This window comes from Panthera leo, chromosome B3 (genome assembly GCF_018350215.1).
Source record: "Panthera leo isolate Ple1 chromosome B3, P.leo_Ple1_pat1.1, whole genome shotgun sequence".
Lineage (NCBI taxonomy): Eukaryota > Metazoa > Chordata > Mammalia > Carnivora > Felidae > Panthera > Panthera leo.
This window is the reverse complement of record NC_056684.1, coordinates 994962-1064819: the sequence shown is the minus strand read 5'-3', so window position 1 is coordinate 1064819 and position 69858 is coordinate 994962. Positions and strand designations below refer to the sequence as shown.

Below are 69858 nucleotides of genomic sequence, written 5' to 3'. Positions count from 1 at the left end.
CTTTTCGCACAAGACCGTGAGGCCAAGTATGACTATAAGGTGATGCACTTTAGACCAAATCAAATATCCTCGAACTAGCATTTGGAGTCACTGAAAAACACATAGAAATAGAAGTTTAGGGGCACCTGGGTGGCTCGGTCATTTAAGCGTCTGACTCCTGATTTCGGCTCAGGTTGTGATCCCAGGGTCTTGGGTTCAAGCCCTGAGTCAGACTCTGTGCTGGGTGTGGAGCCTGCTTAGGATTCTCTCTCTCTCTTTCTCTCTGCCCCTCTCCCACTCATGCTCTGTCTCTTCTCTTTCTCTCTCTGTCTCAAAAAAAAAGAAAAAGAAAGAAACTCGAAGATTAAGAACAGAAATGTAAGCCAGAGGAAGACACAGAAGCAATGCGAATGCAGGAAAGAAATGGCATAAAAAGGCAAAACCACCTCAAAATAAAAGATAAATAAATCATAACATGCCCAAGGGAAAAAGAGCCAAATTAAATTTTAATAAGGGGCCTTGAAGACAAGGCACAAAAGTAGCCAAGAGAATGAAATTGAGTTAAAGAAGGAAGTAAAAACGGAGCAGAGAGCGAGTTATTGAAATGGAAGTCGGTACGAGTCCCAGAAGAAGAAACACAGCGGAACAGCATTAATATTCAAGACCTTAATCCAAGAAAACTTTGCGGATGTGAGAGAAAACTCACACCTGTGCACTGAAAGGCACTACTGCGTGCTCTGGAAATTTTACCCGGAGTGGTCAAGTCCAAGACCACTATTAAATAATAGTATCAAATTAGTATTTACTTAGTATTAAATTTAGTATTTAATTGGTATTAATATTAAAAAATAGTATTAGGGGCGCCTGGGTGGCGCAGTCGGTTAAGCGTCCGACTTCAGCCAGGTCACGATCTCGCGGTCCGTGGGTTCGAGCCCTGCGTCGGGCTCTGGGCAGAGGGCTCGGAGCCTGGAGCCTGTTTCCGATTCTGTGTCTCCCTCTCTCTCTGACCCTCCCCTGTTCATGCTATGTCTCTCTCCCAAAAATAAATAAAAAACGTTGAAAAAAAAAATTAAAAAAAAAATAGTATTAAATTAAAATAATTTAATTATTATTAAATAAATAATAATAATATTAATAATGGTCCAAGACCATGATTAAAACCATTAGGATTTAAAGACCAAGAAAAATAATCCTCGGGGTCTCCAATCAGCAAGATCGGATTATTCACAGGGTAACAAACCAGGCAGGCAAGACACTTCTCAAGGGGAAACGTACAAGAAAGGTAAGCGTGGAGCCATATTTTCAGGAAACTCAAGGAAAAGTAGAAGGAGCCACAAGTTTTAGACCCGGTCCCGCTGTCAAGGTGTATAAGAGGACAGATTTGAATATTCAGGAGCTCGGGGGACACTGTGCACCCACATCCTTCCCAGGGAAGCAGCAACCTGATGGAAAGATAACCCGGCAAATTTCATCCGAAGGATCAATGAGCCGGGAAGAAAAGGCAACCTAAAACCAAATGGGAAAATGAAAATAATGAGTCTATTTCAAACGAATAAACACACTGAGGGGGGGAGCAGAACCAACGCAGGTCAACGTTGAAGTCAATGCCGTGGCTGTGGCTGTGGCCCCTCGGTCCAGACAAGCAAAGGGACAGTAAGCCTGGACTCCACCAGGATCGTCTCAGCACGCTGGCTGCGGGGGTCTGAAACCACACGTCTGTTGCAGCACAGAGCGAGTGAACACCGTGGGGACTTTGCGGGGACCCAGTTCTTGCCGTGGAAGTAGGGAGATGCAGAACAGGGAAAGAAAGAGATTAATACCCCGTGTAAATAGGTACATATTTCCAAGGTCTGTCCGCGGACAGGACCCAGGAGTATGGTCCCCAAATGTCATTCCCACTAGATGGAAGTAGGTCTCTTGGACGGTGCTTGGCTCAAGGGCAAGAAGAGAATGGGCAACATGGTTCTGAGATACCTTGTGCCAGAAAGTTCCAATGAATAAATGAGTGACATGATGGTGGCTGGTCACTAGGAGGAAGGAACAGGCTTGCAGGGGACCCCACTGGCCAAAGCTGGAATAAGGTGAGCACCAAAGTTTGAGCACAAGAGAAGTGGGACCACTGAATGATGGCCTCCACAGACACGGGGGTCCTAAGCCCTACTGCCTATGAACGTCACTTTATATGGTGGAAGGGATTGGCAGATGTGATTAAAGGGCAGAGAGATCTGAACACGGAGAAGAAGTAGACCATCTATGGACCAGAGCCGGGTGCCACCCTGCTGGCTCTGAAGGTGGAGGACGGGGACAGAAGTGGGCAAATGTGGGGAACTGGGCTCTGGAAGCCGGAAAGGGTAAAGAAGGGCCCTCCCCCGGGGGCCTCCGGGTGGCCTGTGGCCCCACCACCACCTTCACTGGGGCTCGGAGAACTGACCGTGGACTTCCGACCTGCGGAACCGTGAGAGAACAGATGCGGTCGTTTGTTACAGCAGCCACGGGAGACTGATACAGTCGGCGGTGGATTATGAGTCAGCAATGCCATGGGAACCCCTGAATCCATTCGGTAGGTGGATGGGGGAAGAGAGAGGGCGGGGATAGGCAACAAGTGAGCGGAGAAACGGACGCGGGAAGGGAGGAGAGGGCTCTCCCTTCGGGTGGAGAGCTATCTGGCGAGGGTACAAGACGTGTGAGCGTCAGAGTGAAGACAGGTCCGGGCAAGAACCACTAAAGAACTAGGGGCTCGTTCTGATGAGGGTCAAGGGAAACGGTGACCGTGTTGATCACCCCCTGGTCCAGAGTCAGAATGGCTGTCACCAGAGCATCAGAAGGACATCTTGGGCCTCCAGGCGTGAGGCCCCGGGAGAAACGGAGGGTCGTGCAAAACTTGAATCCAGGCATGAGCAAGCCCCAGACCAAACCAACCAGAGGAACGCGCTATGGAATATCGGGCCCCACGTCTCAGGATTGTCAGTGGATGAAGGAAGGCTGTGGAAGGAACGGGTCCGGGGTGACGGACGCCGGGAACCAGGGCTGCGCTGAAAGTGGGCATCGGCGGCCCCACCCTGACCTCACACCGTCCAGCACTCCAGCGGGTCTCTGGGCTCAGGTGGGAGACCCCGAGGGCAGGGCACCCCGTGACGGGGACAGAAACGACCCCTCGAGCAATGCGGGCCGCCCCGAGCCAGCAGGACCCTGAGATGGACCCCAGGACAGGGACCCACCTGAACTTCCCCGCCCACCTGCACGGGCCCCCCACCTTTCCCCACGTCTCCTCAGATAAACCTAGAGGTGGTTCTGCGCTTTGGACACGGTCTTTGAGACGCTAGTCTGCCGTCTTCCGGGTGCCGGCCTCCCGGAAATAAACCTCTCTCCTGTCTCACCCCCACTCGTCTCTCTGCCTTCGGATTTTGTCGATGGTGAGTGGCCGAGCCTGGTGTGTTTGGGGCCCGTGGAGCTCGGTGTTTGTGAAGCCTTGAGCCCCACGCACTGGAGGGAAAGAATGCCCTTCAGAACAATACTGGGGGCGCCTGGGTGGCTGAGTCGGTTGAGCGTCTGACACTTGATTTCAGCTCAGGTCATGATGTCACTTGGGACCTCACCTGGGGTCAAGCCCTGCATCAGGCTCGACTCTGAGCCTGGAGCCTGCTTAAGATAAGAGACTCTTAAAAACAGAGCAAACTGAGGGTTGATGGGGGTCGGAGGGAAGGGAGGCTGGGGGATGGGCATTGAGGAAGGCACCTGTTGGGATGAGCCCTGGTGTTGTATGGAAACCAATTTGAAAATAAATTTCATATTTAAAAAAAAAAAGATTCTCTCTCTCTGCCCCTTCCCTGCTCATTCTCTCTCTCTCTCTCAAAATTAATTAATTTTTTTTTTTAAAGAACAGTATTGGGACAAGAAAATAATTGGAACGTGGTTGGTAGATTAGGTGAAATTACATCCTCAGTGCAAAATGTTTTGAATTTAATATCAATATTTTGGTTACATAAAGGGATATCCTTATTCTTAGGAAAAACACACTAAAATATTAAGGGGTAAAATAAAAAAATACAATATTAAGGGGAAAATGGGATAATGTCTGCAAACTGGGAGAAGACATCTGCAGCAGATATTACAAAACAAAAATCAGTATTCCTAAAAATAATTGAGGAAGAAACCCCACAAATAACCCAATAGAAGAATGATCATATAATACGCACAGGAAATAAGAGAAAACACGCGAGAAGAGATGCCCGGGTCTCTCATAACAAAAGAGATATAACTTCAAACAAGGAGATACCAGAAGGGTTGGGAAACACAAAGTGTGGGTACTAAACCCGGAAATATTGGACTGTGAAATAGGACAGCCCCTTCCGAAGGGCCGTGCGCCCTCGTGGGCCCAGACGTTCACGCGGTCCTGCTCAGAACAGAAAGCTCGGAAAGGATGCGATGGATGCGGGTCGTTTCACCGAGCGACGCCGAGCTGTGGAAGGAAGCTCCGTGCAGACGCCAGTGACCGATACAAGGTACCGTTTGTGCGTCTGTCGATTCTGCCTGTAGTTACGTGAAAGCAAGAGAAACGGTCCTGGGGGATGTGCAGCCGCGACACGCACTGGGGTGAGTCTGCGGGTGCCCTGAGCGGGTCCCGCTCACCTCCCAGAAGGGGAGGGTATCGCGGTATCGCTTGTGTGATGAAGAGGTTCGTGTACAATTCGACATTCGTTCACAAATGCGGGCAGCAGGCTTTACCTCCGCGGGTTACAAATCGGTTTTCTGTGTGTTGGTACGTCAGCTACCACCCCCTGGACGGCGGTCCCCTGCTGGCGCTCTGGCTTCTGCCTTTACTCCTCCTGGCACCTGGGGACCGGCTCTGTACATCTGCCCTGTTGGGACTTGGAGACCAGACCCCGTGAGCACAAAGAAGTCGCGTGGACGTTCACCTACGCCCTGCCTGGGCGCGCGCACGAGACCCCTCAGTCCGGGGACAGACCTGAGGGCATCGTTGGGTGAGGTCTGCAGAATTACACATTTTGGGAGCTCTGTTCTTTGGGGACGTTGTAAAATAATGGTGTTTCCCTCCCCGAGCCTGATGACCAGAGCGTAGGAGGCTCACGGGAGACCTCCGAGTCTCCTTAGGGATGTCTGTGATGTCACGTAGAATTCCTGGCCGCCTTAAAATATCTGCAGGAACCCTGTGAAGGCGGTGTGGGACCGAGGGTCAGAGGGGGCTCCCTGATTCTCACGGCAACTCGTCTCGGGCGGGTTATGGTTGCTCTTGTCTGTTTTTAGCGGAGAAACCGAGGTCCAGCGGAGGAGACTGGCTTTGCAAGGTCACGGCTGAGGGCAGACCCCAGCCCCGAGCATCTCTACAGTATCACCTCTATATCTGGGCATGTCTTCTGTTCTTTCCTTGCATAAAACAAAGTGACGGGACGGGAGCGGAGGACAGTCCCGTCTTCTGTTAGTTCATCTGCCTGCACGGGCCCTGACACCTGCCTGAGCTCCGCACGGCGTTCTCCCCGCGAGCGCTGTGTGCTTAGGAGACGGGGGCCGGGGGAGGGTCCGCACCACCAGTCCCGGTGGTCTGCGTCGGGATGAGCCGATGGCAGGAGGGCCTATAGAAAACTGCCAAGACGGAGCACCGTTTCCATTGTCAAGGATAGAATAGAAGTTGAGATTTTCCCGTCATCAGTTACGAACGCGGTTTCCGCCAGTGGTTGGGAAGCTGGGTCTCGGCCTCCCCGAGGGGCAGGGGGACCTCGGGGGGACCAGTACTCGCAGCCCTCGCTGTTTGCGGTTGCTGCCCGTGTGCTCGTTCTGAATGACGAAGTTGCTAATGACAAAATTATAAAAGCTGGCCCAAGCCTGACCTGCTCATTGTCACCGTATAAAAACACGTGAAGCCCTAAAGCCGGGTCTGCCGCGCGACAGGTGCACAGCGCAGGTGTGGGAGAAGCACGGAGAGGCGGGGCTGTCCCTGCAGTGAGTGGGTGGGTGCAGGGTCGGGTCGGGGAGGCCCCGCGGCGCGAGGGTGCACAGCGTGCCGTCTGGGAGCGGACGGTCCCGACATCGTCTGACGCTGACTCACGTGCACCTGTGGTCGTCCGGCCTGCAGAACGCCGTTAGCACAAGGTCATTGCCGACCCTCGCTGGGTTGCGGGAAGGTGGCCGGGGTGGGAGAAGGGCCGTCGTCCACCCCGCGGGGCTCCTGCTGGGACCGGTGGGGCGACTTACCAAAGGACCTGGTGAGTGAGATGTCAGTACGGGCCAGAGCAGGGGTGGAGTCCTGTGGACGCCCAGGCTTGACGTGCAGCACGTGTCGCTCGCGCAACAGACGCTCAGAGTTCCATCCGTGTCATTTCCGTTGCTGTGTGGAACCAACTCCTGCCCCCTCTGAGCTTCCTCAGAGACCGTGGGGATCGGGGGGTCGGTCGCACTGTGACCTCAGTAAAGAGGTGCAGTTCAGAATAAGGGAAGAGGGACTCGTACCCTCTGCGGGGTCACAGCACCTGAGCCACGTCGGCCACTTCCGACACCCCGCTTTGTGAAGGGCACCGACGGGCAGGTCTGCGGGGGAAACCGGGTTGGTCAGGCTCTTCGGAGAAGCAGAACCGACGGGAGAGACACATTCACGCCCGTGTTTCTAACACAAAGACGCCTCCCCTACGGGATCAGCTCGTGGGATTAGGGCGGCGAAGCCGTCCCAGGGTGTGCAGCCGGCAAGCTGGGGACCCGGCAGTCCTGGGTGGGGACGCTGCCGGGCCCAAGACCCGAGGGGAACCCATGTTTCTGCTGGAGTCTGAAGGCAGGGCCCCGGAGTCCCGACTCCAGCCAGTCAGGCAAGAAGACTGGGGCCCTGGGGCTGCCGATTCAGATTCTGACCGCCCAAAACACCCCCCCGGACACACCCAGCGTCACGCCTGACCGAATGTCTGGGCCCCCAGGCCCAGTCCAGGTGGCACATTAAGCCAACCATCGCAGGAACCAAAACCCGCCGTCCCCGGAGTCTGACTCGACGTAAGAGAGAGCTTCCCAGCGTTCCGGGTGGCCGGGGACGTGGCCTCTGTCCCTGAAACCAGCCCGACGCCCCTCAGGCAGGAGGCTGCCACACGGGCAACACGAGATGCCCTCCCCGAATGGTGTGTGTGACCCGAGGTTTCTTCCAAGCACGCGGCTCTTTGGCCCGATGACTGTGGATGAGCTTGAACGTGGGCCGTGTTGCCCACAGGACCCAGCTGCACCCGCCAGAGTGCTCGGCTGGGGATGCTCTCGCTCAGTAACCTTCAGGGGCTCCCATCACCTAGTGAACAACACTCAAACTCAGTGGCCCGACACAGGCCCTCTCCTGGTACCCGCATGCTGTCCTCACAGCCTGCCCCCACACAGACACTGTGCCACCAGAGGACGTGCCTCGGATTCCCCGGTCTCTCCGTCCTGTTCCTCCTGAAAGGACAGGATCCTGATTATGACGCCCTGTGAGTGCCCTGGGCCCCGTGCTCTGACCCTCCCACCAGCACCTGCCACAGGACACTGTCTGCTCGCTCATGTCTGTCGCCCTCAGGAACCGGGCGCACGTCTGCTCCTGCCCGAGCCGTGTGCCCCGGTGTGGTACGAGGCGACAGTCTCGGATATCACTCACTGATTCCGACGGACGTGTCTGCCCTCGAGCTCCCTTCCAGCCATGGCCTTTCCCTCTGAAACCCAGAACCTTCTGAAAAGCTCCTTACTCATACCTTGCCTCCATCCCGTTAATCCCTCCAACTGATGCTGCGGGAACGGCTTCCAGGTGCCAGGTCCTGTCCGGGTTTGGGGACAGATCCGGTAGTGGGACCTGATCTTACCTTTCAGGACATTTGTGTCCCAGCAGGTAATGTAGAAACAGAGCCGATGGCCAGACGCCCCCCTGCAGGCACCCCAGTGCCCTTGCACTGGACTCAGAGCTCCTGGAGGGCAGGGATGTTCCCGACGTTTCACCTCGGCATCTCCAGTGCCTGGCCTGGTGGGGAGGCTGCACGGGAGTGACAAACAAGGACAGGTATTTCCACATTTACGCCGGTAACGGGTCCATTTCTTCCTGCTCGCCCGTCCACCGGATGCCAGATGCGCCCAGAATCTCGGACCTGAGAAGAACATCAAAGCTGAAGGAGTCCTGTTCCTGGTGGATCATTCCAGGTCCTTCTACAACATTCCTATGGTTGGTCTCACGACGACAAGTAAGCATCCCTGCATCCGGAGCCGTCTTGTGAGAGCGAAGGGACGTCGTTCTGCTGAGTTTGGATGCGGCTGAGGTGGAGAATGGGAAGCGCGGGCTCCAGGGACGCCGCAGCGGGTCCAGAGCGGGCACCTGGTGCCGCGGCCCCTGTTCCTCGCGGTGCAGACGCTGGCACGTGCAGCTCGGGCCCCCTCGCAACCAGCACGCGGAAACGACTGCCACCCTCCAGCCCAAAGCCCGCGAGTTCCACTCGCCCGCCATCCCGGCCAAGTCAAACGCGTGGAAATTCACGGAGATCCTATTTGTCTCGGAATTAAAGCCACGTTAATTGGGGACATGTGACGGTTCACTCGGGGGCCTTTGTGTGGGCTTGCCGTGCGCATCTGTCGCGGAAACGCGGGAAGAATTTAGCCCGGTTGGACATGATACACGGAGGCAATTTCCGAGTCCCCTTCAAGCTGCTGTCGAGGACAAGCAGTGACCGTGCTGCAGAGAGATCATCTCATCGATTTTCTTCCAAACACAGCCTGGTTCCAGCTCACGGGGCCACACGATAACATCTTGTCTCCAGGAGCAGTCACGTCACGACAAATTAACCTGCATTGTAGGGGCGAATTTCTTCAAGTTCTAACCGTTGTCTCACTGCCTCCTGTTTGGGGAGATGCTGGAGAAGGGTCTCTGAGCTCACAGACTCTGATTTGAACGTGTGATGAGCTGTCACAGTCCCCTTGGTGTGGACAGAGCCCAGGACAGGAATTCAGATCTGGGGATTCGGGAAGGACACGGATGGAATCTTTAGGGACCAAGTTACCGCGTCAACTAGGACCCAGAAGATGAGGGAGGGCTCCAGGGATGTGGGTTCGGGTTCATATCACAGCCCCGGTCCCCACGAGCTGTGTCCGCTCTGCCTGCAGACCCCACCTCCCCGCAGCCCAGTGACAGCACCTGCAGAGGGAACAAGGCACGTCCCCCTCCCCCACCGGGTAAGGGAGGGCTGCTGGGAGCTGAGAGCCTGGTGCGGATACTTGCGAACATGACCTTCTTCCTGCTTCTGTTCACACGTGTACACACGCACGGCGGGGAGGGGCTCCGGGTTCACACCCCTGCACACCCTCTGCAGAGTCGAGGGCACCACAGGAACAGCTGTGGGCGTGATTGATGAACTCTAAGCGCTACAGTTCGTGGTGAAGGCCAGGAGGGAGGGTGTGGCGCTGACAAACCCCTTGCTTTCTTGATTGCCTCTACAAGAGCACATTTGTCCGGACGAGAGCAGGACAGGTGCCAGAGAGGACCTCTCACTGATTCAGTCCTGCGTGGCCTTCTCACTCAGAATGGGATGCGGGGTCCCCTTCCCGGACGGGGCTGTGGCCAGGCGGCCTCAGGAGGTGACCCCAGGGGTCCCCCCGCCAGCCTCAGACCCTGTTCCCCACCCTCGCGCCCACCCGCGTCCCAGAGGATCAACGCGGCCGTTTCCTCCTCTAACAGCGGCCCAGGGGCGTCGTGGTGAAGAGCTCGGGCTCCAGAGTCACAGGTGGATTTAACCCAGAATGAAAGCCAAGTTCACCTGTGCTGCCTGTGACTCTCTAGATGCACTTCCTGGTCTCCCGTGGCCTCTGTTCCTGCGTCTGCAGACTGGTTAGAATAACACCTACTTCTTAAAGATGAGTGAGTACCCGTGGGGACAGACGTCCTCGGCCCCTGTCCCATGCCACGCAGCCTCTGACTCCGCTGTGCCCGTGGGTCTCCTCGCGGAATTGTGCTCAGGGCGGGGAGTTGTGTGTTCTGTGCTCTCAGCGCCCAGAGCCCTGTCTAGGGCACAGCTGGCACGTCGCGGGTTAGGTGAGTGACAGCGTGACTGCAGGGTCAGCCCGGTGTCATCGCAGGGCAAGATGCCTTCCAGGAGTCGAGTGAAGGGGTGGGGGGGGAGTCTGTGCCTGCAGATCTGAGAGGCTTCGGGAGGTGGCACAGCGGAGCAGACACGACCACGAACGCTGCTTCCGGGATGTCTGGGTTCCAATCCCACATCTCCCTCTGTGTAACCCTGAGGGGGGCGGACACCGGCTCCAGGGGCCCCCGGGGAGGGGCCGAGGCCCCTGCTGCCACCGCACGGTCCCCCTTCGTCCCTCCTCCAGGCTGCTGACCGGGGCGCTCTCCCCGGGGACCCCAAAAACAAATCTCATACCATCGTGGGCTCCCGAGGCACCTTCTGACTCTTAGCCTTGCAGACGCGAGGGGAGCCAAACAGCTCCGTGAACGCGTCTCGTGGCCCGTGTCTTTGCTTACGCACAGGCTTATTGCCATCACGACACGTGGCGTTTCTGCAGACCCGCCTAGGCTGCTTCTCGTTACAAATGGAGAACGTCCCAGCTGCGTCACAGGAGTTTATCGACAGGCATTCGCGAGTTCAGTGGGCACTCCAGACCCACATCAATAACGTGTTTTCTGTCGCAGGAAGCGTCTCCTTTAAACAGCACGTGAGCTCTTTTTCACCTTTAATACAAATATCAGGAAACCCTCCGTTCTTTCCACAAATACTCACCAAAGGCCTCTGGGCTCGGCCCTGGTCTGCGGGCTGACGCAGCACTTACAGGGATTTGGACACAGTGTAAAAAACAATGACATCGCACAGCGAGGTGACACAAGTGCCTGGACGCTTTCTAGCACGAAGGGCAGGGGGATTCGGGTGAGGGCATTGGGGGGGGGGGGTCCGGGCCGGTGACACGATCCTTCCTGCCGGGACGTGCTGAAGTCCGGAGCGGGAACAGGCGTGCCGTGCTTGGGACAGAAAGGCAGCCGGGGCTCCGTGAGAGGGGAGCGAGGCCCGGCGGGTGGGGGGGAGGCCAGAGACCCTGCGGCTTTAGTCCACATGTGGCAGGAGCCAGGGAAGGGGACACGACCGGATCTCATCCAGTTGGTGGGAGCCTTTGGCTCTTACGGAGAATGGAGTCGGGTTGGAGGACAAGCAGCGGGTCGGACCCCGAGCTAATCCGCGGCCAGGCAGTGCGGACCCTGGGTGTGCAGGAGGGGCGCGAGCCGAGTGTGTGTTTGCACCCGAGTCAGTGCGGGGGCGGGGGGGGAGGACAGTGGGGAGGGGTGAGCGAGCCCACCCCCTCCAGGTGCACGAAGTGTGCCTGTCACGCACCCACGGCGATGGCCATCTAGGCTGGAGCTCAGAGAAGGGATCGACGTTGGGATGTGAACCGGGCTCATCCGTATCCGGACGGTGTCCAATCCCAGGAACCGTGGACGGAAGGAGGAGGGCTCGGAAGGGAGAGGCAGGGGAGGAAGCAGAGAAGGGGAGGCCAGTAAGGAGGAGGGAGGCCCAGAGAGGAAAGGGTTTGAAGGGGGTGGGGAACGCGTCCTGCTGTGCAGCGGTTACACGGGACAGAAGGAAGCAGAGAAAGGCCCGCAGGACAGAGGTCTCCGCGACCTCGACCTCGAGGGGGCAGTTTCTGACGCTTCTGTTAGGAGAGGCGGGGCTGGGGGGCGGGGCTGCTCCCCCGCAGCCCAGAACGTTCTTCTAGGCAGAGGCCTGGGCCCACCTTCTCCCCCACCTCACGGTCCTGGGTGCCTCGTGAATAATGCCTGGAAACAGGGCTTTCGCGTCTGGTTGTCCACGGACAGAGAGCAAGTCCAGGGCCTGTGTCTCTGCCCGTGTCTCATTGGTAGCAGGAAGTCGTAGGTCGCCGACTTGATGGGTGGGAGTCGTGCTTATTATTATTCCCCGGTCACCAGAGTTAAGGCCCAGCGGGTGCTCAGTGGACGTAGGGCCGAGTGAGGGTCCCGACAGCTGCCCACCCCTCTGCCCTGGGTCAGCACACCCCAGGGAAGGCCTTCACCGTGGTGGCCCCGGCCCTCGCGTGCTTTCCTGCCTCCTGGTGACAGCGTCCCCACGTCAGGACCCCCTCGTGATAGGGCTGCTGACGCTAACGCCGGGTCCCCGGGAGCCTCTTTAGAGCTTCTGGAAAACCTGGCCACTTCTTTGTTCCCTGCTCTCCCACTCTTACTGAACGGGTCTCCTGGCTCCCACCCCTCCTTCCCTTCAGCCCCTTCTCTGCGTTGCAGCCAGGGTGATCTCGTAAGCACGTAACTCGGATCATGGATTACGTCGTATCCCTCTGCTTGCCACCGTCCCCAGGCTTCACATCGTACCGAAAATAAAACCTGACCTGTTTACCGTGTCTAACGGCCCCTGCCGCTTCACGGATGTCCCTCCCACCGCGCTCACCACATTCAAGCCACACTAGCCTTCTGCCCAGACTTCATTCCCACCGCAGGACCTTTGCACTGCCAGCTCCTTCTGCCAGGGGCGCTCATCCTGGGCCGTCCACACACCACATTCTCCAGGTCTTCCCGCTGCCCTAACTCAGGCAATACCTCTGCTCCCCTCTGAGGGGAAAAGCTTCCTTCAGGAAACCTCTTGCTGTTCGAAATCATTTCCCTTATTTGCTTACTTCCTTGTTACCTGTACATCCGTTGGAATGGACGTTCCGAGACACCCGATCTCAGACTGCGTGCATTCGTTTCCCCCCTCGTTCGTTCAACAAGTATTCGTTAAGCATCTACTATGTTCGAGACATTGTTGCTCTGGGGACGATACTTCAGCCCCAAGCCAGTGCCCTGCACATTCAAGTTGCTTAACAAATGTCAGTTGAATAAATAAAGGAATAAATAAATAGAGCAAAGAACAGGAAGAAATAGGTCACATACCCATCGCTAGTGGTAAAACCGTGCTTTAATAATAAAACTACTTAGTAATAAAATGCTAACGTAGGCTGGCAGAGACATCCAAGTCGAACAGCATTGGCCCCGGAGAAAATGAGCCGGGAAAGCCTTCCTGGCCAGGACTTCGGAAATTATGCAAGAATCATCACACCGTGGAACGTGCCTCTGAGCAGCCCGCGTGAACTTTCCGTGTACATTTCTTCTCTTCACGGGGTGACAACTCAGTTACTGATTTGGCCTCGTTTATTAAGTGTTTTCCTTGCAAAGGAAAGGAAACTGTATCTGCAACTAACCACACGTGTGCTGCTGAACTCCAACAATAATATTCTGTCCAGGACTTAATGAATCTTTCAGGAATCTTCCAAAACGGCTGAGTTGGGGTCAGATTTGAGACCGCAAAGAAGCAGTGTGTGCAGGGGGTGGGGTGCGGTACCTGGTCCGGCCCGAAACGCCTGTGTTCCTTCGGTTCCTGTTTTCGGACGCTGGTGTCGTTTTCTCATAACATCGCTTCTGTCTAAAGTCGGGTGCACCTCTTCCCTCTCCTTTCCATTATGAGGACTAGTCCAGATTGAATCCAAACCCAGGAACGGCCAAATCCCAGTGACTTGGCCGGTGGGACTTTCGGAAAGCCTGAAATCTAGAGAGAGCACTGGGAGATGTGCTTTTTTAAAAGTGCATTCAATGGTGTGACGTAAGTTGACTCTTGCTGGTACTTGGGGGGAGGAATCTAAATAGCAACAGATTAAAATGCCTTACGATAGCACATTGCGCATACATTTGTCCTCGTGAGGAAAGTGAACATTTCCCTACAAGATTACATACATGCTATTTTCTCAATTCACTTGCTCAGAGCACTCAGGCGAAATGCAATCCAGTCGATCCGCGTGCAAACCTCAGGTTTACGTCTGAACTAGAATTTACTGTAAAAGTGAGAAGCGTTCTTAAGCCTGCTGTGGTATCATTGCGCTGACATGGTCCAGGCCCTCATCAGAGACTTCTTTTGGTGTCCAGACGTCAAAATATTAATTGCCTTCTGCGATGTGCTCGGACAGCGTTTCGTCACTTTTCTTTAATGACTCGAGCGGGAGCTCGGTGACATTTGCGAATGGCAGGATGAACATTAAAGAAGCTGGATAAATTCTCTCTCCGGCATCTCCCTGATACGATTTCATGGGCAAGAAATGTGCTGCGGCCTCTGCCCCTTCAGCTATGATTCACTTACTTCACAGTGAGGGACGTCTTCGTCTCTCTGGGGTGGAGAAAACTATGTTGATGTTGTGCTCACACAAGCACAGAGGAGCAGACAGGGCCGAATAGAAAGTCCAGGAAGCCATATATATGTTCAATAGACTTGTGTTAAAGAGGGAGGGATGGTCTTTCTTTATTTTTTTTTTAATTAAAAAAAACACTTTTAATGTTTATTCGTTTGAGAGACAGAGAGAGAGAGAGCAGGGGAGGAGCAGAGAGAAAAGGAGACACAGAATCCGAAGCAGGTTCCAGGCTCTGAACCAATACCATAGAGCCCGACGCGGGGCTTGAACCCACGAACCATGAGATCATGACCTGAGCCAAAGTTGGACGTTTAACCAACTGAGCCACCCAGGTGCCCCATCTTTCTTTCTTTTTTCAATGTTTATTTATTTATTTTGAGAGAGAGAGAGAGAGAGCAAGCACAGGAGGAGCAGCCAGAGACAGAGAGAGAGAGAGAGAGAGAGAGAGAGAGAGAGAGAATCCCAAGCAGGCTCCACACTGTCAGCACAGAGCCTGATACAGGGATTGTCACGAACTATGAGATCAGGACTTGAGCTGAGATCAAGAGTCGGACGCTTAATCAGCTGAGCCACCCAGGTGTCCCCAGGATGATCTTTCTAATTAGCGGTGCTGATCAATGGGTACCCACATGGGATAACCCCCACCTGACACCAGTGTAATGTCAACTCCAGAAGACATGCAGCTCCAACCAAGAAAAGTAAAACAGTAAAGCTTCAAGAAGAAAACAGAGCATCTCCGTGACCTTGGAGTCTGTACGAAGCGTCTCCAACAGGACTCAAACTGCCAATCATAATGAAGAAACCGATACATTTCTATATCAAAATAAAGAACCCCTATTGATCAGGTACCAACGAGAGAATAAAAGTGCAGCTCACAGAATGGAAAACAGTGTCTGTAATGTGTATCCGACAAATAACTCATTTTCAGAACGTCTAGAGAATTTCTACAAATTGCTAAGGAAAAGACAACCAGCCTAATGGAAAATGGGCAGAGCCGTGAACAGGCACTTCGCAGATCAGGACATCCGAAGGGCCAACACACACATGAAAGGGTGCAAATCTCCTTCATCATCAGGAAGACGCAAATTAAATGCACGAGACACCAGCGCATACCCAGCAGAAGGGCTAAGACGGAACATGCCTGCGAGTAGCGTCTAGAGCAACTGGAGCCCCACGCGCACTGCGGAGGGGAGCCTCGGGGCCGCGTCACCCGCCACGGCAGCATGGGAGCTCACCTGGGGACCAGCAGCTTTACTGCCAGAAATGCACGCGTGCATTCACCAAAACCACGGATAAGCGTGTTCATAGCCCCAAACCGGGAGCTCCCCAGACGCCCACCAGTGGGTAAAGAAATCGTGCCACATTCTCCAGCAGATAACGCTGTGAAAATGGGGAGGCCACCACCATACACGGCGGCACAGATGTTTTCCACCGCCTCATGTGGAGTGAAAGAAACCAGACACAAAGGATACAAAGCATACGCTCATTTGTTTCTTACCTTCCGCCTGCCTGCACGTGAAATCACATGGTTTCTGTGACTTCTCTCTCTTCACGTGCAAACAAAGCAGAATCAGGTCCGCAAACACAGAGAACAAACTGGTGGTTTCCAGAGGGAGTGAGAGGAGGCCCAGGCTGCCAGTTACGGGATGAAGAAGCCACGGACGGAAGGCACAGCACATGGAATACAGCCAGTGGTGCCGTAACAATGCTGCGTGGTGACAGACGGTGGCCATGCTTGCGGGGCCCAGCATAGTGTACAGACGTGAGACTAATGTAACACTGTGTGTCAACTACACTAAAAAAAAAAAAAAAAAAAAAAGTGCAAGGTACATGAATGCGTTTACATAAAGTTTAAAAAAAAAAACAGGCAAAACGAATGTGTGCCCTTAAAACAGGAGGGCCACTCTTCTTCACCAGGTTTTAACTGGGAGGGGCATGAGGGAGGTTCTGGGAGGCTTCTGGGTGTCTGAGTGTCCTGTTTTTTTTTTTTTTAATCTGGGTGCTCATTACATGGATGGTTTCAATTTATGAAAAATCACCAAGTTGGACACTTCTGATATGTGCATAAAACTGAACACTTACAATTTATGCATCAAATGAAACCTCACCGCAAGATATCTTATAATTTTTCAGTTTATTTTTGATTATATTTGGAGAGGCAGATTTTCTATGATAGCTTCCAACCAACCATTGTACATTAACCAAATTTTACACAAGCCATTTGAAAAAAGATCTAAAAATGTGCTTAGTTATTGGTATTATATAACGTTGATCAAGCACCAAGAGTGTGCTAACAGCTGTACAGAGCAAACATAGAAAAGGTTGACAGTCCCCGCCTTCAAAAATACCCACTGCTCCCCGAGTCTCGCACATAGAACTTAAAAGTCACACCCTTTTATTCATAAGGCATAAATAAGGAAGTCTGTCGCAGTTTTCATTGTTCATCAATAAATATCTAATACCCTTTCCCCAATTACCCCGACAATTACTAATATCTTTGCCTTTAAATACAAATCTCTGTAGTACAATATACAGTATATACTGATTTGGTATTATTCACACGATGGACCATGATATTCTTGCAAGTTGGTTATAATATGAAGCATGTTGAATTTCAACATTCACAAATTGCTACACCTCTTAACAGAATCATTTACTGTTGGCAGCACTTTTCCGTTGTTGTTTAAAAAAACGAGGTGCCGTCGCTCGTACACTGATAAACTGTAAACAAAAACAGCACTGCCTCGATTCCGATAAGGGCATCGGGACTCACGGCACATCAGAGCAGCGAGCGTTGGCACATCTAAAGTGGCCTGGCAGGTAGCAATCGCGTAGCCCCATGCCCTAAAATACTAATGCGCGACGGTCAGCTAGTAATGGTGATACAGAGGAACTTGCTTCGACTGTATCTGCAGTTTAAAGAAGGGGGTGGTGGCGTAAAATATCCGAAAACCGAGCCGGGAGACGTTTTTTTTTTGCTTTTCTGCAAGGCTGTGTTCGAAGCAAATTCAGACTAGAAGAGAGGAATACGATTATTCTGAATTTAATGACTGGCTGAGGGTATCTGATTTCAGGACAATCCCTTAAGTAAGAACATCTGACTGTTCACTTTTCAAAAGCAAGAGGAACGAAGTGAATTTTGATAGTGTATGATTCTAGGCGCCAGGCATGGGAAATCGTACTTCCTGTGAACGCACCAGAGCCGGTGGTACAAGGTGACGGCCGCTACGGGAGTCAGGCCAGTCCGCACGGGACGAGGAGAAGTCTCCTTCCCAGCCAGACTCTGGTCTTGCCCCGCTCTGCAAATACAGGGGTGGGGGAGGGGGGACGGCTAGAGTGAGGGGGTCCGGGGAAAGAAGGCTGTCACAAGCATGGGGTCAGGACAGAGAAAAGACCCAGCCGTGAACTCCACCTTCCCTAGATGCCAAGGCTCCGAGCATCTGTCAGCTTCAAGCTGTGGCAAAGATCCCTAACTTGGTACCACACTCCAAGCGATAAAGCTGGGGATAACCCGTCCCCACTGGGGCCATCGGGTTCCCCAGGGGCACCACCAGCCCTGGGTGTTTCTTCTCCGTCACGCGGCGATGATGTCGAGTTGAATTTTCAAGCCACACTAGACGGAGGGCCAGACGAGATTTCTCTGCTACCTCCTCAGACAGGAGAAGGGGAGAAGAAAATTCTACAGAGTCCCTTCTCTTCCTCACATGGGGTGGGGCTTACGGTCACACACCCTGCCTCGGTAGCTAGACGCGTGGCTCAGGCAGGGCCCATTAGGAAGAGGCGATGGCAGTTTGGTCCATCCGCCATGGTCCTACCTGGCAAGGACAGCAGGGGTTGGGCTTGGACAAGGTTTTTCTCATCCCAGGTTGGTGCATCTCCACTTCTCTGCAAATCATGGAGCAAGAGGTTGGGAGCTACCTATCTCTGATGCTCTCGTGGCTTAATCTGTGATAAGGGGGACCGTGTCACAGAGCCGTCCTGGACGGCAGGAGAGCGGATAGGGTAGCTCCCAACTCTTACAGGTGGGAACCCAGTATCCCCTTTGAGGGTGAAAGAAACAACCTTATTTAACGTACCCAACCCAGAACAGAGCACCAGAAGATGAAAATTCTGACAATAGACAGTAATGTATATATATACATATTTTTCATTTTCAACGATAAATCCTCAGTTCTGCATACTAAGGCTTAAGTTTCAGTCACCTAGTTGAAAGTCCACAGATAAACAGGAGAATAAAAACAGTGACATAAAGGCCCCTAAACATGAAGGCTCACTACAGACAAAAGCATCCGTCCCTTAGCTGTTCACAGCGTGAAACGTTCCGGCTGCCCCGTGTGGGGAAACGGAGACCTCGACAGAGCAAGCTGAGAGTCATTCGAAGGTCTTGGGAATGGATGCTGGATCCTGCTGCTTTAAAATCTGAGATGCTCCCCAAACCCCTCTTTCGGGAATTTATTATGCCGTCCGGAGTGCTTCTTCCTACTCTCAGCATTTGTTCATAACCCACCTTGTTCTCAGAAGAATTAAGGTAGCGAGTTTCTGCCAATCATTTTTCCTTGACCCTGTAGCAAGACATTAGAGTCAAACGCTGAAAAGGATTCTCTCCGTGCAATTATGTCAAAGCACCATTCAACAGGTGGAAACTGGGATCAAATTCTGATCAAATTACAACAGCTTCCTGCACGCTGGAGAAACCTTGCTCTCAAGTTATTTGACAAAGAAGGACAATAGACCAAAACTAGGTGTTCAGATAGACATACACAGATAGATACGTAAATGGTTAAATAGAGATTTTTTTTTTTTTTTTTTTTTTTTTTTTTGCGCTGCTGACAAGTATTTGGAACTCTGGAGTCGGTGCTGCGTTGTGGAGAACACCTCCGCGCCTTTATCGTGTGACTGACAAGCTTTCAAGATCCTGTGAAAGCCACCGGAAGTGGTTTTCTGGCACATAGAAACCATGGTCTGCAGTTAGAATGTCAAAGTTTCTACCTCGTCTCTACTCCTCAAGGCACAAGGACACGTTCCAAACTCTCCGACTCGCGTGTGAGAAGCAGAGTGCCCGGTACCACCAGGAGACAGAAGACCAAGGAGCTCATGGGAGACCGCGTGGGTGGCCGTGATTTTCCAGTACTGACCTTACGGTGTTGGTGAGCGGCTCTCCCCACACCCCGGGGTGCGGACAGGAAGATCTCCCGGCCCGGGTCCCTCAGCCTCGTACGCAGAGGGAGCACACTCCATGCTATGCCTGACTCGGCAGGTGAGCTCCTCCCTACGCCGTGCGCAGGAGAAAGATCCAGAATGTTCCATGAAGATCTGCAACGAGGATCATAATGGTGACCAAAGGGCAAGCTTGAAAAGTCGTAGTCCTTCCTGCGAGTCAGCAGAGAAGTAGCATCCTCTGGGGACACACAACCTGTGACTTCACCTGCAACGCAACATTAAGGAAAACAGAACTCATCCAGCTCTCTCCCTCCGCGGCCCCGGGCAGGCACGTAGCAAATATCTGCCGCGTAACATATTCCCCACCGCGAGACTTCAATAAAATGGAAAGAATCCAATTAAATTTTTTTTTGCTTGGAATTCAATTTGCATGTTCTGCTCGTCCGTTACATTCTTTTGGGAGGAAAAGATATTGCACTTCTAACAACGCATCCGAGCGTCATCGAGTCAAAGCCAATAGGAGGGTAGGTCTCTCTAGGTCGCACACTTCCTGAAGCGCACCTTGCCCACCGGCAGAAAGCCCCAGCGAGCTGTCGCCACACGGCCCTGAGGCCTCACGCCACAGAGGGAGAGCCGGCGGCCGCCAGCCGTGCGCGGCGGGGCGGCCCCGGGCTCAGGATTTCATCGTGCAGATGGGCACGACAACCACGAGGATGACCGTGCACGCGGCAGCGGCGACCAGAGCGGCGATCTTGCAGACCTTGGCTCGTCTGAACTCGGCTTCCTTACGCTTCAGTAACGAGTCGTAGCCCGGGGTATAAACATCCTCCATCCAGTATTCTAAGTTGTTTGGGTTTAAGGACTCCTGCGTCTAGAAGCAACGACAAGACGTTAGGGACACGGGAAGTACTTGAAAGCAGGTCCCAGAGCGCCTGACTCGTCCGCAGCCCGGGACCACCGCGACATCCGCCATGCCAGCCCCGCCTGACAGGGGCCACCGAGGCCTCGGGCTCCTACACACCACGACTACACCTGCCCCGCCCTCGCTGCCTGAGTCCACGGGTCTGACACGGGGAAACCACGGGTCTTCTCGCTGTGAGCAAGCAAATCAGGGCCGAGACAAACGGGGCTCAACGCCAGGGGTCTGCGGCCACGAGCGGGCCGGCCGGGCCGTGGGACAACCCGGGAACCTCACTGACGGGTATGCTCCCCTACCGGCCCTAAGGACAGAGCCCTTTGAGGCAGGGCTCTCTCGTGGCTCTGATTCCGTTCCCAGATCCACACAAAAGCGTCTACTGAGAAATCAAAGTCCTGTCCCAGACGAGCAGCTCACACACAATCTAAAATGCGGTCAGGCCGCTGCTCAGAGTCCCGGTCCACAGGGCCGTGCAGACGGTCCGAGGGCCACGGGCTGCGTCCGCGATGGCAGGCCCGCGCTGACCTCGGTCTCCCGTGTCCTGAGATTGACGCAGCGTCTGTAGGAGAAACACCACAGTTCTCCTGAACGGCCCGTGGACCCCGCTCCCCAGTGATGTGCTAATCAGTTCCTGTAACAGGGCGGAGGGGGGAGCAGTGTTCTCCCCCTCCGGCAAGAGCTTTTAATAACGTAGCGTCACGTGAAAGCAAACACAGAAATCCCAAGCGAGGTCACCTAAATCTCTGAAACACAAACAAACGTATCCATTCTGGAGATTTTCTCGGCTTGTTTAATGCTCAAAACGTGCACGTTAAAGTCGCTCGGACACACGCACAAGATCACAAAACACATCCTTTGCAAACTGAAAACTGCATTGTAGCGTGTTTTGGGGGGGATGTTGGTGATTCTGACCCGTGTTACTCACTGGCCCGTCCTTCCAGACACGCCTCTGATATTTGTCACCTGGCTCTGGGGACAGAGCAGCCTGGCCCCGTGGACGCACGCCAGGTGGGCCCGGTCAGTGGACGGGACGTTTTCCCAATTCCCTCCAGGCGTCTGCTCTGGGGCCCTGGGCCTCGGTGGGTTTCAGAAACAGCTCCCTTCCCTCGGCCTCAGATCCCCGGGCGACGACATCTGTCACTGGTGCTGGTGCCCGGATGCCCCCCGGGCTCTCACCCTGCCCATCGCACCGTGACAGCCCCTCCCTGACAGTCCCTCCCTTCCTGGGCCATCGTGAGTGACGGGACTCTCTCAGGAACGGAAAGTCTGTCAGGACAGGGGGCTGGGTCTCTGCGGGAGCCCCCACTGCCGCGTCCTCTGCTGGAGTCCCAGGAGCCCCGGCCTCCCCCAGCCGCCCGCTCCCGCCATTAGGACGAGCACCCGTCTTCAGGCTCCAGCCAGGGCTCCCTCCCCCCAAAGTCTGCCCCCCACGGGCACTTGCAATGTGTGGCTGGGCCACGAAAGCCCTTCAGCCATCTCACGGACACCGGACGGGAGAGGGGGATCCGGGACGGGTAATCTCACGGGCAGACTGGTCTGCCACGGTGAGCGGCCACCTGCCAGGGTTGGACGGCTGAACAGCAGCCCCCCCCCCCCCCCCCCCGCCCTGCACCTTCAAGACGGGCCCGGCCGCCTCTGCCTCCCAGTCTTGTCACGGAGGGAGGCCTGGAGCCAACCAAGCCCACCCTGCATGGCGGGTTCTGTCTCAAACGGAAGGAAGTCGGCTTCCTTTCACGGTCACGTACACCTTACAGGCCGGGACTCAGCCTGCAAAATAAACTATTTTTTATTAGCTTTCCCGATAACTTCAGGCTCTAAGGACAAGAAACAGCGGTGATACCACAGTTTCCAGGGCCAGGGGCCAGGGTGGCTCGTTACCAGGCCCCTAGACCCTTCGAGTGACAACAGGGCCCCCCCTTTGCTCCCGCCCCCGAGCGGGCGACCTCACACCCAGACACACGGGGCCCCGGCGATCGTCCAGATGGCACAGCTGTCCTGACATCACCTGAGTTTCCGAAAAGGAACGAGAACGAGTCAGGCCGCGCCTCCCGGCAACCCCTCCCCTCCTGCTTTGTGGAAAGGGCGCTCCCTCCTTGGCTCGACGTTAAGTGAGGTCACCAAAGCTCTCTAGTCTGAAGGCCCGCTGTTATTTCGGGCAATTTTGTATTTATACTTATAAACGTGGCACGTTAACATGTCACGCATCTGTAGGGGCAAAAAGTCACCTGTGCCTGGGAACGGCCCCCTCCCCCAACTTCAAGACGCTGTTTCAGGGCCCCCGGGCAGCTCAGTCGGTTAAGGGCCGACTCTCGGTTTCGGCTCAGGTGATGACCTCACAGTCCGTGAGTTCGAGCCCCGCATCAGGCTCTGGGCTGATGGCTCGGAGCCTGGAGCCTGTTTCCGATTCTCTGTCTCCCTCTCTCTCTGCCCCTCCCCCCACCCCGCGTCTGTCTGTCTGTCTCCGTCTCTCAGAAATACATAAACGTTAAAATAAAGACATTAGTCGATCTATGAGTCGTTCGATTCATCTGACCCTTTCACGGCCGTGTACTAATTGAACCATCCACGCCGTGAGACCCAGGAACGCAGGGGGAGTGGCCCCCACCGCGAAGCCGCACAGGGCCCACCTGCAGGGCATCCAAGCCCTGGCCCACGAGCAGGAGGAGGACAGGACAGGGAGCGGCCCGGAGGGACAGTGGACACAGCACACGCAGGGACACAGCGTGCAGGGGGTAAGAGGGGCGAGGGGGCTGTCAGCACAAGCCCCACCGTTAGAGTCTAGCCAGGGCTGCCCCTTCCCCTAACTGCCGTCACTCAGATTCACTGTGGTCATTGCAGGGACACGCGGGGCCCCCGCTCTCTCGGCAGCCCAGGAGGAGGACCAGGGGCTGGGCTGGGTCCCGCACAGACTGAGGCTTGTCCGACCCGGGCCAGGCACTCGGATCCCAGAACTGGCATCTCCTCGTCTGCAAGCCGAGGACCCTACGGTCCCCGCGCCCCGTGCTCACAGCCTCCCGGGAAAGAACACGCAGACCTGACTCGTTTCAGCATCACTTAACTGGCCCCTGAAATCCTTTCTAGCCCCTGCTTCCCGCCGGGGACTTTCAGTACCTTCTTCCCAAACCTTCTCACAGCGGCTCTGCAAGGGACACACGGGCACGACCAGTGCACGGCGCGGAGCGGGCAGAGGGGATGTCCCGGGTCCCTCCGCAGAGGAGCCCAGCGCTGGGGGAACCCGAGGTCTCTGCCCGCCACACCGCGCCCCCCGGCCCCCGCCACTGGCATCTCCCCCACAGCCCTCAACAGGCCAGGTCACGAAGCTCATTCTGCAGGCGAGGACGGGATGCTTTCCCGTGGTGACACAGAGACACGGGCAGGCGCAGTGTGCACGGGACCAGGTGGGGCTGCCCACCGACGTGTGCCCGAACCCCAGCCCCTCGTGTGGTGGCCAGACTCGGGCCACGACTGCGTGCACCGAGCTCCCGGGGGTGGCTCTTACCTGGGGCTGTTCCACATGGACACATATGTTTATCCCACGTGCTACATGTGGAAGGAGAAATCGGCTGGTGTTTCGTGAAGCTCTGTCCCAGGTCTCGTGGGCAACGAACGAGGAGGATGTACACTCGCTACGGAGCCTTAAACGCACCGGTAGCTACTCGGCGGCCAAAGTCAGTCAATCAACCCCGCGTTCCCACTGCCAAATGTTTGCAAGCAAATCAGCAAAGGAACGCTCCCCGTGTTAAAGTCTCGGCTCTGCGGCTGATCAAGGTTCGGAATCCCGGGGCGGGGGCCCCGGGGCGCCGGACGGCGACGTCCCTCCTGCATGGGCTGGGGTGTGGGGCGGGGGGCCTCCCCCCGCCGCCCGCGACCGCGCGAGACTCACCTGCAGGTCTAGGGCCGTCAGCTTGCCCTTGTCACCCGCGTTCCTTGCGTACTCCTCGATGGTCCAGGAGGGCTGGCCCCGCTTCACCTCGGCCAGTTCCGTCAGCCGCATGTCCGCGTACAGGGGGTCACTCTTCATGTGGGCTTTGAGGGAGGCGGGGTAGGGGTGCGGGCTGAACACCTGCTCCACCAGGAAGCTGTCCTTGCACTGCTTGGGCAGTCGGTGCTGCGGGGGGACGCTGTATGGCCCGGCCGCCTGCAGAGGGGCACAGGGGGAGGCCAGGAAAGTAGCACAGAGGCTGTGGGATTTCACGGCACAACCGGGCAGCCAGCAGCTTTCTACTGCGAGGCCCCGTGGGCATCCGGGGAACAGGGGCCCCAAGGGCGTCGGGGGAACAGGGGCCCCGAGGGCGTCCGGGGACAGGGACCCCGCGGGCATCCGGGGAACAGAATGCGGGGATTTAGCACAGATAGAAGGTACGCCAGGAGTGGGGGCAAGTGTCCAGGAAAAGTGTGCAATGGGATGGCCCTCACGTGAGCTCAGGTAACAAGGCCTCGCGGACCAAGCCCTCGTGGCGTCACTGCCATTAGCAGCCCTCCTCGCGCAGGCACGGAGCGGAGCCCAGAGAGGCCCCGCCGAGCAGGGGCGAGGCCCCCACGGAGCAGGGGCACAGCCGCTGGGGGGCTCGGCTTCCAGCTGGGCTTCCGGGAGTGTCAGCCCCTCGTTTTTCCCAGTGTGTACCTGGTGCCGAGGAGTAAGCACCGCGGGCCCCCTTCCCCTCGAGGCGCTTCCGACATCGGGCCACCCTGCCCCTCGGGAGGGAAGCAGCCAGAGGGCACACGCCGGGAGCCTCCGGTGGTGCCGAGACCCTCCGGGGAGCGGCCAGCTGGACAGCAGCGTGGGGTCCCGGCCCGGGGGACTCTGCTCTCCGTGAAGCTGTCACACGGGGGTCTCACAGGGCCTCCGGGAAGCACTCGGTGACTGCCAAGCCTGGGTGGGCCCCCATCTCTGCACACTCTGCAGGCCCGTGACTGCCCGGCTCCCCGTCCGTCCGCCCCCTGGACGGCGAGGCCCGTAAAAGCGGGCACCTGTCAGTGTCCGCCTTTCTCCCCCTCTCCTGCCAGATCGGACGGCCGAGCAGAGGGCCGCCCACCCGTGTGTCAGAGGGGGTCGACACCAAAACACGAAGCCGTGTACGCGACGCGGAGAAGCCAGGGACAACAGGGCAGGCAGGGAGGAGAGGCTGCGGGTGCCCGAGGGGGACGCGTGCGTGAGCGCGGGATGGGCCGCGAGGCGCGAGTGTGTGAGCGTGGGCCTGCACGTGGACCGGGCCGGCTGGCGCCACACCGGCTCCCGACAGCACGGGCTGCACGTGGCTGCACCAGAGCCGAGCGGTGGCCAGCACAGGCAGGAGATGCGTCCCTGGGATCGGACAAGGTCACTTCCGGCGCCTGGGGGCTCAGTCGGTGGAGCCTCCGACTTCGGCTCAGAGACTGCGGCCCGGGTCAGGATCTCGCGGTCCGTGAGTTCGGGCCCCGCGTCGGGCTCCGTGCCGACAGCTCGGAGCCCGGAGCCCGTTTCGGATTCTGTGTCTCCCTCTCTCTCTGCCCCTCCCCTGCTCGTGCTCTGTCTCTTTCTCTCAAGAATAAATACACCTAAACAAAGATTAACACACATATATATATATATGTATATACATATATGTATATAAATCACATCTTTTACCCTCCTTCCTCCGATTCTGGACACTGAAAACTTGCGTGGAAGCCAGCCTCCCGCGTGGCTTCGCGAGCCCGCAGCCCACACCGCCGTCACGCCCTCCCCGGCACCGGCCCCTCCAAGCACCTGCGGCCCGTCCCGCAGAACCAGGGCATCGGCTCTGGCCAGAAAGGGGCGAGGAGGGCCGCCGCGGGCGCCACTGGCCCGCGGCTCCCCGCTGCAGGGGACGCGAGCATCGTGTACGCCCGCCCTGGCACCGACGGGGACGTGTCGGCCCTCAAGATGCAAAGGCACCGAGGCTCCCGGGAAGAGGGAGCACACGGCTGCGATGGCAGACAGCCACGGGGCAGGGGAAACGGGCGTCGCGTGTCGGGGAGCTGCCGTCGGGGGCGGGGGGGCCGTTCCCTGACTGGGGACTCACGCCCGCTCCCTGCGCCCCGCTGTTTCAGGAGCAGTCACCCCTGGCTCGCCCGCGTCTCCCCCACACTCCCCGCTCCACCACCCCTCCTGAATCCGAACCCCGGTCTCTCCCGTGGACAATACCAGGCGCACGCAGCCTCCAGCTGGCGGACGGACCATCTGCCCGGGCCGTCCTCCCCGTCCTAACGCGGACAGTGCCCCCGATCTGGAAGGACAGCCAGGCTCCTCCGGGGATGCGCCCCGGGGCTGTCCCAGCGCAAAGGCCCCGATGGGTGGGCGCGGATTAAATTACCTCTTTGGACTTCTGGTGCCAGTCCTTACTCTCCCCGGGGCCCCTGTCCTTCACCTCCTCCTCACCGAGGCCCACGCGGCTGGCGTAGGTGATGGTGCGCCAGTCTCTGGGCGAGTTGGAGGTGCTGGCGATTTTGGACTCCGTGGCGCTGTTCTCCTCCGTCAGGGACCTCGAGGACGGCCTGGTGAAGAGGCTCTTTTTTAAGGCCTTGACGCGGAGGCTCTCGCTGTTGCTTCCGCTGGCCTCTGAGCAGCACCAGTCGGCCGCGTTCTCGGGTTTGGGTCCACGGGGGCCGCTGTGCCCACGAAACATCCGGGGAGAGGCGCTCTCGTCGGACGGAGCCTCGCTCGTCCAGGAATTCAGGTCGACCTGCACACCCGCCTTCTCGGGTTGCTGCATTTTCTGATCCAGCTTATTTAGCTTGCCCAGGACCTGCGAAATTTCCTCGCGGACACCCGACAGCGACTCAAGCTTCCGCTCGATTTCGCCGATCCTCAGCACCAGCCTGCACACACTGGTCTTCAGCTCCTCTTCGGAGCGGTGGCTGCTGCCTTCGGGCCGGCTGCCCTTTTCTCCTTTGCTACCGGGAAGCCCGTTGGCGATTTTGGTTACGCTGTGCTCCGGCGAACTGTCACAGTCTGACTTGTGAAGCTGAGACAAGGACCCTGTGCTGTTGTAGCAGGAGGACTGCATCACCCCCGTGGAGCCACTGATGCTCATGTCGTCAAGAAATCGAAAAATGTCGCTGATGTCATCGCTGACGACCTCCGAGTCGTCGTCCGACTGCCTCATGGCGTGCCTGTCACTGTACTTGCTCTGCCCGGAGGCGCACAGGTCCTTGTACTTCTTGGGCTCCAACACGTGCTGCTCGGTCTGGGTGCCCACGCTGCTGGTGTCTGAGCTGAGCTGCCCCCCCGTGCAGCTAATGCTCTTGTCTTTGAACTTTCTGACCGGCTCGCGCTTCTCCAGGTCAACGGGGGACGAGACCTCTTTAGGTTTGAGCCCGTCTGGTTTTGCCGCGTAGCCCCCGGGAAGGACCTGCTGTGGGTCGCTTGGCGCGAGGTAAGTGGGCCGCCTGTCTGGGGCTGGGAAACTGGGGGTCTGGCTGCTGGGGTGTGGATATCGCAGCTTCTCCTCAGAGGGGTTTCTGTTCAGGAAGGACCGTTCAAAGTCAGGGACCTCCTCGGTGTTGAGGCTCCAGCTTTTGGCCGGCCAGGGGGTCTGCTTGCCCGGCCTCCCCGCGCAGCGCCTGGCTTCCTGCGCCCCCGTCACTGGAGTGGGCCCAAAATACGTGGAGGCCTGAAGGTCGTCTAAGCTCTCGTGTTTGGCCCGCCTCTTGTCGGGCACCGGGGAGTACGTGCGGTTCAGGTACTGGCTGTTGCAGGGCATCTCAAAGCTGCGGTTGAACAAGGGTGTCCCGTGGGGCTCCGGGTGCCCCCGGGGCTCCCCACGCTCGGCCTCTCCCTTGCTGGCGGGGCCAACCAGCGTGGGCGACACGGCCATCAGGTTGTGAAAATCCTCCTTAAAGATGTTCCTCTTCTGGACACAGGACTGGATGACAAAGGGCTCCGTGCTGCCACCCTGGCTCATGGGCAGGGAGTCCTGGTCTGAGACGGGCTCGCTCTCGATGTTCATGGGGAAGTAGGTTCTCTGCATCTCACAGGGCTGGGGGCTGGCGATGGAGTAGGGCGCCAGCGCCTGCAGCCGGTCCAGGGAGGCCGCGCGGCTCTTCGGCTCCTTGCCGACGCCCAGCAGGAAGTTGGGCTCGGAGGCAGGCACGAACTGCGGCGGGCGGTCCTTGGGGTCCGCCTTCCGGCCCTGGGACGCCTGGCGGGCGGGGTAGCCCCGGCGGAAGGGCCTGTCGCCCAGCTCGCAGCCGAGGGGCTCGCACTGGGCCGCGGCACAGGCCTCCGCGTCCGACCCGCAGGGCTCGAAGGGCGCCTCCTTGTGGCGCCCCTTCTGCCGGCCCGTGGGCAGCTTGCCCTTGGCCGCGCCCCCGTTCATCTGGATCAGGTTGAATATGGTCACGACGTCCGCGGCCACCATGATCTTCTTCGACTGCTGGTTGTTCCCGGGGCACTTCATCTTCTCCTTGAACAGCGTGGCCGGGAAGTTGGGGTCCAGACAGGCCGTGTAGAAGAGCACGCTTCTCAGTTTGGCGAGCTGGGACAGGTCGAAGCGGGCACACAGGGACTTGCACAGGTCCTGGTAGGAAACGGTGTTTTGCTTGCTGTCCAGCTCCTCCAAGATCTTCATCAGGAAGAGGGAAGTGTCCTGGTTGGTGTCCATGGCTGAGGACGTCAGAGCCTCGCGGCCGACGCTGAATGCTCCAGTCCGTTCTACAGTGACAACATCACAAAGTAGAGGGAGATCATAAACACCAGTGTAAACCAGGCCAGTTACGAACCACCTAGCGACACGCGAGGAGCTCTTTAATTTAAAAGCGCAGGGGCGCCTGGGTGGCTCAGTCGGTTGAGCGTCCGACTTCAGCTCGGGTCACGATCTCACAGCCCGTGAGTTCGAGCCCTGCTCTGAGCCCCCGTCGGGCTCTGTGCTGACAGCTCGGAGCCTGGAGCCCGCTTCGCATTCTGTGTCTCCCTCTCTCTCTGCCCCTCCCCCGTTCATGCTCTGTCTCTCTCTGTCTCAAAAATAAATAAACGTTAAAAAAAAATAAAAAAAATAAATAAAAGTGTATCAGCAGCTTCGGAAACATTCATAGCCTACGACTTGTAAGTCCCTTCCCAGGAACCCACCTTAAAGAAATTGTCGAGGACCGTGATTCATGTACAAAGATGTTTGCTGTGATGGCGTCTATAACAGTGGAAAAATGAAACATCTTGAGTGTCCAAATAACAAAGGAATGCGTACATAAGATATGTTATGATAAACAATGACTCTTTGAGGCAGTAAGATTAGATTAAAGTGCATCCTCATGATGGAGTACCACCCATCAATAAAAAGGAGCAAACGACCGGCACAGGCAACACCGTGGACGGGGCTCACAGGCATTGTGCGTGAGCGAAAGAAGCCACGTGCGTGAGGACGCCACTTTAATGACGCTCGGGAAGACACGTCGGTGGTCGCGGGGACTGGCGGGCGGTGCTTCCCTGACCGTCTACATCTGTCAAAAGTCACGCAGCCGTGTGCTAACACGTGTGGCTTTCGCTACATGTGAATTACACCTTCATTTAAAAATTACACACGGAAGACTTTTTAATGACAAAAAAAATATGACACAATATTGAAAAACGAAAATTAGTCTGTATATGTGAGAAGGTCTTCATTATGCAAAGTGATATATTCTTGGAGACGACAGTGAAAGAAATTAATGGACACTGAAATGTTAACAGTGGTTACGTTTGGATGGTAAATATGGACTTTTTTTTTCTGAACGGTAATCTTCGTTCCTCAGCATTTTATTATGCAAATTTTCAAACACAGAGCAAAGCCGAGAGAATTTTATAGCAAATACTCCTATACCCGCCATCTGGATTCTACCATTAACATTTTACCGTATCTGGTGCCTCACATATCCATCCATCCTTCATCGGGCTAGCTTATTTTGTTTCTAGTGCACTTCAGAGTAAATTGCAGGCATCTGAACACTTCCCCTGAGCGTTTCATCATGCGTATCATTAATCCAAGTCCCAACCAACAACAGTTCACAGCTTTTCTTTAATATAAGATCTACACGGGGCGCCTGGGTGGCTCAGTCGGTTAAGCGTCCGACTTGGGCTCAGGTCACGATCTCACGGTCCGTGGGTTCGAGCCCCGCATTGGGCTCTGTGCTGACGGCTCGGAGCCTGGAGCCTGCTTCGGATTCTGTGTCTCCCTCTCTCTCTGCCCCTCCCCCTCTCACTCTCTGTCTCTCAAAAAATGAATAAACGTTAAAAAAAAAAATAAGATCTACATGCACAAATCTTAAGGGTGTGTTTGCTGAAGCTTCAATAAAAGCACGTCTGTGTAGTAACCAACCCCCCCTGGAAAGATCTAGAACATTCCCAGTGCCGCAGAGAGTTCCCTCGTACCCCTTCCCCTTCACCCTGTGTTCTGATGTGTTATGCGTAATGTTATTTTTCTTCATAATTTCCCATCCTCTCTGAAATCCTGACGTCCGCTATTTCGTAATCAGCACACAGAAATAATAAGCCTTACTTCGAAATGGACGGAAAAGCCACGTTAACCAGTCCCTGAACGGATACATTAAACACACCAAACCGAGGGTTTCACAGAATTCCCTAAGACAGAGTAGAGCCCATCCATTATTGGGGACCAGGTCTGAGATTTACCAGGACGCCCAGGACACGTGTCTTCGGCTGCACCTGCTGGCAGGCCGCTCTGTCTGTGCGGGCCCAGCCTGTTCCCCTGTTTTCTACACGAACCGCATCTTTTCTCTGGGCTGGTTTCAGCGGCTCCCAGCAGCAGGCTGTCCCTCCTGAGGGCAGAGCTCCCACGAGGAGCTCCCACACGTGTCTGCAGGGGCCACGGTCTGGATGTCCCCGTGGGGAGGAGGCAACGAGGCCCTGAGGGGTCCCGTTCCCACCCAGAGCATGCTGCGGGGAAGCACGCCCTACGGGGCCACCCAGCCCGCCCCAAGAAAGCGCTCGGTGTGGGGACCATCTGTTAAAGGAGGGGACTCGGGTGTGGAGTAAGTGGGCGCAGGATGGGGGGGGGGGACAAATGCACATTCTGCTCGATCACTGGGGACCCGAGCACCTGCAGAGACGCTCTTCCTGGACTCTGACAGCCTCACCAGACCTCTTGGGAGTGTCCTGACCGACAGGGAAACGGACTTGGGGGGCAGAGGGCAGCCACAGGGAGCAGCGAGCCCCGACCCTTCACGGCTCCCGGGAGACCCCGACTCTGCTTCCCCGGGGGGGGGCTTCTCCACGTTCTCCCCTGCCCACTGGCTACACACTTCTCGGCCCCAGTCAGCAAGGCCCAGGGTCTCCGGCAGAGAAGGAAGGAATCACGAGTGATCTGGAAAGCCTGAGTCATGTTTTATTAAAACTGCTCACGGACGGCCAGCGGAAGGCACCTGCCGCCACGCAAGTGGGCGTGTGGATGCAGGGGCAGCCCGTGTGCGAATGGCCACAGAGAAACCCCACAGGAGAGCAGACCAGGCAGGAGCCTGGAGACACGGGTGCTCTGTAACGGCGGGACCGGCTCCAGCTGCCGCGGGCGGGCTCCCTCCCTCGACCACACAGGCAGCCCTGTGGGGAGTGGGGGGAAATGCCGCCCCCATCTCACAGACCGGAGACTGAGGTCCCGGGAGGGGTGACCGCCCGTCCAGAAGGGACGCAAGTTGCCGAGGGCCCGAGTCGGGGCAGGTACGGGGGCCGCTCTGGCCCGTGCACCTGCTGAGCCCCGGCTCTATGCAGGGGCCTACGTGGAACATGCACCACAGGACGGAGAGGGGGCTTCCCGGCTCTCGGTGCGCTTGGGACAGTAACACACGTGCACATTCACAGACACACACACACATGGAGACACACACCCCGCTCACTCAGCCTCCCTCTCTCTCAGCTCTCTCTGGGCCGGTCCCTCAGGGTGTGAACACTTTTAGCTCCCAGCACAGCCCAAAGCACATTGGGAGAGCGGCCGAGGCACCCACACACCCACCGTCTCGGGTCCAGGAGGCCAACACCAGCACAACACCTGCCAGCCACACGGGCCTCATGAATCTCGGTGGGCACGCGGCCGGGCAGGGAGGGCTCTCAGGGGGCCCTGAGCAGCTGGGCGTTTGGCACTCAGGCCCCCTGAGGACCCCGTGTGGCCCCACGGACCGTCCCCCTCAACCCTGCCGAGTGCCCTACATCTCCCCGTGCTGGAACCCTGCTCCCCTTCCGGGGGCTCCTGTGGCAGCCCCTCCCCCACCCCTCACTGACCCCAGAGTTTAAGGGAGTCGTGCCCTCCTCGGTGGTCAGCGGCCCTCTGCCCGAGCCTGGGTCACAACATTTCTCACATGATCTCATGGTTGGTGAAGTTTTAACAAATGTCTGACAGGTATTCCAGGAAAGAGAGGACGGTGGAAAGCCAATAATCAAAATGATAATGTTAGAAATGTTTGAGACTGGAAACATGAACCTCAAACTCAAAGAGCAACCCCAAATAAGACATACAGAAATAAATTCACCTTTAAACAGCAAAAGACACATGAAGAGAAAGCCCTGAAATGGTTGAGGCAGGGGGGGAGGGAATGAATTACTGAGAAAAGAATAAAACTAAAAACAGATTTTTCAAGAATAAAAAAAAAAAAACCAGACTATTCTCTTCTATAAAGATGATATTGTAATTTGGACCATCTTTCAGATAAACCGAGGTCTGTTTACAGAATCCATATTGTGTGTACTCCATTAACAGATGTCCAGAATTATTGGTCCATTTAAAGTTAAAAAAAAAAGAAGAAAAACTAGAAGACATAGACACACACAAAAAAGAAAACTAGAAGACATAGACACAAAATTCTTAAAGTGCTAAGGAAAAATGACTTATCGTTTATAATCCTATCACCAGATAAACTATTATTCAGAAATAAAGATTAAAACTAACTGCAGACGAAGATGCCTTTGTCGCTCACATTCCTCACTGTAAAAGCTACTGAAGAAGCTCCTTCAGAGAAAAGAAAGATGGATTCAGAAAGAAGAAAGCAGTAAACGTATAGTAAATTCTAAACACACACCAACTGTATAAAACCATGTTAATGACTATTTTTAGAGCTAAAATAGAAGGGGGGTGGGGATCTAGGTTAAAACTCCCTAAGCATTACCTGGTATCCTCCAGAGGAGGAAGGAATGTTAAATAAATTTAGATGTTAACTCAAAAATGTATGTTAGAAAACAATTTATGGAGGGGCGCCTGGGTGGCTCAGTCAGTTAAGCAAAGGACTTCGGCTCAGGTCATGATCTCGTGGTTTGTGAGTTCCAGCCCCTCATCAGGCTCTGTGCTGACAGCTCAGAGCCTGGAGCCTGCTTCGGATTCTGTGTCTCCCTCTCTCTCTGCACCTCCCCTGCTCACACTCTGTCTCTCTCAAAAATAAACATTTAAAACATTTTATAAAGATTTCTTTTTTTTTAATTTTTTTTAACGTTTATTTATTTTTGAGACACAGAGAGACAGAGCATGAACGGGGGAGGGTCAGAGACAGGGAGACACAGAATCTGAAACAGGCTCCAGGCTCTGAGCTGTCAGCACAGAGCCTGACACGGGCTCGAACTCACAAACCGGGAGATCATGACCTGAGCCGAAGTCGGCCGCTTAACTGACTGAGCCACCCAGGCGCCCCTAAAAAATTTTAAAAGAAGAAAAGAAAAAAATTTATGGATCACCACCAGGAGAACAGGAAGAAATTATAAAACTTAATGTAGAATTTTAAACGCATGTAGAGAAAACAGAATAAATGAACAATCAATCAATAGAAGGTCAGAAATCAGGGAAATGAAGCAGTGACAAAGTAAGACAAGTAAAAATCACGAATAAGGTGACAGAAATCTTTCCAAATACATCAAATCACAATAAACGTAAACAAGCTAAATTCATCAGCTCAAAGTCTGTGACTCTCATTTGGAATTTTTTTTTTTTTCAACGTTTTTTTTTTTTTTTTTTTTTTTTTTTTGGGACAGAGAGAGACAGAGCATGAACGGGGGAGGGGCAGAGAGAGAGGGAGACACAGAATCGGAAACAGGCTCCAGGCTCCGAGCCATCAGCCCAGAGCCTGACGCGGGGCTCGAACTCACGGACCGCGAGATCGTGACCTGGCTGAAGTCGGGCGCTTAACCGACTGCGCCACCCAGGCGCCCCTGGAATTTTTTTTTTTAATTGCAGCCAGATGCCACCTATGAGCGATATACCTAAACATACTGTCACGGAAAGGCTGCAAGGATCAGGATGAAGTAGGAAATTTCAGCCAAAACCAAATCAGAATACAGTTGGTGTTTGTTATAGGCAGAATAGTACAATAGTTAAAGATCGTAGACTCTTTTGCCAGATAGCCCAAATTTAAATCCAGTAATAGTATTGATCTCGCATGATTGAGTTTTACGTATGAGTGCCTGGAAAAGAGTAGGCAATTTGGCAATACAGAAAAAGCTCAAGATAAGCAAATTCTATCGCCCTCCACATCCACCCCTGGTTACAAAGCAAGGTGACCATTCACAGGGTTCATAAGGACGCAAAGCTGATTCTTAAAGACAGATTTTAATAGTAAAAGAGTACAGGGGGGTGGGGAGATCATATAATTGATATCATACAACAGCTAATATGAATTTATTTACAGCAAATTTAAGGATACACTTCAAAAACATTGGGGCGCCTGGGTGGCTCAGTCGGTTAAGCGGCCAACTTCGGCTCAGGTCATGATCTTGCGGTCTGTGAGTTCGAGCCCTGTGTCGGGCTCTGTGCTGACAGCTCGGAGCCTGGAGCCTGTTTCAGATTGTGTCTCCCTCTCTCTGACCCTCCCCTGTTCATGCTCTGTCTTTCTCTGTCTCAAAAATAAACGTTAAAAAAAATTTTTTTTAATTTAAAAAAAAAAGAAAAACAAAAACATAAAAATGCATGGAAAAGAAAGTTACAAATGGATGTGTCATGTGACTGGTGTAATTTGGAACAAAATAGATTGTTCTGCAATGTATATATAAAAAGGAAAGCACGAAAATGCACGTGGAATGAAATGGGCCAGGTTTGGGACAGTGGTTTCTTTTGGAGAAAGACAGAGGGGGAGGAAGATGTGGAGAAGCCTAAAATGAAGGCCCAGCATTAGGCGCTGCTTTGACATCTGGTGAGACCTCGAGGGCCTCGAATGGCTCCCCTTCTGCCCCTGCGGACAAGACCCCCCGGCCAAACGGCGGTTGGTGCCCTGCCAGCCGTGGAACTGTGCACACAGGCCGATCACAGCCTCCCACGGGAAGCACGGGTCACTCACCGTCTTGTCACAACAAAGCCTGCCTCCCGCAGCCCGTGTGTCCAGTCTGCTCCCAAGTTCAAACCCCGTGTGGCCCCGTGTCCTCCTCCTCCAGGCTGTGAACGTGTGATTAATAACCACTGTCGGCTTCATCTGCCCAACGCCTGGTGTTTGGTGGGTGGCCACCCCCAAGACCCCAGGAGGGGAAGCCCCCTCACCACGGGGGGAGGGCAGGTGATGGGAGCAGGACTCTCACAGTCTTTCCTTTGAAAACACGAAGCAACAAGCACTGCGGCAAAATGACGAAATGGGAGCCCCTGTTTCACCTCAGTGGCAGATGGACATCCCTTAGGTCGCTTTCTCCTCTTTAACGCACTTTTGAAAATACATACTAATTAAAGTACATTTTAAAAACTAGAAAAACAAGTTCCCGCTTAGACCTGCCAGAAACAGAAAAGAAAATTTTTATAAACAAGGCCGCAAACAAGCAACTAAGAAAATCAACAAGACGCTATTTCTCCCCAGCCCCACAGTCTTCTGTGGAGTTTCTCAAGTTCCCCGTATGAGTGAAGACATATGGCGTCTGTCTTTCTCTGCCTGACTTATTTCAGTTAGCATAACACCCTCCAGGTCCATCAGTGGGATGGGGCTTTGGGGAGGGGGTAAATGGGGGAATGGGCATCGAGGAGGGCACCTGTTGGGATGAGCACTGGTGTTGCATGTAAGCGATGAATCACAGGAATCTACACCCCAAACCAAGAGCACGTTGTGTCCACTGTATGTTAGCCAACACACTATATGTTTAAAAAATGTTACCCAACAAACTATATATTTGTTACATGGCTATATATGTTAGCCAACAAACTATATATTTAAAAAAATAATAATAACTAAATAATAAATGAAAAAAAGAAAATTGACAAGACAGCATTTTGTTGATGTTCTGCTTTGTTTTATTTGCATTTTTATGGTGAGAGGCTCTGTGTGCTGGAGGGAACCCTGAGCAGTTACTTGCTTTAAGATAATTTAGATGAGTTTTCCGGTCAAAACGCCGAGCTATTTGGACAGTCAAGTGTTAAAATTTATGATAAAGCTCCTATGATCATAATTTGGTGGAGAAATCCACGGAGAGTAGAAAGACAAGAAGTAAGACCCAATGCAGGTAAGGATTCAACGTATGATGAAGGTAGCCTTTTGGGTCAATGAGAAAATAATGGTTTATTCAGTAAAACACAAATGCGTCCATATTAGGTATCATTGGAGTAACTGCTTAACCAACTGGTAAAAAATTAAGTGAGTTCTCAGTCGTTGGCATGTACGAAAGGACATTATGCATGAAATACAAAGAAGGAGATTTTAGTCGGGATTTACACAACGGGAGGTCGGGTAAGTGTCTTCCACACAAGATTCCAGAAGCTGAAATCACGGAGAAAGAGACTGATCAGCTTGGATAACTGGAAATGACTTACTTACAATGCCAATAAACGTCATAAAAAATGGGGAAAAAAACTGGAATGCAGAAGCTATTCGCCTCTTACTGAAGGCTCTAAATACTAGTAGGAAAAGAGGATCAGTCCAAAAGAAAAAGACAGTCAATTTACAAAGAAAGAAAGGCTAAGAAAATAATGCGCATCATCATAAATAAAGCAAACTAAAACAGCAATGTGTTTGACTACCTTCTAATTTATAAATCTAAAGTATTTAAGCTGATATTTTCTTTATGAAATGGAGAAGCACCGTAATAAACAGACTTTTTGCCTGCTGCAGTGGAGCTGGTCAGGACGCTCATACCTGGGTGGCTCAGTCGGCTAAGCGTGCGACTTCAGCTCAGGTCATGATCTCACCGTTCGTGAGTTCAAGCCCTGCCTCGGACTGTGCGCGGACAGTGCGGAGCCTGCTTGGGATTCTCTCTCTGCCCCTCCCCTCCCCTCCAAAAATAAATAAATAAACAACCAAAAAAAAAAAAAAAAACAGAAGGCTCGTACCACTATCGGGGGGATGTGGGAAAGCAGGCAGCCCCCTGTACTGTGGCACCAGGGCACATCTGTGCGACGGCTATTGTAGGAAGTGATCAGCGGTAACATTTAAAATAAAACTTAACACCTAAAATGAAAATACACCTATTTTTAAATCAAACAAATCCTTGGGGCGCCTGGGTGGCGCAGTCGGTTAAGCATCTGACTTCAGCCAGGTCACGATCTCACGGTCCGTGAGTTCGAGCCCCGCGTCGGGCTCTGGGCTGATGGCTCAGAGCCTGGAGCCTGTTTCCGATTCTGTGTCTCCCTCTCTCTCTGTCCCTCCCCCGTTCATGCTCTGTCTCTCTCTGTCCCAAAAATAAATAAACGTTGAAAAAAAAAAAAATTAAATCAAACAAATCCACACTTGTAAGCATTTCTCCAAAGGAAAGAATCAAATATGTGTAAAAAAAATGCTACAGATACATTCACTTCAATATGGCTCATAGTAAGAAAATATCGCGGATACCCTTTGTCTCCAACAACTGGTCGTGTGAAATTGTAGTGCATCCATACGGTGAAATGCCATGCGGCCATTCATAAATCATGTTGCAAATATATATTCGTTGACACATTTAATACCAATGGCCTTTCGTCAGTAAAAAGGTATGCTACTAAATGGTATGTGATAACATGATATAAAATTGTCTGTAAACACACACCCTCTATATACCAAAACTAGTAGTAAGTGTCCCTGGCTGATTTTTTCTTCCTTTCGTTCAGGTCTGTTATCACTTAAATGTTCTGAATCATCTGATTTTCTAACGAACAATAAAGAGGCAAGGATTTTCAGGCAGATCCCAGCACTGTAAATTGGGGAATAAATTATCACCTCTGATCTTTGGTTTTCTCATCTAGAAAAGGAAGGTATCACTTCCTCCTCCCGAGATCATGAACGGGGTCAAATGAGACATCCATTTTTTCATTCAAAAGATATCTGGCATATGCCAGGCACTGTTTTCAGCCGTAGCGATACCGCAGGATACAGAGCAGACCAAAGCTAAGACAAAACTACCCTAGAGAGCTTGTCTTCTAGGTGGGGCACAGATAATAAGCAAAATAAATCAGTAAAACATACAGTACATTAGAGGCGAACTACCTACGGAGAAAAACAGAGGAGCTCGGGAAGAACAGGGCAGAGGGGGTGGTAATTTTAAGTAAGATGGTCAGACAAGTCCTCAGGGGAAAGACTGCATTTGGATGAAGTCCCCACACACGCATGGAAGAAACCATGTGCCTGCCTCCCCTCCCTGGGGGGGGGGGGGGAAGGCAAGCATCCAGGGCAGAGGGAACAGCTAGTACAAAGGCCCTGGGGCAGAAGCATAAAGGGCAAGTTGGGCTGCCCATAGAGGCATTTTATAAAATATAGCGTGCAACGCGTGCAAAGAAATACTAGGTATTAGTATTAGCTCCAAAGTGATTATTTACCAAAACGCCTCCAAAAATGCCTTCCTAACGCTCAGGCGTGGCTCGTGTTTCCTTTTAGAGTAAAATACTAATAACGAGAGGTAGCAGGTCCCTTAACGTCCCCTCTCCCCGCCTGAAATTGTCCCCAGGCCACCTCCCTCCTGTGACCTTCCAGGAAGAGGTGAAGCCCTGGACCAGATGGTGCCAAGAGAATGGAGACGGACAGACAGACGGCATGGGGGGAGGGGCAGGGACGCCACGACGTTGCCTGGCAGCACAAGAACCCCCCGTGCGTTCGCGCCCAGGAAACCCCCCGCATCCGCCCTCGGAGTCCTGCCATTTTCCTTCGCCGTAACTCGTGTTACCGGTTTTCATCCGGGGCCCGATCCGAACGCGGGCTCCAGATCCCACGTGCGCCCACCGGACAGCGGCGAGCGGCTCCGCGGTTTCCGTGCCTGATGCGCTTTGGCGACGGTGTCGCGCTCTCACTGTCGAGCTTCCCAAAGTGGGCCCCGTGGAACCTCTGGACTCCGCGGCTCAGTCCCAAGGGGGTGGAGTCAGGACTCGAGAAACGCTGACCAGGGCGAAGATCCGGGCGGATTCTCCAGGGCGTCCACGGCCCCCGGAGCTCAGAGCATCGCCCGGGTTGTGCCGCCCCAGTGGGCGGCAAATGGGGACCCTGTCAATCGCTGTCCTGTATGTGCTCCCTCCTGCCGCTGTGACGTGTCACCACAAACACAGAGCCTTAAAACGACACCGACCTGCCATCTGAGGGACCCAGACGTGAGGGGTCCACCGTGGGTTCACGGGGCTAAAGCCCAGGTACCGGCCAGGCGGCGACCCCCCCAGGGGCTCCAGGGAGGAACCTGTTTCCTCGCGGGTTTTCGGTCCCTGGCCGAGGCTTTCCAGGACTCCCGGCCCCTTCCTCTGGCTCCAAACCCAGCAGTCACGTGACTGCCCCTCTGCCCCAGAGGCCACGCCTCCCTCTGCGACTTTTCTGCCTTCTTCCCACGTATGGGCTGTTGTGATGACACGGGCCACCCAGATATCCAGGGTACTCCCCTTCTCAAGGTGCTTAATCAGTCTGCAAAGTCCCTGCTGCTGTGAAGGTGGCAGTCACAGGTTCTGGGGGCACCTGGGTGGGTCGGTTGAGCCTCCGACCTCAGCTCGGGTCATGATCTCACAGTCCGTGAGTTGGAGCCCCGCGACGGGCTCTGTGCTGAGATCAGAGCCTGGAGCCTGCTTGGGATTCTGTGTGTCCCTCTCTCTCTCTGCACCTCCCCCACTCACGCTCTGCCTCTCTCTCTCTCTCTGTCAAAAATCAATAAACATTAAAAAAAAAAATTTTAACAGTCACAGGTTCTGGGGGCCCCTCCCCCCCATGCCCCCACCCGAGCACACGGAAGGAAGAAAACCTCATCACTGCGCTTTCTCGTACTTAGGGGGACATAACTGGAAACCTGGGTCCTTCCCAGCGGCGAATGTTCTGCCCTAACTGATAAAACAGTACCTGCTTGGCCCAGCCTGTCGGTGAGAACCCTCTGTGGGTGGGCAAGCCAGGGGGTGACCGTTATCACCGGGGAGGTCAACACGGGCTCTCCTGTCCGGGGTCCTGAAACGCATCCGAAAGTCCTGGAGACGCGGACGGCCACACTGCCTTGTCCTCTCCCCATTCCGGGAGCCAGTGGGCATAGTGGCCCCCAAGACCAGGCAGCGCCCCCCTCTCCCCACGAGGCTGCTCCTCACACCGGAACCAGCCCTGCCCCAGGCCAGGCAGATGTCGGGGACCTGGTTAAGGGCAGCCCTCCCGGGGTCGGCAGACGGCCCCTCTGTCCGGGCTCCTCTGACCAGCCCCGACCGGCTGCGGCCACCGCACCTTCCCGCTGATGGGACTCGGCCACAAGGCGCGGTCTGTGACTCAGAATGTGGGCTCGAACCCGGGTCCCCCCACCCCCGGCAACAGGCACTTGCAAGATGTGGGGTAAACGGAGTCTCAGCCCGGATGCTCGGCCTGGACAGCCCTGGGCAAAGCCTGGGAATCCGCATTCTGGAAGGGCCCTGAGAGGCTCCGGGAGGGCTGGTGGCTGGTGGGGGGATTTGGAAGAGTCACACTTCAGTGCCGACGGCCGGGGTTCTTCCTCACGTGCTTCCCGATTGGGCCCTGTGCCTGGCAAGTCGCTTCCCCGTCCTGGCACGGAGCACAGTCCCCCTCAGCCCAGACCTGGTCCTCGGTCACGCGGGGACTCTCGCCGAGGTTACAGGGGGCGGGATCGGGGCGTTTCCTTCCTTCCTGCTGCCGCCACCAAGTCAGGCCTCCCTTGTCCCTGCAGAGTGAGCTGTGAGTCATGCAGACGCCGTTCGTCCCCTCCCTCACCTGACAGCTCCCGGAGCCACCCAGCCTGTGCCAGGCACCGTGCGAGTCACAGGGCGACGACACACAGGCTCCCGTCCCCATCCCTCCGGGGCCTCCCAGCTCCGCGGGAGAGGCGGACCAGCAGACGGGCCGTTAGCACACCCCAGGAAGTGCGCCAATGGTGACGGGGACAGAGAGGGTGAGCCCACTGCCCACCGCCCACGGCCATTCTTTGTGTCCGCCCGCCCCCCACCTGCCCCCACTACCCACTGCCTGCCCCAACCTGCACCCACACGGAGGTATTACTTCCCACCTTCCTCAGCCCCGTACACGTTCCTGATTCCTCCTGGGTGGCCGTCGCACAACGGTAGGCACCCCACAGGCTTCCAGAACAGTCTAAAGCCCTTCGTACTGCAGGACCCCCACCAATCCTTGCCGGTCTGCTGACCCTTTTGGTTTGTTTTCTCAGCCGTGTCCTCGAGTCTCCTCGAGTAACCCTAAAACCTGCAGAAATCTTGGCTTTCTCGAAAGCCCAGGGCCTCCTCGTGCTAATCACTCACTGAACACGAGCCACTGACGGCCACGACTGCCCCTCCCCCCCGAAGAGAGCAGAGCAGCAGGTGGAAAGGGCACAGCAGGTGGGATGCACACTGAGGAAGACGCTCAGGGCAGGGTGGTGGGGTGGAGGGCTCAGCACCACCACCCCCCCGGGGCCACGCCAGGGGGACAAGGCTGCCACGAAAGCTCTCAGTAGCTGAGGGTAGGCACTCACACCCAGAGCACCGGAAGATCCCACGGCGATGGTGCTCGGGAGGCCATGCCGTCAGGACAGCCCCCACGGGCGCAGGTGCACCTGCGTGTGGTCCGGCCGCAGGGGGCTCCTGGCCTGGGAAGAAGACGGATACGGCCGCGTGCCACAGCCACCGGACGCGGGCCACTCAGCTCTAACACAGGCTCTCTCTGCCTTAATTCCCAGATCACAGGCAGCTTCTCTTTGTTATCTGGCTTCTAGTCTTCCTGATCCGGGAACACATTTATCAGACTCACTTTCTTCCCCCTCGACTCTTACACCAGCATTCTGCGCCTCACGCACCAGGCTTTGGGTTATCATGCGTCCTTCTTTAGAAGACCGACCCAAGGGAGCTCTCCAACGAGCTAAGACAACTATAACCTCAGTGTGGCGGCCAGCCCCCGGTCCTGATCCCGGCAGAGCCCCGTCTCAGCGACCACTGGCCCTCCTGATGGGCTCAGGCCCAAAGCCAGCATCGGCCTGAGCTCTGTGCACCTGTCAGGACAGGACGGACTCTCCTCCAGCCACAAATGGTCCCCAGATTCCAGGCGCTCAAAACACTCTCTCCTCCACGTTCCGTGTCCACAGCGAGTAAGCGAGGGCCCGTGCTCCGCGTCACCTTCCCTCCGGGACTCACGCTGAGGGAGCAGCCACCTTCTAGGGCTTTCTCTACCACTGGAGCAGAGGGGAAGGGAGGACGCGGTGAGGTCCTCTTAGAGCTTAGAGCTCCCACAACATCTCTCCAGCCAAGCAAGGCGCACGGCCGCGCCTGATGTCACGTAAGCAGGGAAAAGCGACCCTCCACGTGCCCAGAAGGAGAAAGAATCAGAATGTTTATGAACAGAATGAAGAACCACACCACATACACTGCTTATTACCTTTTGGAAAAACCCAGTTCCTAGATGCAATACGACAAGTTTAAAATATGTGTATTTTCGACGCTTCAGGTGGCCAAGATGTATGTTTCTAAAATATATCTGGCCTTCATCCACAGACCCTGAAAACGCCTCAGAGCCATAAAGGTGGAGTGGGTATCATGTCATTAATGAAGGTGACTTTGGACCCCACCCGAGGGCTGTGGCTGGTTGCCAGGAGGACCAAGGGTGTTATTAGAGGCTTGGACCAATCTGCAGGGAGGGGAGAAGGGCTGGAGGCTGAGTCCACGGCCACTGGCCGAGTCAGTCGTGACCATGTAGCAACGAAGCCTCCGCAGAACCTGAGAGGAGGGCTTCCTGGCCCCCTTTTCAGACAGCTTCCACGTTTGAGGGACCAGGCTGGGCCCCCAGCCCTCGGAGGACAGACGCTCCTCTGTTTGGGCCCTTGCCCTCCGCAGCTCCTCGGCTGGCCGTTGATTCACATCCTTTCTCATATCCTTTAATAAATGGCAAATGGGAAGCGTTTCTGGGAGCTGCTCTGGCAAATTAATTGAATGCAAGGGGGAGGCGGTCGGAGCCTCCAATCTGTAGCCGGTCAGCCGTGTGAGGCACACGGGACAGCGGGGGGCTCACCACCTCTGTCTGAAGGGGGGAGGGGGCTCACCACCGCTGTCTGAGCGGGGAGGGCCAGCCGGGTCCCGCGGGACGGAGCCCTCACCCTGTGGGATCTGACGCTGTCTCCAGCAGCCAGGGTCGGAAGTGAACTGAATTCCCAACACCCTGCAGGTGTCCAGGAGCTGCCTGTGTGGGGGGGACCCCAACGCCCCCGACGCTGGAAATCTAAAAAGACTAGTTAACAACACTAACTACTTTAAACGTTTTCTTACGGGGAGCCAGGCAGCACTCTAGACGCTGGAGATACAGCAGCAAATAAATGCCGGCCCCCGCCTCCCGAGAGCCACACGTAGTGGAATCATCCAGCTGTCATCACTCGGGCCAAATGACCTCCTCCTCATCTCTCATCCATCCAGCCAGCATCTGCCAAGCACCTCGTCACCCGCTGGGCACTGTGCTAGTCTCAGGAGACGCAGGGTCAGGGTCCTCGGGGGCTCACGTTGCGGGGACACGGCGAGCCATCAAGAAGGATGGGTGCCAGTGACACATCCGTCACACAGGGTAAGGTGACCACAGTATTGTATTTCAAGCGCTCAGAGAGAAGACGTGCCTCGTTCTAGAGAGAAGCCTTTTCCAGTGATTCTCCAGCTGTGTTCTGGGAGCCATTCGGGGTTCCGGAAGGGGGCTTCGGGAAGTCCCGCTGCGTGAACAGGCTGCCACGTTCCTCCCCACTCTTCACTCCGTTTCGTGTACTTACCGTCATAGAAGGTTCGATTAAAACCGGGGGGACTGCTGATCTGATGTGATGCTGCTCTCTCGTTTCGTACGTATGAAAATAAACGCGCCGAAGAGTTACGTCCCCAGGCTCATACGACCCCCGAGCAGCACTCCTGAGGCGGGCTGCTAACCTCCACGGCACTCTGTCCTTCCTTTTCTTTTTCTTCCTTTCTTTTCTGATTTCAACGGACACAGACTGCAGGTAAACTCCAAACACTAAGATCCAAACGTTCGTGGGCAAAGCTAATCAGGGAGGCTTTAAGGACATGTTTGCAGAGGAATCTGGACCCTTTTCCCGGCTGGTTTGAGAGCGGGCGTCACCACCGGGCAGGAGCAGAGAGCAGGGCCGTCCCCTGCCTTCTCGTCCTCCGCGGGCCACGTCCCTGCCCTGCAGGCACAGTCACAGCTGCAACACCAGTTTCCGCTTCACGTTTTGTCAGGATTCGAGAAAGGGTGCATGTCGGCCATCGTGGGTGAGAAAACCCCAGGCGGGTCCTGCGTGCCGTGGACGGAGGCGGGACCGACCTCCTGACCTCTGTGGAGCATGAATGTTCCAGAGGCAGCGTCGGAGAGTTGGTGAACACGGAGGCTTTCAGAAGCTGGAAAGCCTCATCAGTGTTGCCCGCAGCCCTCGACAGGGAAAGGAAAGGGCTCCCTCCTCTTTGTCTGTCTTCCAAGTACTAAGTGCGCTAGCTTCCTCACCAAACTCATCAGAAATGCAAATAAACTGTTTGATCTGCTCCCTCTCTGGCAACTGGCAATTTATTTTCACACAGTCCCCGATATACACAAATCTCAGACACACGCACCGTAAGAATCAGACTTGATTTACCAGACGCTGAAGGTTTTCCCTCCAGACGCCAGTAAGCTAAGAAAATCTCTAACTGCTCTCTTTCTGCAGATTCGCCTCTGGCTCCTGCTCCAGCCTCCCGTGCTGCCCGGGAAGGCGGCCCACCCCCGGGGCTCGGGGGTCGTGCGACTCTCCCCACAGTGCCGGGAACCTGCCTCGCCCTCACTCTCTTCTCTTCACCGCTTGAAATACCGCAGCCAGGCTCTCGGGGAGCTGGCGGCCCGGGGCTCATTCCAGAAGACCTCTGTGGCCATAGCAGGGCGCTGCCCTCCACCTACAGGGCAGGCTCCACGGGTGTCGTGGTTCCCGAAAAGGGGAGGGAAGGACCTTTTACCGACCCCCTCCGTCCCAGGGAGGTGATGGCAGCGGCTGCTGGAGGAACCGGAGCCTCACTGGCCTCATGAGCTGCCGCCAGGCTCCTGGCCTCTCTTCGCGTCAGGCGTCCAACCACAGCCGGCTCAGCCGAGAGCAAGAAGCCTGCCCCCTCCCAGGGACCCCACCCCACCCGCGAGAGAACCGGGGTCGCAGCTTCTTAGGATAGGCCTCTATTGTTTACAGCGGAGACTCTGGGTTCTTCCCCTCCTCTCAGGTCTTCGCCCAACGTGTGCACAACAGTTGAACACAGGGACGCTCTCCCCGCAGAGCAGTGCTGATGGGGCGCTGTGACAGGTAAGCGACTCAAATGCCACCGCACCGGCAGCTCCCGGCACCCCGGGGAGCACACAGGCGATGGCTCCGGCTGGACTGGACGGCGGGGAGCACGACTGCTCGCTCAGGCGGGGCGGCGAGCCGAGCAGGTAGGGGAGCCAGGGTGCACGAATCAGACGGCAGACGAGCGCTCGCTCGGCCACCCGGGCCCGGCTTCGGTGTTTCCCGGCAGGTGAAGGGGCACACCAGATGCCCCGGGAACGACGAGGACCCCGTTTCCACCGCAACGTGACTGGACATCCGGACTTAAGTCGTGGACGGCCCGGCCGGCCCACCTGGGGTTGGTCCCGGCTTTCCGGCTCACTTTGCGCCCCCCGGAGGGGTCAGGCTGTCTGCACACATAGCTCATAAAGTTAACCCTCAAAATACCGTTTCCTACAAGCGGATTTTCGGCCGTGAAAACTTGCCCCAAACTGCACGGTCGCTTCCCCTGTTCCCCTTCCCGGATCCCTGATGTCTCCGCCAGCTTTGGCCGAGCCCCGCACCCCCCCGCCCCAACACCTCTGCCACCGAGCCCAGGGCGCAGCGCCCAGGCCCGCAGAGCTCAGAGCCCGGCGAGGGCAGGGGGCGCGCCCCGGGCCGGGCGGACACGCACACACGCGCACTCACGCGCACACACACGCGCGCACACACACACACGCACGCACACACACACACACAGACACTCCCGTGCGCCCCCGCCCCGCGCGTCCCGGGCTCTCCGAAGTTACCTCCGAGGCCCCCGCGGGGCTCCCGCTTCTCTCCGGCGGCGCGGCGCTCGGCCTCCAACGCCGCTTCTGGGGAAGGCTCCGCGCTCCCCGGCCCCGCTCACGGGCAGCCCGGGGTGGGGGTTGGGGGGGGTGGTCCGCGCTCAGCCGAGCGGCGCCCCCCGGGCTGCGGGCGGGGCCGGGGCGGGCGGGCGGCGGGCTGGGGCGCGCATGGCCCCGGGCGGCCCCGGCCCCGGTCTTTTGTCTCGGGCTGGGGGCGCAGAGCCGCGCGGGGCCGGGGAGCCGGCGGCGGAGAGGCCCGGCTGGCGGCTCGCGGTCGCCCGCCCCGGGGCGCGCAGCGGGCGGGGCGCAGGGGCGGTGACTGCGCGCACCCCGGGGACGGAGGGGCGGGCCCGGGGAGGGGCGCGGCCGGAGGCTGCGGCGGGCGGGAGCGGGCGTGCGGGCGCAGCCGGAGCTCGGTCCCGGGTCGCGGCCGCCGCGCCGGCGGAGAGCGAGCGGAGGCTGCGCGCTGGAGGCGGCCGGGCGGCGGGAACAGGGAGCGCGGTTCGCGTCTCCCCGGGTCCCCTGAGCTGAAGGTGACCGCGCCCCCGGGGCCGAGCCGGCCTGAGCGGAGTCCTCGCCTCTCCGCCCGGTGCCCCCGGCTCGCCCCTCCCGGGCCTCCGACTCCGCAGTCTGTGGCGAGGCCGCGGCCAAGTGGTCCCTCCGCTCGTTGATTTTCCCTCTTGGCCGGTCTCGGCTTAATTGGTACCCAGATTGGCGACTGGAGGTCATGTGACCATCCCGAACACACACACACACACACACACACACACACACACACACTCGCCCGGCGAACCAGGCGTGGGTTTGCAAAAGTCAGATTGGGCGCAAGGATGGGCACCGGCAGCCTTTGGCGAGTCGCCCTGTGCGTCGCAGTGGGGCTGAGACGCAGCTGCTGCCTCGGGTGCCACCGTCTCTACAGACCTGTCCCTGCGGCTGGCCAAGCTCGCCTTGAAAGCCTTCGGGTCCCCTCGGCAAGAGAAGCGCCAGAAAAAGTCGTTTCAGGCCCATGCGATCCCGTTTCAAAAGGAATGTAAAACCCCCATGGAGTGTCGGTCCCTGCGCGGGGACAGGGCCCTCTCCGTGGGCCGCAGGCAGTGGCTCTTTCCGGAGCACAGCCAGGATGCCAGCGCGGCCTTTGCTACCTGTGGTCTGAGCCCGGGGCGGGGTGGGGGACGGGACGGTGGGGGGGGGCACGCATATCCCACCGGCCTCCCCTCCGTGCGCCCTGCCTGCCTGTGGCTCCCGCAAGGCTCTAAGAGTGAACCTGCTGATAATGAACGGACACTTCAAATAAGGTCTGATCAGGGTGAGCCGGGCGGGCGGCTTGAGTTTCCCCAAGCTCCTCGCTGCGGGAGTTTTTAAATCACCTGCCTTTGGTATCTTTTCTCCGGGAGGTACAAGCCCCTTCTGTGGAGGAGACAAGGGGACTCCAAGGCCGAAGATGCGAGTCAAGTTTGTGCGGTGCCTTCCACCTGCTCAGGGACTCACAATTGGTGCCAGCACTGCCTCGGGTCTCTGGTCCGAACACGGTCTGTGACAAAGAGAGGCGTAATCCCAGAGAATACCGTGTCAGGGAAGGAGTCTGGTGATACCTAGAGATCTGGAGACTCTCTGGCCCCTCGAGTTCAGGTGATTTCAGACCCAAGCAAAATACAGGTCTATTTCTCCAAAAAAAAAAAAAAAAAAATGAGGACGGGGCTGCCGTGTGCAGCAATTGGGACGGGGGCTGTGCCAGGCCCCTGTTCCCTTCTCCAGGTCGTCCTTTCTCGTTCTTCCTAGGGTTTCTCTGTGAAGGGCCACCACAGAGGTTCCGGGAGGAAAAATGAGCCCAAATCTGCTTTTTTCTCCACCAGTTCAGCCGAGGCAGGCTGGACGTTTATTTAATTTCTTTCTTCTCAAAAACCGTTTTGAAACCAACGTCTTAAATTTAAAAAGGCGTAAAATGAACATGCAGATTATAGCTCTCTGACCCTAAAAATCCCTGGATTGCAGCCAGGTGTTTGCTAGGGGATGTTCACGGTCACAAAGAACTCAGCCGGTGGTGCTCTCCCCTCCCCCCCTCCTCCCCCCCCCTCTTGATTTCCCTAAGACGGTCCCAGACTCCCCCCACCCCCGCAGGCCTTCACAAGCACTCCCCCCGCTTCCTGTTTGGCTACTAAGCCCTCCCCAAGAGAGACACAGGTGCACAGGTGCACAGGTTAGCCCTCAGCCAGGCGCTGTCCCCCACGACGCTCTGGGAAGAGAGACCCCCTTTACTTTTCTGGGAGCACAGCGGGTAGCCCTGTGCCCACCGCATCCCACCCACCTGGGGGAGTCCTCACCGGCAGACTCACTCCTCTGCACCACCCCCAGGGCCAGAATGCGACCAGACCACCCCCACCGTTCGTCCACGGACCCAAAGCATAAAGGCTGGGGAGAAATGAGGAATGCATGCCTTCGTCGCCCAGGATAAGCAAGGCTTTTAATTTCGTTTGTTTATTTTTTGGTGTGGGGAACAGGAGGAGACAAGGGGATGAGACGGGGGCGGGGCAGGGCACCTGACATGGAGATAGCAATGGAATCAGCACCCAGAGACCATCCGGCTTTCAGCCGCCACCCCCATTCCCGTGCGTCCCTCCCAGATCCCCACGTGTCACCTACAACACCGCTCAGACCCAGGTGAGGCCCCAGGATGGAATGGGCGGGGCAGCACTGAATTTGGGATCTGGAGACGGGAGTGTGGACGTCTGCTCCGTGATACAAGCCAGCCGTGTGGACACAGACAAAACCCTGCAACACGCGGAATGTTGCTTTTGCTTCGGTTTAATGTCTGGGCTGAAGAACATGGAACGGAATTCGAGCTTGGTTATGACACCCAATAAATCCGTGGGGATCCATGTGACCCAGTCTCAGCGCAGTATCCCACTCAGGGAAACATAGTCCAGCAGCCGAAAGAAATCTATCCTTAATCCAGTAGTTTATCTGAATTTCTCAAGGACAGCGTCTTCCTCTCTCGTCATTCCTCACCTCAGTTATTTCAGAGCTTTTCTCTCTCCAGGACCCTCCGTATCTCTCCAGGACCCTCCATATCTCTCCCAGGCCCCCATATCTCTCCAGGACACCCATATCTCTCCCAGACCTTCCATATCTCTCTCAGACCCCCATATCTCTCCCACACCCTCCACATCCCTCCCAGACCCCCACATGCCTCCTGGACCCCCATATCTCCCGTAGGAAACATTGTTTCTGTTTCTGTTTCTGCCCCTTCCCCCGCTGCTTTATAAGATCTCCATATTCGCCGTCCTCCCTCTAGAGGGGAAGGGCGAACCAGTCAGAATCAGGCTTCCCTTTTGTGACAGAGGTAGGGAGAAGCCTGTGAACACTCATGCAAGAGCCCCTTAGGGTCCATCATAACTAGGTCTCCTCTGGGCACGTTTTAAAAGGCCCTCCTGAGTATTAGGAAAGGCGCTGGGTGTGGCAGCAGCAGACAAGCCTCTTGTCTCCAGCTCCCCCCCCCCCCACCGTCCTGGTTCACTTGACACAGCTTGGACCCTCTGCTGAGCTCAGTCTCACCTCCTAGAATTGGGTAGGATCCTTTGGGGGGTCATTGTGAAGCCTGAGTAGATGCAAAGTGTAAGTCTCACAATTGGCAGGTGTTTGTGGCTTTTAAGGTGATACAAGAGAGAAGGAAAGAAGAAGAGAGAAAGAAAGAAAGAAAGAAAGAAAGAAAGAAAGAAAGAAAGAAAAAGAAAGAAAGAAAAGAAAGAAAAACAAGAAAGAAAGAAAGAAAGAAAGAAAGAAAGAAAGAAAGAAAGAAAAAGAAGTGAGGAAGGAAGGGGAAGGGAAGGAAAGAAAGAGAGAGGGAGGAGGAGGAAGGAGGGAGATGGGAAAGGATGGGAAGGGAGGAGGGGAAGGGGAAGGGAAGGAAAGAAGGAGAGAGGGAGGAGGAGGAAGGAGGGAGAGGGGAAAGGATGGGAAGGGAGGAGGGGAAGGGGAAGGGAAGGAAAGAAGGAGAGAGGGAAGAGGAGGAAGGAGGGAGAGGGGAAAGGATGGGAAGGGAGGAGGGGAAGGGGAGGGACGAGGGGAGGGGAGAGGGAGGAGGGCAGACGGCCATCTTGGGCATCTAGGCAAACGCCTGAGTGGACCGATGAGCCGATGAGCCGGGGAGTTGAGGCCCACGAAAGCTGTCCCCCACCCCATCCCACCCCACCCCACCCCCGGGCTGCAAGTCCCAGCCGCAGTCTCCTTCTCGGAGGAAGTGTGGCTCTGCTGGCTTGACAAAACGGCGGCACCAGGAGCCAACAAGGCCATGCCGCTGGCCCGGTGCTGTCTCTGACCCTGAGCCATCCAGGAACCCCGTATCTTGGTCCCGTGTACCCCAGGCTTGTCATCTGCCAGCACAGCACTTACGGCCCGGCCCTGACCCTGGGGCTCCCTGGATCCCATCCTCCTAAACTCGCCTGTCCTGGGTCACATCTGAGGACTCCCAAAAACGCACATGGCACAGAAATGAATGTCCGGGGTCATTTCAGACCCTGGTTTCCGAGCTGCAGGAGGAGAGCGGCCTCTCCCGTCTACGGCCCAAGGAAAGCCTTTGCGACACACTGTCCCTTCCCAGGCCGATCTCAGCAGGGGCAGGGCTTTGGGGCACAGAAACAGGCTTCTGAGACAACGTGGGGTTGGTGGGGTGCAGAGTCACCGTGCGTCCCTAAGCACGTGGCTGTGGGCTGCGCGGGGGAGGCTGTCGTAGCAGATTCCGACCACGTTTTCGTGGGCTCGGTGTCCGCAGGGGGCCGCTGCCCAAACCTCCGGGAATGCTGTGTGTCGGGGGGAGGGGGTGCTCAGAGCCCCGCCCTGCTGCCTGGGAGCCTCCCCGGATGAGGCTGGAGACCAGGGGCCTCTTCAGACCGAGGTGAGCCCGGCAGCCCCGTGGTCGTCTCCGGAAGGCTGGGTCCCAGGCTGGACGCGTCCCGGTTGTATTTGGACCTCGGATGCCACGCCTCTGCTTTGCACGTGGCCCCTTCCAGGCACAGGCTCCCGCTGGGGTGTCTGGCAGGTGCGGAGGACATTGGTCATTCTGTGGCTGCCCAGATTCTAAATTCTCTTCTTAGTTTGGAGAAAGTTGCCATTTTGAACCCTCAATGTCCCCTCTCCCCCCCCCAACCCCTGGCGGACGGGGAGCGGGTACTGGCCAACCCAGGGCTCCTGCCCGACGCCATGAGTCTGGAGCCAAAGAATCTGGGGGCGGTTCGGAGACCGTCCCACCCCTGGCTGGCAGTGGCATCCGGGGCGCCACGTGGGAGCGGCGTGACTTTGTGACTGCTTACGTGGGACGGTGCGGCGAGAGTCCCCAGCGGGAGTCACTAGACCTTTCTGGGTCTCTCCACGGCACCCGGGGGATTCGGGAAGCCTGACCCCTGGAAGTGCCCGGGACATAGCAGGGGCTCAGTGTTGGTCACACAGTCAGGCGTCCCTGCAAACACTGCGGAACGTGAGTCTCATCCATTTCCGGAATTTCACCCGGGCGGCCCCCAGCCCGACTTGACGCTAACCCCACAGCACGCACCTGGTGCCGGGCAGCGTGGATTTGGTTTGCGTGATCTGCTCTCTTGCCGAGGCCGGACAGACGGGGATGGAGCCACGGCCAGGGCAGGGAAATGACCTCGCCGAGGCCCCCCAGAGAGCGGGCCTTCCCTCAGGCTGATGCAACACGGTCCCGGCTAGACTGAGCTTCTGACAGAACGTGGTTCTAGGTCCAGCGTGCCTGAGGACACCGCCCGCCAGGACAGAACTCGATGGAAAAGAGTATTTGCCAGAAGTCCATTTATGCCGCCCCGAGGTGGCCGTGCTGCGTGGGCTGTTTTGTGATCGCGGCAGGGCCGGCCTCTCGTTCTGACATCCCAGCGTTTCCCTGGCGGTACCCGGATCCCTGAGATCGACAAAAATATTTTTAGGGGTTGGCAAACGGGCACGCCTGCAGGTTTCCCCTGAAATAGCCCTCTCCTGTATCCCGTCAGGGATGCCGGGTTACCGGATAACCTGACTCATCCAGAATCGCCTACCAGCTAAGCAGAAGACACAGCCTCGTTAGCACCGGATCGCAGGGAGGAACGCATCTGTTTATTCCGTGAAAACGCCAAGGGCCACGATGTGCCAGGCCCTCTGTCGGCTACGCCGGAAAGCTGAGACGTCGCCAAGTACCCATGAAGAAGCTACCGCACGCCGGGCACGTACTCTGAGACTGACCTGACTTCAGCCTCACAAAAAGCCTCTAAGGCAGGGAATGCCGCGATTCCCATTTTACAGACGGGAAATCAGAGAGCAGAAAGGTTTCGTTACTTCTCCAGGATCACGTAGCTACAGGAGCCCGAGCAGGGAGCTGGCCCGGGCCGTCTTCTCTAGAACACGGTCCCCTGGTGCGTGTCTTTGCGCTACAGAGATGAGTGGCACTGGGCTCCGAGAGCCTCGGGGCCCAGGGGAGGGACAGGTGCCCAGAACGTCCTTACAGCTCACAGGGTGGTCAGTGAGTACAGAGGGGCACGGGGAAACTCAGGAGGCGGCCAGGCCATCTGAGGGTCACAGCGCTGTCACCTTGCTTATTGTCCAAGCAATTGCTTCTTTTCTTTTTTGGAGTGCATCACGCACACAACAGCACAAAATTTTACAACGTCCAAAAGGTACCAACGAGTCACCCTGTCTAGAGACACCTGCCCGACCAGTGTCTTCCTCCAGAGACAGACCATACAAGGAAAAGTGGATCGGTGTTTCTTATTGCAAAACAGCGACATTCTGCACACGTTATCTCGCACGCTAATTGTTTTCACCACCAAGATATTTTGGAGATCACTCCATGTCGGTACTTGTAAGGCTCCTTAGTCCCTCCAGCTGAACTTTCACCTCAAGATACACATAGATTCGCCTGGTAGCTGGCTTGATCTTTGCACGGTTGCATCGTGTTCCGTTGTACAAATTACCTTAATGTATTTAATGAGCTTCTACTACACACCCTGAAGAACAAACACCTGCAGGAAAAATCCTTAAATGTAGAGCCAATGAGTCAAAACGTGACTGTACCTTCCTGATATTAAAAATTTACCCTCCGGGGCGCCTGGGCGGCTCAGTCGGTTAAGCATCCAACTCTTGGTTTCGGCTCGGGTCATGATCTTACGGTTTCGTGAGTTCGAGCCCCACATCGGGCTCTGTGATAATAGTGTGGAGCCTGCTGGGGATTCTCTCTCTCTCTCTCTCTCTCTCTCTCTCTCCTTCCCTCTCTCTCTGCCCCTCTCCTATGCACGCTATCTCTGTATCTCTCAAAATAAATAAACACACTTAAAAAAAAATTCACCCTGCACTGAGGTTATACCAGTACATACTCCGAACAGATCAGAAAAAGTTATCTGCATGATTTCGATTTTTTGGACAATGTGACATTTTCTTCATGGCCCCACTGAAAGTCAGATTCCTTTCTCGAATTTCTGTTTGCCGGACAGAGTTCAACATATGTCAGCGCGCTTACCGTCTAAATGCGTTTGGATCTCCTGTGCCTGCTCCCCTCTCTGACAGCGACCCAAGGGAGCTTTCTTGGTGGCGACACGCCTTTCTCTGTCCACACCCCCTCCCGGCCCTACAGCACTGCTCTGTGAAGGTTGACCCCGGATTACTTGGGGCAGAGACATCCAAACGTCACCTGCCCGCTTCGGGATCAAGGCTGCAGCCTGGTTTTCTCCTCTTTCCGTCTTCCCCGCTCGCCTTTGTCGAATCTCTGAGTCTCTAAGTCACCTGCTTTCAGGATTTTGTGTCCAAGCCGACGCGCACGCGTGAGAACCGCTCGCACAGATCAAAAGGACACCTGTCGTAGTTTCAATTCTGTGGTCATTTAGAGTCAGGCTTCCTATTACCCTTCCGTTCACTACATGGCTGCGGCTTCTTCGCATCTGGGGGGGCAGATTTTGATGATTTTCAAAGATGGCGGTGTCTGCGGCCCACCTTTGTGGCCGTAACGGACCCAACCACCCACTTCTTTGGACGGTGCTCCGTCACTCCCGTCACCACGTCGCTACCACGCCACTCCCTTAGGGTCTCCCCTCTGCACGCTCTTCCTCTGCCAAATACTGGCTTTTTACACACTTACCTTTATGTCTTTAAATACATTTCCCCACTATCCAGAAGCACGACGTTCCCGGGACACCTTCCAAACCCAGAATGCTGTAAAACAAAAATGCAACTGCTGTTAATTTAGGTGGGGAATGGGTGTCCCCAGACGAAAAGAATAAGCTCTCCTCCCTGTTCCCATACCTTGGGACACACCTCGCTGATGGATGCAGTGCACGAGCGGAGACAAGCACAGATGCTCCCAGAGGGTCCAGGGCTCTGGAGGCTGGATGCCAGGTGCTGAGTGTGGTTCTAGGGAAGGGACTCGGGGGCTGCTCGCAGCTAGGGGGCACTCACGGCTGGGGGGACACTAGTGTCTGGGGTGGCAGAAACAGGCACTGAGGCCGAGTCTTTCACAAAAAGAAAGTGGCGTGACCCCAACTTCTGCAAGATGGGGGATCCACGCGCATCTTCATTACTTGATTATCAGCTTTAAGTCACGTCAACCCCCTGCACCCCTCGTCCCAGTCACAGGTTTTGTTGGAAACATAACGTGCGTGTGGCGTGCGCACTCTCGTCCGTGCGTGGAGCGTCACCAGGGGGCCTGGCAATAAACGGACCTACCTCGCCGGTCTTGTTGTGGACGGTGACTCCGTTCGTCTCTTGCGTAGCTAAATTTCATCGTCGAGCCGTCTCTCTATGTTTATATGGCGGAATGTTACTCGGCCGTCAGTCCTGCCACCCGCAACGATGTGGATGGCTCCAGAAGGTACGATGCTAAGTGAAAGAAGTCTGTCAGGGAAAGACAAACGCACAGGATTTCGCTCATATGTGGAACTTAAGAAACAAAACAGATGAACAGAGGGGAAGCGAAGGAAAAATGAGATAAGATAAAACCAGAGGGAGGCAAACCGTAAGAGACTCTAACAATGCAGAACAACTGAGGCTTGACGGGGGGGGGGGGGGGGGGGGGGGGGGGGGGGGGGGGGGGGGGGGGGGGGGGGGGGGGGGGGGACGAGCGTGAGCGCTCGGGGTTGTATGTAGGTGACGAATCACTGGCTTCCACTCCTGAAACCAGTATTACACTACATGTTAACGAACTAGAATTTAAATTTTTAAAAACGTAGGAAAAAAAAGAATGCCGTGTGGAAACCACACACCCTGTGTTCTTAAATATTAAATATTTTTCTCTTGCTTTTACGCTCGGCAACAGCTTAAAGCCTCTTCCATGAAATCCTCAGCCATCTTCTCTCTTGGAGCACCTTACTGGCACTGCTCTGCTGCCTTTTGGATTGGGTCATTTTCTTAAAGAAGCTTGAAACCAGCTGGTATTTCTTCTTTTCATAAGTGATTAATCTTTTCACCTGGCTGCTCAAAGGATTCTTCCTTCCTTATTCCTTTCCTCCTTCCCTCCTTCCTTTCCTCCTGCCTTCCTTCCCCCCTCCTCCCCTCCCTTCCCCTTCCTTTCCTCCCTTCCTCTTCCCTTCCTCCCTTCTCTCCTCCCCCCTCCCTTCCCCCTCCCTTCTCCCCTCCCTTCCCCCCTCCTCCCCTCCCTTCCCCTTCCTTTCCTCCCTTCCTCCCTCCCTCCTTCCTTCTCTCCTCCCCCCTCCTTCCTCCCCTGCCTTCCCCTCCCTTCCTCCCTTCCTTCCTTCCTCCCTTCTCTCCTCCCTTCCCCCCTCCTCCCCTCCCTTCCCCTTCCTTTCCTCCCTTCCCCCTCCCTTCCTCCCTTTCTCCCTCCCTCCCTCCCTCAGGCCTGCCTTGCCAGCCCCCTCCGTGTGCATCGTGTGCATCGACCTCTTTACCTCCCTTCCCTTCCCTGGTCTGGGCCAGGGAGTGCTCTCCCCTCCCCATGTCCCCTCTGTGTCCCCTCCATGTCCCCCCCGCGTCTCCCCCCATCCCCTCATGTCCCCCCACGTCCCCTTGCTCCGTCCCACATCCACTCGGAGCCTCAGCTGCACACAGGCGGCCCCTCTGTCCCGTGGCTGAAGCCACCACTCACACTCAGTGGTGTGTGCCCAGTGGACAATCCTGGCCTGCGGTTCACGGCCTCCACGCAGGACCCCTTTCTCATCCCAGGCCAGTCCCCGCGGGTCTCTGGCTCCCAGTGAAATCCAGTGTCTGGATATTTGACGGCTGTCCTGGGCAGGGGACAGAAATCTCCAAGGATGCTCCCCCTCCCCGCCCCCGCTCTTCCTGTCCCTGTCAAACGGGGTTCAGGGACATTCTCCCCGACCCTCTGCTCCAACACAAGGATTTTTTTCCTCCTGGGGGCCTCCTCCGCCCCTGCTCCAGGGCCTTGCACCGCCTGGGGGAGCCCTCTCCCCTCCGTTTCCTCCTGGCTTCCTCAGGGACGGGCTCTGTTGCGGATGTCCGCTGGGGGTCCAGCCTAAGAGTAGTCACCCTCCCCACCCCTGCAGCTCAAGGTCCAGCTGACTGCCCTCCCCGCGGGGCCACCCTGGGGCCAAGGCCGCAGGGACCAGCAGGTGCGGGTGGCCCGGTCTGGGACCTGGGGTGAGCAGGCCTGCATTTGGGCCTGTCTGGGTGCTCGCCCCAGGTCTCCAGGCCGCAGCCGCCCCGGCTGGTGCTGACCCACAGCGGACCCACCCACCACGGCACAGACACGGAAACTGGAAGACGCATTTATAAATTCTACAAAAGCAGCTTCCTGTCTGTTGAATTTAATGATAAACAATTTGGCTTATATTTTTGTGCATCTTCTTTCCTCCCCCCCCCCCCCAATAATTTGATTAAAAGTATGAGTTTGGGCAAAGTGGGGTCAACAACAAAACCCAGCAAACAGCAACTGGCATCTCACACTGCAGAGTCTGAGGACAGCGTTTCAGGGAAATGTCCAGCCCTCCCCGGGGATGCTCCGCGAGGCCAGCAGCGGAGGGGTGGGGACCCCGGCTGAGGGTGTAACACTGGGGGAGTGAACAAGGCTGAGAGCCATGCGCGAACAGTGGGCCAATATCAGCAAGAGGGCCTGTGCTAGTCCGACAAAACTGGGGGCCACGGGCAGATGCCACCAGCAGGGTTTGGAGCGGGGGCCAGAGCGGCAGCGGCCAGCGTGGTCAGGGGCAGCCGACAGCGAGACGGTGGGGTCCAGCGGTGGCTTCAGCCCGCCCGCCGTTACTGTCTGTGTGCAGCAACCACCGCCGGTTAAAGGGCGGTGAAGGGGCCAGCGCAGCGACAGCCAGCCTCTGCCTGCATCAGGGGCGGTTGCGGGGCGTCGGACGAGAAAATGAGATATGAAAACCCTCCGGCAGAATCCAAAGGCAGCATTATCATCGGTGTTTGATTGGGTGTGGCGGATGCATTATTCCACGTCGCAAGTCTCCGGTGAATCCAGGTGCTTAAGGGACAGCGAGTTCCCGAGCCCTCGCGCCTGTTTCGACAGTTCGCTCCTGGCACGGAGATGCCCGCAGAAGGCTCACTGCAGGCTCCAGCCAGCCCGTCCTCAGATGTGAGCCAGGCTCCAAACTCCCGGGATGCTGGTAGGAGCGGTTGTCACAGGAAGCCCACGGCCTGGCCCTTTGTTTGTTTTCTTTTGCATTTACTTAGTCAGTCACTTATATTTTCATTATCTGAAAGAACGAGGGTAAAAGAAACACACGAATGAAGCAGGCTTGCCTCCGAGCTCTGTATTTGTTAACAAGCTTCTTCTAAACAACAGTGTTCGAGTCGCAGGGGCTTTGCAGAGACGGCACAAGAGATGCCCACGTACCCTAGACTGGATTCCACCTGCTGCTACCATCTGACGTTAACACGGCTCACCCGTCACGAGCGACGACCTTGCGTTGATGCGTCCGTACGAACTCCGGTCGCCCAACATCTTCCGGGCCTCCGTCGTCTGCACCCACTGCCTTGATCTGTCCCAGGACCCCCTGTGGACACTGCGTCGCATTTCCCCGCCGTGTCTCCTGGGGCCGGGACGGCTTCTCAGATCCCCCCCCTCCCTCGTTTGGGATGCCCTTGGCAGTTTGAGGCGGGTCAGTATTTTGCAGACCGTCCCTCACTTGGGTTTTCCTCATAGACGGGTTCTGGGTTTGGGGGGAGGGAACCACGGAGGTGAAGTGCCCTCGGCACACATCAGACCGCAGGGACCTACCGCCCGTCCGGCGCATCACCGTTGCTGCTACTTTGGTCACGTGGGTCACGCTTCTCCACCGCAAAGTCGCCCTGTTTTTCCCCATTTCTGAACCATATTCCTTGGAAGGAAGGCGCCACGTGCATCCCACACCGACTTCTTCCAGATAACAGACGAACGCAATTGCCTTTTCTCCCTCGCTTCTTTACCTCCTCGGCGCACGCTGAAATCACTGCGGACCCCCGAGTATTTATTCCAGCGTCGGGGAACGGTCCCCCCCCGTTCCCCCCCCGGGGAACGTCCCGGCTCTGCTGCTCCAGCCGTGGCCACCGGCAGCTCCATCCGGGGCCCCCGGACTTCCGGCCCACGGATCCGGGGGAGAGGTTGTCCCGGGCCACCGAGGGGTCATCTGTGACAGCAGCGTCACGGGGTCACCGCTCCAGTTCCGCGCGGAAGCTCCAGCTGTGCCTCACTGCTTCCACCCTCGGCCCCACGTCCCTGCCAACCACGCACGTGACCGCGTGCGTACGTACGCACACGTCTTACTACCGAGACGCTACACCCGTATGCGGACACACGCATATATACCTGTGCGGACACGCACATAGATTAGCAACAAAATTGCTTTATTGTCAAACAGGTGCTTGCATAGTGATAAAGCTTAAATGTACACGGGAATTACACTTTACCAAAGGCCTTAAGAGCTCCTGCGGGCTCGTCCGCTACTTGAAACATCTGACCTGCGCTCGCGTCTAGCGGCGTCCTTCACCAAGACGGGATTCCGTGTTTTCACCAGGGCGACTTTCCAGCCACGAGGCGCACTCGCGGACTCACACGGATAAAAGCCGCCCACTCCATGGGGTCCTCCCAGACCCCACTCCAGCGCCTCCACCTGGCAGGACCCCCAGCCCCCCCCCGTGGGCACCCCCCAGCCCCCACCCCGATGCCCCCACCCCGACGCACACCCCCCCAGTCCCCACCCCGGTGGGCCTTCCCAGCCCCGTCTTCAGAGACCCTCTGTGTGCACTTCCCGCTACCCCCCACGTATCAGGACCACGGGGTCGTTTGGGGACATTCCTCATGGATCCCATCTCTTCCCTCCTCCAGTTACTACAGGTGCCAATGAGCGGTCTGTGCCCACAGGACACACGGGGATGGGTGTAGGTCGCCCCCTGCAGAGCAACGAGAACATCCTGTCTTAGCTCCGTTCATGTGTTCAAAACATTTTGTTTTAAATCTTCATTACCTAGGCTTTTAACATCAAATGTATGGTTGTTTCCTTTTCCATTATAATGTCCTTGAGATTTCCAATTTAATTAAAACTATCTTTTAAAAGCTATCTTATGAAATTTTTTTAATTTTTTTATTTTTGAGAGAGAGAGAAAGATACAGAGCACAAGTGGGGGAGGGGCAGAGAGAGAGAGAGAGAGAGACAGAATCCGAAGCGGGCTCCAGGCTCTGAGCTGTCAGCACAGAGCCCGACGCGGGGCTCGAACTCACGAACTTCGAGATCATAACCTAAGCTGAAGTCGGACTTAACCGACTGAGCCGCCCAGGCGCCCCTTGTAAAAATTATTCTTAATCGCACAATTAATATGTGAAATTCACGCTTGATTCTTTTTTGTTTCCTCCTAGTATCTTTCTGTCTCCTGCTGGAATGTATCCTGTAGCTCTCCCTTCCGGAGAGTCTGTGGAGGTAAACTGATCGGAGTCCTTATAAAAATGCCTGCGTGTCACCCCCCAGTCGGATGATGACGCACCGAGAGGACATTCAAGCAGCAAACACACCCCCTCCTCCCCCAGCACCTTGTAGACTTCCTCTCTCACCCCGGGCTGCTGGGGTGAGCCTGATTCTCATTCGGACGTCGATATTCTGCCTGTGTTTTCTGGGAGTTTGGAGAATTTTCTGTCTACGTCCTTGCAGCTGAAATGCCACACCGCACGGCCGGCTGTCGTCACGGACTTGCTCCTCAACTCCCCCTACGTGGCAGGTGTGCGGACCACGGTCTGTCCACAGTTGGACGAAACGCCGCGCTCTCGTGGTTCCCCGATCCCGCGCCCCCGCCCGGTCTACGTATTCTCTGCCTCTCACGCTGCAGTTAGATGGCTGCTTCCGTCTCTGGACTGACCCCTCGCGTCCCTGGACGTTTCCTTTCTACGACCCGCACCTCCCTCCTCTGCGGTCTGGGAGGACGCCTCACTTCAGCCTACGGCTCACTCACAACCCTTTCCATCCGCTATTCAACTCAGTCCCCGGGGACTTGATTTCAGCGTTTTGCTGTTAGTCGCAAGGTCTTTGGCGTAAACGTCTTTCTGGTGTCACGGGTGCATCTGCTCTCGGCGGGGCTGGGGGGACAGGAAGGCCCCTCGGCACAGGGCGGCGCGCACGGCTGGCGGGCGGAGAGGCACAGGTGCGCCGCTGGGGACGCGGCCGCCCAGGGCCCAGTGGAAGGTCGGCTCCCCCCGATAGTGAGTGCTTCCCTCTTGGTTTAAATAGCAGGAGAGGCTGTTCTGAGTCATGTGATGGCTTCGGAGACTTGCAGGACCACACGAGTCACCGGCGGCCCCTCCCGGCTAGTTAATGCCACGTCAACAGCGGGTCTGAGGCTGTCCAGTCCCTTGTTGTCCAAATACCACCAGGGAGCAGGGCTGCTGTGCCTCCCGGCTCCCTAGCAGCCCGTCCCCACGTCACGGCCTGTCCCCAGGTCACAGTCCGTCCCCACAAGGGTGAAAGAGTCACACCACATCCAAAGCCACAGCCCAGCCAGATGGGTCACCTTAGAATTGTCTTCCCTTGTTGGGACACATTGTCTCTTTTGCAGGGGACTGGCTTTCCCCGAATGTTTACTGGCTCTTCCCCGTGCCCGGTCCTGCTGGCCGAGGTCTGGCCGCTGACCTGCCATCTAGGAGAAGGGGACGGACCCCCCCCCCCCCCCCCCGCTGCCCCACAGAATGCGTGGTGCCTGCTGGAGCCAGGCCACGTGGCTGGGCTCAGGGCATCCGGGCACAAGCGTCCCCTGTCCTCTCAGGGGCCGCTGGCCTTCCCGGTGCACGTGCCTACAATCACTCTTCCCGCAGGAGAACATTCCTGCTGCCCGGAGAGAGGGGAGACCGTTTGCGTGGGGTCAGCCCAGCCGTCAGACCCCCCCCCCCATCCCCGATTCTGGTCCCTCCGTTCTGAGCCAGCACCCACCCGGTGTCCCGAGGCTGCCCCCCCTTCCCGAGCCAGACCTCCAGGGCCCTTCCCGGATCCTGGACCGCGAGTATCCAGGGTTGCTTACGTGCGAGGCAGCACGGAAACAAGTTTACACCGAAATATTTTATCTAAATAACATCGGGGCCTCTTATCAGCTTTTCTGCGTGACTTTGGACAAATAGTTTCATCTCTCCGATTCCCATCTCTTCGGCGGCAATTGAAGGATCCCACGAGATGATCTGTAAGTTCTTTCCACCTGAAACCCTGTATTTACACATCAAATGCGCGGTGTGACCGCCACAGCCAGTCTCCCCACCCCCACATTCCCGCAAACACCCAGCCTCCCACGGTGACCCCCAAGGACAGCCAGCGACCCGTCCTGCCCCGCTCGACCCTGCCTTCGCCCCTGGGTTTACCGTAAAACCTCGGTAACTTGGATGACACTAATATCGAATGTGTGATCATCCCGTGGCTGGACCAAAGTTTATCTTTGCTTCCACGGAAAGTGCAGATAAACGGGGTCAACAACACTCCCAAATCCGCGTTCAAAATCCTGAAGAAGGAGCTGTTTCTCAAGTCCCTGCGCGCATTTTCGACACACGCATTTACATCCACCAGGAACCAGCTTTTAACCCACAGCGTAAACACCAGATGGCCTGGCGGCCGGGACTCTCGTCTGCGTTACCCCGGCTCCTTTCCCGTGGCCCCGACGCATGCCCGCCCCACACTTGAGAACGGGAAAAATCCCGTGCCACGCAGCAGAGCGCGTGACCCACACTGCAGCGGAAATGAGGCGGTGACACAGGGGACTCGGGTCCTGCAGCACCAAATGGAGAATCTGTAACCACGGCGGCTGCGGCCGGTGGAAAGGGGACGCGGGAGGGGGGATGCAGGGGAAGGGGCCTCCACCCTCACAGAGGGGCCTCCAGCCCTTCCGGTGGGCACGTACCGCCCACGGCCAGACGCAGGACACCATTTCTGCAGGAAGCCTCGCAGCTTTGCGGGAGGACCCTGTCTTCAGGATCCACGCATTTTACAGTGCCACAGACGGCGCCACGGCCTGAGCCACGGGTGTACCGGCTGAGAAATACCACGCCCGGAAGCAGACATGTTAACCGGTAGGTAATAAGACGCACCATCCCGCGATGCCTGGAAGTCACCTCCAGTTTAATAGACGGACACTTAGAGTCTCGTAAACTGTGTATTTTACATCCTTGCCACTGTTAAAGAGAAGCAGATGAGCTCACTGGGCCCCGGAACGTCTGCAGCCCAAACCCTTGCGTCCGGAAGTGGGCAGAAGAGAGGAGCAGCCCCCGCCAGGAAGTCCTCCAGGAGTGACCTTGCGCAGAGCACATCAGCCCTCTGCGCGGGAGGACTCCGCCAGGCGAGCCGACTGAAGCCGCCCCGTGCTGCAAACGTGGCACCTGGTGGCTGTTCACCTAAAGAGACACTTTGCGATTTCCTAGGAAGATGGGGGTCTCCCAGATTCCCCCGAGAAAGGGTTCATCGTCACGGGTGTCACGAGGCACCCTGTATCCAGCCTGGGGCTGACTGAGTGAGGATGCGGGCGCTGAGGAGGGGTGTGCACGGCACAACTAACCGCCCCTCAAACCGCATGCTGGGGGCGGACCCTCCTGAGCCAAGAAGGTGAACCCACAGCGCCCCTGGTGGCCAGCGTGCTGCCTGTCTGTCCCGTCACAGCGAGTATGTGGCGGTCAGGGTGTAGGGACAGATTTATTCCCACTTTCCCCATTTCCTTTTTTTTTTTTTTTTTTACATTTATTTGTTTTTTGAGAGACAGAGAAAGAGAGGGAGACACAGAATCCGATCCAGGCTCCGAGCCGTCAGCACAGAGCCCGACGCGGGGCTTGAACTCACGGACCGCGAGATCATGACCTGAGCCGAAGTCGGACGTTCAACCGACTGAGCCACCCAGGCGCCCTCACGTTTCCCATTTTGTATCCTACCTTCCTCCAGTGTCTCGAGTTATTTCCGTGATGGGTCTGTGTCCCCTCCCCCATATCTGCCTTGAAAATCAAACTTCACAAGTGCTTGGCCGTGTCTCTGTGGCTCCGTGGCGCTGACCCCACGGGAGAGACGGCCACGGCCAGCGAATGACTCTGTCCTGTAAGATGAGACAGGCAGCCCCTGGGGGCAGTCACCGAGCTGGCAGGCCAGGAACTTCCAACCACCAGCAGCTGACCCTGCCAGGCCCGGATTTTTGGCCACGGCGACGTCTGTCCCCGTCACAAATGAGGCCCCTCCTTCCCAGATGCGTCAGGCGAGAAACTCACCAGATGCTGGAAATTTTGATCCCAGTTGCCAAGTTCTGGCCTAAACTGAGGATTTTCAGACCGATTTATAAAAAGTCAGGGTAGGAAGCTATGAGAGACATTTCCCTAAAGCCGTCCGGGACGATGCCCGTGGCAGCTGTATCCGTGGCAGGACAGTCTCGGGGCAAAGGGAAGGAGTGTACAAAGTATGGTGCGTTCGCCTCCCCGGCCTGTCCTTCAGCCACTAAAATAAAGTTAGTGCGATGTCTGAGATACCAGTTTATCAGACGCTGTATTTTAAAACTACAGAAAAGGGGCGCCGGGCGGCTCAGTGGATTGAGCTTCCGAGGCTTGATTTCGGCTCAGGTCATGACCCCAGGGTCATGGGATCGAGTCCCGCGTTGGGCTCCACACTGATCATGGAGCCTGCTTGAGATTCTCTCTCTCTCTCTCTCTCTCTCCCTCTGCTCCGCCCTGACTCTCTCTCTCCTTCTAAAGCAAAACTTTGTTTTAAAAAATGTGTACAATTCAAGGGGCACCTGGGGGGCTCAGTCGGTTGAGCGTCCGACTTCGGCTCAGGCCGTGATCTCAGGGTTTGTGAGTTCGAGCCCCGCATCGGGCTCTGTGCTGATGGCTCAGAGCCTGGAACCTGCTTCGGATTCTGTCTCCCTCTCTCTCTGCCCCTCCCCAGCTAGCACTCTGTCTCTCTCTATCTCAAGTTTGGATAATAAAACATTTGAAAAAATGTTTTTAAATGTGTAAAATTCTAAAAATAAAATAAGGGGGGAGGGGCCGAGATGGCAGAACAGCACGGAAGTGTTTTGTGTGTCCTTGAAATGCAGCCAGATCAACGCTAAACCATCCTGCACACCTAGAAAACTGATTTGAGGATTAACGCAGCAATCTACACAACCTGAACCACGGAACTCGGCAGGTACGTGGAGAGGCGTGGAGAGGCGAACTGTGGGGGGGAGACGAGCCGTGGAGGGCAGGAGCTGTTTTTGCTTGTGGAAAGAGGACGGAGACGGGGGGAGAGTATAGGATAGCACCCCCCCACCCCGGAAAGCAGCTGGAGAGAGAAGGAGGAGTACGCAAGGGACCGAACTAAAAATAAAACAAAAATAAGAACGACAAAAAGAATCCTATATATTACCATCCCAACAGAGAAAATACCTCTGCGTAGGGGTTGGGAGGTAAGGAGCAGAAAATAAAAGTCGCCAGGTTTTCTTTTTTTTTTCCCCCATAAAATTTCCTTGACAAGTATGACCTTGCCCCAAGGGGAAGCAAAGGAACGGAATTCAGGCGCTTCCTGCTCGGCGGGGCTGCCCCCGTTTATTACATCCCCAGAGCTGTCTCCCGGCCCCATAGCCTCACACACAGACCTGTAATTAAAATGTGTGTTTTATGTCTCTTGACCTTGGTGGGAGGACTGCTTTTCCTCAGGCCCCGACATGCTCGACGTTAGACCTCTCAGCCGCACGGAGGGAAAGCCTGGTCTGCCTTGTCCCTGTTTGCGGCCCCAACGACTGGAGACTTCATCCAAATCCTTCACACAATTTTCTACAACCAGGCCCCCCGTGCAAAGGTTTCCCAGCCCTGCTGTCGATTCTGGCTTGTGACTGTGAAAGAATCCCGTCGTGGCTCCCCCTGCTGACCCTGCCACGGGCAGACCCCGGCCCGCAGTCGGGGCCCCAGTAGCAGCCCGCCCGTCTCCGGGTGTCCCTGTCCCCATTCTGGCCAAACCGTAACTCTTGGCTTCCCACATTACCCTGTGCTTCCCGCCCCCACCCCCTCTGTTCCACCTGAACCTGTCACACCTTTCCCCGAGCCGGGCCCCTCCTGACACCTCCCCGGATTTTCCGGGGCCGCGTGGTTTCTCTGCTGAGTCCCGGTCCTGACACCCGACCCCGAAGAGTCCATCTACGATCTCGGGCTCCCTGCTGAAATTTGTGACTGAACCTTCTTACACTTGCTGGAAAGCTCTGTGTTTCCCCGTGGATTTGCTGGCGCCCTCACCCCGCGCGAAGCCCCCACTGCGTCCCGCACGGAGTAGGGTCCTTCCCCTAATTCCCCCAACCCACCCAGGCTGACGGGGTCTCGCTCACCCCTGCACCCACAGCGCCCCTACGGACACTCACAGGCACACAGTAGGTCCTCAGTGTTGATGAGTACAAACATGACCAGTCCCGGGAGGCCATGCTGTGCCTCCCATCCTGCCAGGACCTGCCACCTTCACTCTTGTCCCCTGCCTTACCGTCCCCGGCCCCTGCTCCAAACCATGTCCCATCCAAACTCGGCGCAAAGTCCCTCGCTCTCGGGCGCGTCCCCGGTGCGCCTGTCACCGCAGCCTTCTGTCCTCTCCCTCCACCGCGCGTGCCCGTGCCCACCGCGCCACGGGTCTAGATGGCCGCTCACCTCCCTGCACTCCCCGTCCATGCAGCAGGGTTGCGGGACAGTCACCGTGTGCGGGGCGTGCGGCCAGCGAGATCAAAGGCGTGCGCACACGTAGAGGTGGCTTGGGGGTCACAGGGCACCCGCGGACACCGCACGCGGCTGGCTCACGGGAAAAGGTTGTTGAAAGGCTGCAAGTTTGCTCAAAGGGGAGAAGGAGGCACGGGTGCCTGGCCATCTTGCTCGGCCCTTGCGTTCCGCCCCCACCAGTAATTCACGTTCAAGGAGGGCACACACCAAGACCCTGGCATGCGCCCACCTGGGGAAAGCCAGACCCGATCCGGCCCTGGCAGGCCCCGGTGGGGCGGGCCGAAGCCGGCTGCCCTGTTCGGTAGATGGCTGCGGCACAGCACGAACAATTCTCGCCCATCCCAGGGACACGCCCCGAACGTTCAGTGACACGAAGCCAGAGCGGCGTGATGCGTCCGGTCCCGGAACGGTCAGACCGTCAGCAGGCCCGACAAGGTCACAGTAGGACGTCCTCGCCCCTGGCGGGAGCACGACGGGCCCTGCCCGAGACTCGCACATCCCTCCTCGCCCCAGCCAGACCGCGAAGGTCCCGCGAGGAAGGGCACCACGTGCGTGACGCCCGTTCCCAGGCCCTCCCGCGTCCAGGGCACGGCCCTGCTCGGTGAACACGCCTTCAGCACAGCTCAGCTGGGGCCACACGGGGGTTCCCTACCCGGACGGCGGCCTCCCCTCTTCAAACCCGGTCCTGGGTCCACCGCTGAGGTGAGAACTCCAATCAGTAAGGCCTCTGAAAGGACCAATCAAAGCTTCTCAGTGGTTTGCTTGGAAACGCCAGTCCTCCAGAGGGTTCCACGGCCCACGTGGCCCGCACCCCACGCTAACGGCTGACCCGCAGAGCCCCGAGTGTGGCCACGCCAAGGACTGGCTTTCCCGTCTCCAGCTACCACCGGGGTCTCCAGCTATCGCCATCCACGGAGTCTCAAAATTGCTAAGAAGGACAAAAGAATTCAAACAACGAAATTCAGAGCCATGAGCAGCCCAGGAAAGGGCTCTCGACTCGCACACCGTATTTCTATTGGCCGCCCAGCTTCTCCGAGGAAGGATTTACCTCTGGTCGTGGCCCACACTAGCCGCCCCTGACCGGGAAGGATACATACTCACCTGCCAGAGCGGGGAGCCATTAGTATGCTGTCCTTAGTCCCGCCCGGCCTCTGCTGGCCGTGTGGCCCCAGGAGAGTTACCCAACGTCTCTGAGATTCTTTCTCCCTGCACGCGTTAAGTGATGACACAAACCGTCACCCCGGAGGCCTGCGCATGCCTTTGTCTTCGACACTTGTGAACAACCAGCCGCACTCAGGCTCACACCCGAGACAAATACGCAGAGGATGTTCAGGGTCAGCGGTCAAGGTCAGGGGTCAGGAAGACTCACATGAAACACCTTGGGTACCGCGTTCCTGTCAACACATCCTGCATGAAAAAGGCAGGGCGCGTCCGTGGAAACGTATCATGACACGCTCAGGAAATCATAACTTGGATTGAATCTCTTGCACAACGTGGCTTCCGAGCTGTGCTGACAGCCGCCACGGCCTCAGCCGTCCCGCAGCCCGGGTACCGTCACCTTGCGTGCGCCTCTGTGGGGACACAGCACTTACGTGCTCCTTACAACCGGGACCCGGAACCTATGTGAACCACGAGGCGTCATTCGTGGTCCCAATTCGTGGTCCCAAATACAAGCACTTCCCGTCGAGTGGAGTTGGTGGTGGAACTTCTTACGTGAACAGAACCAAGTTCCACGCAAGCGCGGCAGCGAAGACTCGTCTGGCGCGCCGGCTGTCCTCGTGGTGGTGGTGCTCCGTGGCCGGCCACGTCCCCGTGCCCCTGCACGCACTCTGGCCACGTGGAAGACCCGCCACCTTGTGCACCGCCAGCACAGGGCGCCTGCTCCCTTCTGACGGACAGAACGGCGCCCTTTCGCAGTCAGGAACGGGACGCGTCCTCGGCCACTCTGCCTCGGTGGCTGTGGGGCCGCGATGCCAGCGTCCTGTTTATAAAGTCGCGGGGACGATGCACGAGGGGAATCGGAAACACGGAACCATTCTAAGCATCGGAATCCCGGGCGAGAAACACAATAGTGTGTTTCTGGTTTGTTTCTGGAAGGAAATACGTAAGCCTCCTGGGTTTATGGGCTAAGTTAATGTTAAACACGGATTCATTGAACGGGCAGGTGGCAGATGCGTGTGAGATGCACGGGGTACGGTGGAAAGGACAAATCCAGAGTGGCTCTCACCCAAGGCCACCTACAAGGTCGCCAGCTACCGAGCTGCTGTCCCCAGGGTAGCTGAGGGGGACCGGTTTCTCGGGAAGCCGTGGCTCATCCAGTGGAGAGCAGCAAAACGACTAAAATCCAGAGTCACAGGCCGGTTGTCTGCCTGCTGCGGGACGAGAACCCCGGCCCCCCACCCACCTTCTGGAACACCTCTTCCCCCACAATACGTAGCGGTCAGCAAGCCCCAGGCCAACTGGAGATGTTCACTCTGATAAAACAGGCGGCTGAGGAAAGCATGCGAACTGCTTTTATTTGGCAGAATGTTCAGTGGAGTTAACAGGGTATGAATTCCATCTATTCCAACGGCTTGGGTTTACTGATGGGGAAACTGAGGTTCAGCGACGGAAATAATCGTGCAGCAAGCCGATGGCGGGCGGGCCCACTGCCATGATCTCTGACCAGTGCTGCTGACCGTGCAACAGGGCAGACCCCCGCCAAAGGGAAGTCCCCCCCCCCCCCCCCCCTGCACAGGCCAGGCCCCCCACAGGGCAGCCCCCCCAGGGAAGTCCTCCCCACCCCCCCACCCCCCCACACACACAGGCCAGGCCCCCCACAGGGAAGCCCCCCAGGGAAGTTCCCCCCCAGGGAAGTCCCCCCCCACCCCCCCCCACCCCCCCCCCCCCCCCCCCGCACAGGCCAGGCCCCCCACAGGGCAGCCCCCCCTACAGGGAAGTGCCCCCCCACTGCCCACAGGGAAGTCCCCCCCCAGAGAAGTCCCCCCTACCCCCCACAGGGAAGTCCCCCCCCAGAGAAGTCCCCCGCCCCCCCCCCGCTGCACAGGCCAGGCCCCCCACAGGGAAGGTCCCCCCCCAGGGAAGTCCCCCCCACCCCCCACAGGGAAGTCCCCCCCCAGAGAAGTCCCCCACCCCCCCCCTGCACAGGCCAGGCCCCCCA

At 56.6% G+C, this 69858-nt stretch overlaps 1 protein-coding gene and 1 long non-coding RNA gene across 13 annotated transcripts; one reads left to right on the top strand and one right to left on the bottom strand.

The window, feature by feature from the left end:
• Positions 1-16280: 16280 nt before the first annotated feature.
• Positions 16281-39995, bottom strand: MINAR1 (membrane integral NOTCH2 associated receptor 1). 9 transcript variants are annotated; one of them, XM_042940792.1, is made up of 7 exons: positions 39240-39995; positions 33106-33165; positions 29307-29364; positions 26554-28892; positions 24123-24377; positions 23739-23891; positions 19717-20194 (listed from the first exon to the last, which is right to left on the bottom strand). In XM_042940792.1, exons 4-7 carry the CDS (start codon positions 28840-28842, stop codon positions 19997-19999), a joined length of 2895 nt encoding a protein of 964 aa, XP_042796726.1. In that variant the 5' UTR covers positions 28843-28892; positions 29307-29364; positions 33106-33165; positions 39240-39995; the 3' UTR covers positions 19717-19996. The 9 variants fall into 9 exon arrangements, 8 of the variants coding, with proteins under 8 accessions (XP_042796729.1, XP_042796726.1, XP_042796725.1 ...); XR_006203258.1 differs by lacking the exons at positions 29307-29364; positions 33106-33165 and adding an exon at positions 19392-19476 and having other exon boundaries at positions 19885-20194; XM_042940791.1 differs by lacking the exon at positions 33106-33165.
• Positions 39623-46169, top strand: LOC122221506. 4 transcript variants are annotated; one of them, XR_006203260.1, is made up of 5 exons: positions 39623-39696; positions 40317-40404; positions 41205-41426; positions 45186-45490; positions 45724-46169. It is a non-coding gene; the product is annotated as an uncharacterized LOC122221506 (long non-coding RNA). The 4 variants fall into 4 exon arrangements; XR_006203259.1 differs by having other exon boundaries at positions 45186-46169; XR_006203262.1 differs by having other exon boundaries at positions 39662-39696; positions 40228-40404; positions 45186-46169.
• The last annotated feature ends 23689 nt before the right edge of the window (positions 46170-69858 follow it).

What these genes read in the sequence shown, in the direction of transcription:
- MINAR1 (XM_042940789.1), bottom strand. An exon ending in GGCACCAGAAGTCCAAAGAG is followed by an intron (nt 24,378 to 26,553) that starts GTAATTTAATCC and finishes GCCCCTCTGCAG; the next exon opens with GCGGCCGGGCCATACAGCGT. An exon ending in TGACGGCCCTAGACCTGCAG is followed by an intron (nt 23,892 to 24,122) that starts GTGAGTCTCGCG and finishes GCCGCCGAGTAG; the next exon opens with CTACCGGTGCGTTTAAGGCT.